This window comes from Melanerpes formicivorus, unplaced genomic scaffold, assembly GCF_026170545.1.
Source record: "Melanerpes formicivorus ecotype bairdi unplaced genomic scaffold, bMelFor1.0.p_v2 SCAF_1, whole genome shotgun sequence".
Taxonomy (NCBI): Eukaryota; Metazoa; Chordata; class Aves; order Piciformes; family Picidae; genus Melanerpes; species Melanerpes formicivorus.
The window spans coordinates 9,070,570-9,142,658 of NW_027142353.1; the positions used below are offsets into that span (position 1 = coordinate 9,070,570).

The window sequence follows — 72,089 nt, forward strand, 5'->3', positions numbered from 1 at the left end:
TCTAATTTGCATGATGAAGCTACGTGCTGTCTCCAGGCAGAATAGAGAATTTGCTGTGGCCACTGTATATAGTATCATTACTCATATACTGTTCATTTTGCTTGTCTTCTTCAATGCCCCTAAATCTATTGCTTTAATACTGGTTTTAAGGTGTCTGTTGCCATAGCAATACACAATGTGTACCTAACTGTCTCTTCTCCTACCGGTACATAGTTAGTAATACAGATGTTCTCTACTTAAATTGCTTCCAGATTTTCCCTGCATTAGGTAAAAGCTGTAGTTCAGGTGATAGTTTAAAATTACAGATCTTCTATTTCTCCATTCCTTGGACAATTTGAGTTTTCTATCAGCACTGGGTTACTTGAAGCACTAGTCACTTATCGAAGATGCTGCTAAGTCCTTCTTGCAGTGCTGTCAATTCCAGACATTCTTTATACCTGCAGTTCTTCGTGTGTCCATGACAGGCATAAATATAGAAAAACTCAACTGTTAGTGTTAATACATAGCAGCATTCAACAGGCCAAATTCAGATCTACCAAAATGCACACATTATCAAAGACTATAGAATTTCATGAAGGCTGGATTCTTGTTTAGAATTAGCTATAGATAGATAAAGCCTTACATGAAGATTATTAACCTTCCAAGTGAATGAGATTTTCCTTAAGTCTAAGTATTGGAAAATTTAGCTCATTTTAGAATATTATAGATCACTTTTCAAAAGTTAAAATAGTATGTGTTAAGGGTAAGAAATATCTAGAAAGTAAAACTCTAGTACGTGGGATTTTTTCAAACAAAAAATTTGCAAAATAATAGAAATCAAAACCATATTAACTTTATTTTTGTGACATGAAATTATTTTATAGATTTAGAAGTTATTAATCACTGTTAGCAGACTAAATTGGAGTTAATAATTTGGAAAATAGGATGGGAACTAAAAGTATGTAGTATAAAATCAGTCCACAAGTGATACAGGATAATCACATTTTCTTTATGGAAAAGTAGTTCTTGACAAGCAAAACTGTTCTTGCAAATTGTGAAATATTTGGTCTGACAAAGGTGTTACAAGACAGAACTATATGCCATGTGCAGAGGAGGAATAGCACTTCATTTGGCAAGCTGGACCTGGAATTTTAGCAGTTGCTAAGTCTTAGAGAAAAGAATGTAATGTTAGTGTTTTCCTTACAACATGAATTGTAACTGTACAGGAAGGCTTAGCTAAAACATCACAAATGTATGTACCTTGATTAGATGCAACAGTGGAAATGAAGGAACATCTTCAACATGGAGAAGACTGAGAATAAGCTAAAAAATGAAATTATAAAAACAACATGAAAAGTATGAAATTAAACTTCTCAGTCTCGGGAATGACAATTGAACTGAGGTTAAAACAATCTGCTCTAGCAAGCAGATTGTGTTGAGGTAAGGAGTTTAGTGAGATAATATGTTATACAGATACCTTAGGAAAAACAAAAGCAGCAGTGGAAGCCAGTGATAATGCAGTTCTCCCCACCCAAGCACCCAGCAGCCAGCACAGCAGAAAAGACCAATACTCCAAAACCAGAAACTGAAAGTAGCAACCAGAACAGGAAGCCTCCCATTTTACAATCCAAACTTCAAATCTGTGATGCTTTGCCCCAGCACTTTCACTTTGAAGCTGGCACAACAGCAGTATGGTACTAAATATGTGTCAGCAGATTCAACTTAACCCATGATATTATCCACCCCTTATTCTATATCACCTATGTCGTGCCCAACAGCAATTAACATCACATAACATACATTGTGCATCACACATCACTGTCCTTTCTCACTCAAATTGGTATCACCTTACGATACACAACAGGCACATGCTCTGGACATGCTCATGCATTCTGTTCCACTATGGTCTGTGCCAGGGAAGGTTTAGTATAGGTGTTAGGAAACACTTATTCACTGAAAAGGTTGTCAAACATTGAAATGGTCTGTCTAGGGCAGTGGTGGAGTTGCCATCACTGAGGATGTTCAAGTGGAATTTGGATCTGCCACTTCAGGACATGGTTTAGTGCTGACCCTTCAGTACTGGGTTGAAAGTCAGACTGCATGATCTTTGAGGTCTCTCTTCTAACTAGATATATTCTGTGATTCTGTGGATCAGTCCAAATGGTAGGGCTGTGTTTCCACCCCTGAGACAGTCAATTGCAGTAGCTCCTTCCACCCCTACAAGTGAAAACAAACTGGCTTGCATTCTGATGCTCTGCTTCCAACACATCCAGCTGTTAGGTTCTCCTTTTCACACCAGAAATACAGATTGGTTCCACCCCTTGTAGTTTGATGATACAGAGTACATTGTGCACCTGTGTCTACTAAATCTGTACACTCTTGTGGGTTCAACTTGCCAAGGCACTGGATCCATACTGGCCAATAATACCAACTGTCCCTCTCCCCTCTCTGGTTGGAGGCAGAGCCCCTCTAATTCTGAATTCTCACTGGAACCACTTGTTTCTGTGAAGATGTTTTGGGAGACCCATTGGAAGGATCAGAAGCAATCAGTTCTTCAGATCTTTGTGGGAAATTTTCCACTGGAACCTGGGGCAGAATGCTTTCAGGGAGAATACTCTTGTAATTCACATACTCGTGTAGTTAGGACTGAAGTGTTTTTTTTTCCATTCCATTTCCTCCTGTCCTCCCCACAGTCATGTAAGCAAAACCACAGGGTACGCTGTGGTGTGTACCTCCAGATTCTGTCCCTTCAATAGGGAAGCACCCACTCATCATGGCTGAAACATGGCACCATACAGGTGGGAACAGAGCATATTCTCATAGGTTCACTCAACTTTGCGGGACAGTTCTTTCACAGCAGAAACACAGACCTGTACACAGGAAGAAAAACTTCCCTAGCATTGTTGGATCCTGCTAATTGTTCCTTCCACTATTTTTCCTTATCCATCTTCCAAAGCCAGAGATAAAGACTGAGTGACCATCTCTGTCTCTTCCTCTTGTTTCTGTGATGACCCTGATTCATCCTCATGCTTTGCCAGACAAACTGCTTTCTTTGTATGTTTCTTCTTTACAGGGGCAGCTGATACTGGAACAGGCTGGTTCTCTGGTGCAGCTACCTTGCCTGCCGTTGTGGTCTGAGTAGATATCTACACTGCCTACCAATCTGCCTATAAGTCCAGAGACCTCCTCTTTCCCCTGAGTGCTCTGAAGAGTGATGAGAAGAGCTTGATAGGCATGGGCCAGGCCCAAATACATCACAGCAATTTCTGACTCTCATGAACTTCTGAGAGGACAACATACTTTTTCCAAACATTTCATCAGCTTGTCAGGATTTTTGAGTTCTTCAGATGTGAAATTCCAAGAAATCAGAGCTGATTATAGGCACTTGCCCATACTATCCCACACAACCTGCCACTCAATTATCCAGTCTCAGGGCAGATCTCCAGGTGGTATTCTTAGGAAAGATTTGTATTATTCTGGGCAAGACCAGGCACACACTTAGGAGACATGACAACAGAACCAGTCTGGTGTTGGGGTCCCAAGAATGTCTGAAATCCTCAAAAGGTAAAAAATGCAATGTAACCAGAAAAGCAAACACTTAAGGCACTTGAATGCCTTATCATGGTGAGCATACTAAAGGAAATATAAGATCAATAAAATTTCATAGCACTAATCCATTTCACTGAGGTGATGTGCACCACCAGAAAAAACACATATAGTACAAGTACGTTTATGTAACTTAACCAGGGTTGGATCCCCATGTATCAGCCCCAGCCACCCCCAGAAAGGAAATGCATCAACATAGAGAACATACTATAGGAAAACAAACAAACAAACCAACCAACCCTGACACCTCTTTTTTAATTAACAAGCCTTAATTGAATCCCCTCCTTATCTCAAACCTTATGTTTCCTGCCAAAATCAACTGTTTTAGTTAACACAGTCCACTTTTTGAATCTTACATTGGATGCCAAAAATGGACTGTCCTGGGTTAACACAATCTGCTCAAATAAGCAAACCTCGTGCTCCACACACAGATGGGAGGGAAAGCAACACCCCCCAACCCCCCACCCCCCACCCCCAAAAAATAAAGAAAGAGCCAGTGATCAAATGGTCTTCCTCACCCAAGCACACAGAAGCTAATGCAGTGGAAAAGACCAACACCCCAAAAACCTGAAACCAGACACAGCAACCAATGGGAAGCCTCTCATTACAATCCAAACTTCAAGCCACATGATACTTAGCTCCATGTAGTACTTTCATTTTAAGCTGACATGATGGAAGCATGATATTAAATACACATCAGCAGATCCAACTCAACCCATTACACTCTTGTTCCTTGTCAAGTTATGAAGAACACGCTACAAGATCAAGTATATTAAGAATTTAATAATCTAAGGACATTTCTAAAATACTCCTCTGAAATGGCCTTTCAAAGCAATGATCATGTTTACAGAGCTAAGCTAGGTAACTGCATAACTGAAAACAAAACTCATTCAGGTAATATCTTATAAAAGTGGTGAAAGAGAGGAGATTTTTGTAGGAGACCTTTGAAAGAGTGGAAGAATGAGGATGCAGAAATAATAGCATTCACTCACAAGCATTCACTTGACAGGGTGCTTGGTTGCATGATTTAGTTGGTAGGGTGGTGTTGGATGATAGGTTGGACCCGATGAAGGTCTCTTCCAACCTGGTCTATTCTATTCTATTCTATTCTATTCTATTCTATTCTATTCTATTCTATTCTATTCTATTCTATATCTAACATTTACCTTGCATAAGTTCACAAGTTAAATCTCAACTTAACCATATGATTTGGAACTAAAAGTGGGCAGTTCTAAAACCCTAAAATGTATCTGAATTTTTTGATTTAGTCCTGTATGCACAAAAACTTCTAGTCTGGTGACTTAATGTTTTTAAAGCTGTCATAACAAGCAAGGTTTGTAACATGGTAGGCAAATTGATGAACTTCAGACTAAATACCTGGACAGTGAGATGAACTGAAAACTGACCGATGTCAGCCACCAACACTGTTTCGGAGTTTGATACTAGGAACAATGATATTAAATATTTCTGTTAAGGATCTGATTATATAAAACTAGGTTGAATAGAGCCTGTGCGCTCAGTGGGTCTGGACGTCCTTTCTCCCATTGCCAACATGGACTGCGGTGTCATCACCTCCAAGACCGTGCTGTTCCTGCTCAGCCTCACCTTCTGGGTGGCAGCAGCTGGGCTTGGCTACATGGGGGGGTGTCATCAACACCTACAAAATCTATGACAACTTTCTGCAGGACAAGTATGCTCTGTTGCCAGCTGTGATCATTCTTTGTGTGGCTGTGGTGATGTTCATCATTGGGTTGATTGGCTGCTGTGCCACCTTCCAGGAGTCTTGAGTTGGCCTGGGTCTGTTCTTGGCCATTATCCTGGTTATTTTTGTTGCTGAAGGATCTGCTTTCATCCTGGGATTTGTTTACAGGGAAAAGGTAGAAATTGATGTACAAGGCACAAAGACTCAGCCTTTGAGAGATATGATGGGAAAAATCCTAAGTCTACTGTTGTGGATTACTTGCAAGAATAGCTTCATTGTTGTGGGATAAAGAACTACAGCAATTGAACAACCATACAGTGGTTCAATTCCACCAGTAACAACAGCATCCCTCTGAGCTGCTGTAGGCAGGAGCTGAAGAGCTGCACAGGGTGTCTGGACCAGCCTCAGGAATTCATTACACAGGTCTGTGCATAGGAGCTGAAGTTTGGCCTGCAGAGCGTTTTCAGCTATGCTATGCTTGTAATCCTGGGGTTTGCCATGGTGAAGTTCTTGGGCATGCTGAGTGTCTGTGTATTTACTTGCAAGAGAGAAGACACTGGATATCAGCTTCATAGTATCATAGTATCAGTCAGGGTTGGAAGGGACCACAACGATCATCTAGTTCCAACCCCCCTGCCATGTACAGGGACACGCCACACTAGATCAGGCTGGCCAGAGTCTCATCCAGCCTGGTCTTAAACACCTCCATGGATGGTGCCCCAACCACCCTCCTCACATCCATCCTGAATCTCCCCACCTCCAGATTCATTCCATTCCCCCTAGTCCTATCACTACCTGATATCCACAGCCTTCTTGTAGGCCCCCTTCAGATACTGGAAGGCCACATTTAGATCACCTCGGAGACTTCTCTTCTCCAGACTGAACAGCCCCAACTCCTTCAGTCTGTCCTCATAGGAGCTTCTTTACTTAGTGGTGTTTATTTAATCAAGAAGAGTTACCTTTGCATTTTTGCTCTCCTGATGATAAGACTTGGGAAGATGAATGCTAAATGGACCTTGTGTGACCTTCTGGCTGAATATTTTATTTTCCCAGGGAGATGGTGGAGTCACCATCCCTGGAAGTGTTTAAGAAGAGATTGGATGAGGCACTTGGTGCCATGGTTTAGTTGATTAGATGGTGTTGGGTGATAGGTTGGACTTAATGATCTTTTCCAACCTGGTTAATTCTATTCTAATGTGATTCAGAGGTTATTAATGTATGAGTATGAAATATGAATTATGTAACTATTATTAAAATTATTAATAACCAATGAATCACTGCTTTATACACATAGTCTAGTGCACGATTGTGAAATACATCCCATAAAGTGGTTTAGTATTTATAATCAGGACTCAATTGGAATATTTACAGAATTACTTTCTATTAATATAACAAAGGGTGCAATTCTGCAGCTTGTCCAGCAGATGATGACTCGACGGGATGTTGGCGGCTGCTAACTGTATACAGAGCTATTCCCACGTATATCAGAGGATTGGACTGGAAAGATTATGCTGGTAGACGCGGGTGCTTTGAACTGAATGTTAGCAAGTGGAAAGCACATGGAAGATACACTGTGTCCTTTGTAGCGAGGTTAGGTTCTGGCAGACTACTGTCGCTGGGCTGATTCCTAGCTGGTCTGAAAGGCAACAGTAGGTGGCAATCCTCTCTCTGCGACAGCGGGGACAAGGTGAAACTTAGGCTAGCTGGTAGGCAGGTTCCCTTCACAGGACTCAGGCAGTTCCCTCCAGATGTCAGGGAGCAGTTCTGAGAGGTCAGCCCAGCAGGGCTGGTAGGGCTGGTTCTGGGACGGGGGCAGCCCTCACAAAGTCAGCCTGCCCGGCAGGGCAGGGCGACAGTTCCCGATAGGCAGGCTCGGAGGTTTCCAATCTGGTGTGATGGCAGTCGGGGCTGGACCCGGTGAGGTCAGCCTTGCAGCAACGGGCTCCAGGACTGGCGTGGACAGCCCCGGGGAAGAAGCGCGGCTGCGCGGAGCGGCGGCTTCCCCTTTACTTGGCTCGAAGGAGCAGTAGGACCCTCTCAGAGCGGTCCCAGCTTTGGAGCACAGGCATGGACAGTGCTCTAGGGTTCCCTGAGGTTTACAGGGTGCTGAGCGGTGGAAGTGGGGACTGCTCTCTGAGCTGACACACAGGGCTGTGTTCGCTTGTCAGTTTGCTGCTCAAGGCTAACGCAGATATGTGAACCGCCGGACTTGGCTAAGTCCTTTCCTCAGCAGTTGGGCAGATCTTACCCTTGGGGGTCCAGTCCTCTTGAGACACGGTGGGCTCTTCCAGCCGATGAGACTGGCAGTACATCACTGGAGCTTCTCAGGCTCAGCGAAGACCCCTCCTCTGGAGATACTCTCAGGGCTGAGGCTCAATGGGCCTGCCTGGATTCTGGCTTCTCCTCATCATGCAGAGGCTACTAGTTTGCATGCACATATGAGAGAGAAGACTGAATAGCAATGAGCTCAATGGCAGAGGCTAAGGCATGAGGTTAGGCTCAGGCAAGGAGAGAGAACAAAGTGAAAGAGGGGGCAACGTGTTTACATATTGGGGTAATGCTTATAGGTTTCTCGTGACTAGATTTGGCCAATGGGCACTCTCATAAACAACTGGCTTCAGCTTATAGAAAGCATGAAGCTAGAATTATGCCTTTCTTGGTATTAGCACAAGCATCCCATGTGATGGGTCCCTGCCAACTGGCTAATGACTTGGCCTTTGTTTCCCTCATGAGTGGAGAGGGAATTCATCCACATGCTGGGACAAGTTTCAGTATCTAGGCATAATGTGCCTTCAATACATCTGTTCTTTCTATTCTATTCTATTCTATTCTATTCTATTCTATTCTATTCTATTCTATTCTATTCTATTCTATTCTATGGAACGTGAATATGGGGACATGCAGAGGAACCTGTATCAGATAGAAAACTGTTCACAGATTCACAGATTAAATTGTCTTGGAAGGGACTCTCGAAGATTATTTAATCCAACACTGCTGCAGTGAGCAGGGACACCTCCAACTAGATCAGGATGCTGAGTAACACATCAAGCCTGATCTTGAATGTCCACAGGGACAGGTCCTCAACCACATCCCTGGGTAACCTGTTCCAGTGTTTTACCACTCATATTTAAAATAAATTCCTCCTTATGTCCAACTTAAATCTATCATATTCTAGTTTAAAACCATTGTCCCTTTCCCCATCACTACAACCTCTTCTAAACATTCTGTCCCAAGCCTTCCTGTAAGTACCTTTCAGATACTGAAATGTAGTTATAAGGTCTCCCTGAAGCCTTCTCTTCTGCAGGGTGAACAGTCCCAATTCTTTCAGTCTGTCTTCGTAGGAAAACTCTTCTAGCTCTCTGATCATCTTTGTGGCCTTCCTCTGGACCCAAATCAGCAGGTCTGTGTGTTATGTTGCAGGCTCCATAGCTGGACACAGTACTCCAGGTGAGGTCTCATCGAGCAGAGTGCACTGGCAGGATCACCTCTCTTGACCTGCTGGCCATGTTAGTTTGTTTGTTTATATAGTTCAGGATGCAATTGGCCTTCTGGGATGTGAGTGTGCACGGTTGGATCATGTCCAGCTTCTTTTCCACCAGTACCCCCTTGTCTTTATCTGCAGGGCTGCTCTCAGTTTCACCATCCCCCAGCCTGTATTGATATTGAGAAGTAGTACAAAAAGAATCTTATGAAGGAATAACTCCATACAGCATTACACATTGTGAGAAAACCAACTGGAATGCAAATATGAAGCAAAAAAGGACAACAGATGCCTGGGCTGTATTAGGAAGAATATAGCCAGGCAGTCAAGGGATGCAATCCTTCCTCTCTACTCATGTCTGGTGAGGCCACTTTTGGAATGTTGCATCCAGATCTGAGTTCCCAGTAAAAGAGAGATATGGAAATACTGCAGTGAGTCCAGTGAAGGGCTATGAAGATGGTTAGGGATTTGGAATATCTATTGTGTGAGGAGAGGCTGAGAGACATGGCACTGTTCAGCCTAGAGATGAGAAGGCTCAGGGTGTATCTATCAATGTGTATAAATATTTGATGGGAGGGAGTAAAGAAAATGGAGTAAGAAAGACAGATTGAGCCTCTTTTCAGTGGCATTCAGTGAAAGGACAGGAGGCAATGAGTCCAAATTAAATACTGAAAAAATAATTTCAGCAAAAACAACCAAAAATTACAGTGAGGTTGGTAAAGTATTTGGACAGGTTGTTCAGAGAGATTTCGTGTTCTCTGTCCTTTGGGGAGATTTGAAACTTGACTGGACATGCCCCTAAGCAACCTGCTTGTTGGTCCTTCTGTGAGAGAGGGTGCTGGACTAGGTGATATCAAGAGGTCAGTTCCTCCATCAACAAATGTTAGATTCTGTGACATATGTTCATGGAATCAGAAAATACTTAATGTTTGCTGTATTTGCTCAGTGTTTTTCCAGATATATTTGTACAGTCAGTCAGGATCCACTAATTATTTCTTCATAAGTGCACAGAAAAACTACTCATAGTCTGCTTTATGAACTATTTTCAAGATGGATGATGTGTTTTTTGAACAACTTTCAAGCTGAGTGTATTGCATCCTCAGCAAGTGCTCTAATTGTCAGGCTTATAATTGCACACCCATTGCACTTGATTTGCATTGTGGTTTAAGAGAAGGGGATATTATAGTCCACGTTCCAGAGAGATAATAAGACTGAGTGTGGAGACCTGCTCTTGTCCATGATTTGTGACTGTGAATAAGTATCTCTTTAGAGAGATAATTCCCCTACCCCAGAATAACACCTTTATGCCCACATTCATAAGATAATTGTCTGAAGTAGAACTTAGAAAAAATTCCAGTGTCTAATGCCAAGGGGCTTATTCACAGTCAAGAGCAACCAAAACTCAAAATTGCTCTTATTTCAAGAGGTGGCTCTATTTTCTGGGAATTGAACTGTTTTGAAACAGGTTTGTGATATCGTTTACCATATCTTTTAGATGATGGCTAAAGATGTAGGTTCTTCTCTAAGGATGCAGGATGAGATTAATTATGTCTAACTTTGATAATTATAACATTAAATATACACAAGATTACAAGATGTGTAAATATTAATTTTCATTTCATTCCACGTAATGGAAAATTGTAACTGTTTCTCATTTCAAAATGTATAGATGAATGTTCAATATACAGATAAACACACCTAACAAAAAGACACATTCCTATGTACAGTGGTGATTTTTCATGCTAGGTGTACTATATTTAGAGCAGAAAACCAAACCTCATTTCTCAGTATTTCAGAAGTCATCACTCTATCCCAATTTGCATTCAAACTTTACAAAGAACAGCAGAGATAGAATGTTTGTAACTAAGTTGTCACTAAGAATAATATTTTGTCAGACTATCCATCTATCTTCTCCCTACCCCTGCATTGTCCCAGAAAAAAAAAAAAGGGGGGGGGGAGGGGAGGGAGAGGGAGGGGTGGCAGCGGGGAGGGGAGGGTGTCACCTTGCTTCATGAAGTGTCATCTCTGGTGCTATCAGTCACTGTATTGTGTTAAGCAAGTTGATTTTATGAGCTGGAGAAAACCCATGGCTCATAAAATCAACAGAGGTGAGTGAGTTATGACAGTCTTTCAAATACCTTAATGAAATTCCTAAAAAACCAAAAAAGTCAGTATGGTACATTAGTCTTTCTAACATTTAGCTTTATTAAGCACACAGATCGATGAGAAGCTGTCTTCTATGCCAATTGTTTAGCTTATTTAAAAGCTTCTTTAAACTGCCTTTCCCTCTGTAACTTAGAAGTCATTTTAATGGTAAAATTTTGGATGAATCTGAGAATTTTGTACAACTGGAGCTAAGCCTAATCTCTTGATTTGAAGAAGCTGCAACTGTGGAGACATTTGTTCACCAATGCTAGTCCTAACATTATCTCTACTTATAATTTATCTACAGATCTTAACTTTCATTAAATTTGGAAATGCTTGTGTGTTCCAGAGTAAGTTTTGGAACTGTCTACATACGCTATTAATTTTCACCCTTGTGAAAGTGGAACATGATGTTAAGATATATATCCCCAAGGTACTGATAGTTCTGTGATCAAAAAGTAACAAAGTTTTCAGACATAGAAGAATGATGGGTTTTTTTATTTATTTGATTTTTTGAATGAGATTTGAAGTGAAGCTGCATTAAAACACTCTAAAAAAACAACCAACTTCTAAATAAACTGCATTTCTAAGTCTTGAATTATCAAATGAGAATTTGAAATGTGAATAACTGTTGTCATGGAAATATATTTATTATTATTAATCCCTATTAACCACAGCAATAAAGAATTATTAGGAAATAGCTTTATATTTGAATATAGAGAAACCAGTTAAAATGATAGTTAAATCATTTTGCCCATCAGGTAGCAAATCAATTCCTCAACAATGAAGAAAATGCTCTCCTTTATACTAGCTCTAAACAACTGACCAGACTGTTCTGCACCTCGTAATACAAAAAATGCTTCTCAGGCTGATTTTTATGTATCTTTCTTGTCTTCCCTGCTTCATTCTTTGTTGGTTGTTTATTGTGAGAAGAATAAACCTCACAAAAGCATAAACAAGACAAAAACTCCTGATATAAATGAAGAACATGTAAAAATTCTCCGCTTCAGATATCTAGATAATCAAATGATTTTAAATTATGTGTATGCAACACTACATTAAAATTTGGGAATGCTGCAAAATCTCTAGATTAATAAAAAAGACAAGTGAGAAATGTAGAGCAGTAGCCACAATCTGGAAATCATTGTGTGATAATGCTTTTTCTAAAATTGTTGTGAAACAACCAGTATTGGATATTTCATGGTAATGAATAGAAACAACTGATTCAAACATTTTTTAAAAGGCTAATATCATAAATAGGATGAATAATAGTAACAGCAAGAATAAACAAATATTTGTGTCAGACAAAATAGTTGGAATCTGGTATTTTAGAGATAAGGGATCAAAATCAAATTGTTCAAATTCAAAGAAATATATTCAATAGGAGCACACAAATTTGGAAAGCAATGATTCTGAATGTTTTAAAGATTACTGCAATTGGCTATGAGTACCTGTTGCAGAAAATACTGAAAGGTATAAAGAAGAGAGCAGCAAGAAAAAGAGAGGTGATACTACCTCTACTCCTTACAGTGAGACTAATATGCAGCATTAATGACCATGGCTGTTGGGTGTTTTTTGTTTGTTTCTTTGTTTTTAAATAACGAAAAAAGAAAAACATAAGGTTGTAGAATATAAACAAAATAAATGTATCCAAGAGCTGAATCAAATGAGTCATGGTGGAAGATACAGAGCACAGTCTGTTTGGCTGATCAAAAAGAGTATGTGATTTGATTACACTCCTAATATCTACACAGGGGCAAAATGCCCATTGCTAAAGGACTTGAATCTGGCAGAAAAAGGCCTATCAAGAACCTATGCCTATTAGCTGAAGCCAGATAAATTCCAATTAGAACTTAGGCACAGATTTTAAATGCAAGGACAATTAATCACTGAAACAAGCTCCCAAGGGATGAAGTAGATTTCTCTGTCTGTGGAAACCTTTAAATAAAGAATGATTGCTTTTCTGAGAGATATGCTTCAGCCAAACACGTTATTGTCTACTCAAAGTTATTGAGTTCTGAAGAGGAAAAACAGGGCAAAGTTTAGAGATTTGTAATTGAAAAAGGGTCGGGATTGATGATTTTGTGATTCTGTTTGACCTTAATCTCTAAGATTTTGTGGTGGATATTTTTAGCCATTTTTGTGCTTTTTGTAGTTTGTTTATGACTAAAAATGAGACCAACAAACTCAACCTAGTATTTGAAAAATAAAATAACTTTTTTTTTTGTCTTCTGCATTTGCAGAGCAGATGTGTAATTTATTGCTATGTGTCTTTGTTGGGTTTAGAAGATACACAAAGAGGAGGTATTGTATGGTTTTGAAATTTTTTTTTCTATTATATGTATTTCAAATGCATAATCTAAAGTTGGGGGTTTTGGGGGTTTGGCTTTTTGTTTGTTTGTGGGTCTTGGGTTTTGTGTGTGTGTAGATTCAATTATGATTCAAGTATTAAAACATAAAATAGAAGAGGATTTAGAGTATAAGGCATCTTGGTTAAATTTACCAAAAGTAGATTGCTCCACTTTGAAGTCATCCAGTGAAGTCAATGGAATTAATTACAGTTAAGTGTATGTATAAATCATTGAAGGATCAACATTTCAGTTTTATCGTTATAATGATTCAATATGACTGAATACACAGGGGAAATGGACATATACAGAATAAAACAATGGAACATTTAAACCACCACTACCAAATGAGAGAGAATTTTAAAGATGAGCATTAGGCACCTTTGGGAGGACAGGGACAGCTGAGATCGTGCTGCTATGGGGGTGAGAGGCATGGGAAAGTTGGGAAGGGAGCTGGTGATTTGCCCTGCTACAGCGTTGCCGGAGTAGGGACTCATGGTGCAGGGGGTGATGAAATAGGTTTGTGGGCCATCAATGGGATGGGAAGAGGGGTTGGACAGCAATAAACACGGGTGATGGTGCCTGCAGGGCCATAATACTCACAATTTTCATGTTTATCTCTTCTGGCCTCATGGACCCTGACGAAAAAGGGACAAGAAAAGCTCTAAAGCCATCCTTCTCTACAACGTTCACTTTTTTAGTTTGTTGGGTTTTGAGTTTCCCCCCACTGGCAACATTTTGAGAAACCCTTGTTGACCTTTTCTTGCTGATTTCAGCTCTAATTTTTGACATTCCTAGCTCAAGCTCACATACTGAGGCAATGGCTCTTAATTGCTACCACCCCTGCTTCCACCTTCTGTGTGCTTGTTTTTGCATTTGAATTACTGTTGAGCCCTTGCTGGCATCCTGCCATACTTGACTAAACTTCTGCAAGGAATGGATGGGTTTTGCTCTCTAAGGAATGAATGAGTTGCACCTGATGATAAATCAGTTCTTTTGGGCTCCTTTGCCCTTCAGCACAGTTTTCCATGGAGTCTTGTCAAGTAAGTCCCTTAATAAGCCAACATCCACTGTCTTGGAGTATGCTGTTCTAATGTTGCCACTGTGCTTTTGCTTACTTCTCCTAAGGCCCTAAACTCTACTATCTCAAATCCTGCAGCACCCACCACAACCAAGTCTTCCATTAAATTACACAACTCTGAGCAGTCAATCTATCAGCACACATTGTCCTGATGGTTTGTAGATCATGTAAGTCACAAAATATTCCTTTATGTTCTTCTGACATCATGTGAGTTGCTTATACCCAGGCATTACCTCTGCAGCATGTATTGAAGCGGTTACTTGTCCCCACAAATATCACCAGAGCCTGCAGATGTGATACTGCCTTTGCTGTCTAAACAAGAGTTTATAAACAGACAGAATCCCATTGTTAAATATGAAACCCTGAAATTTAATTCATGCCAGCCAAAACATTCAATTAAATGTTAAGTAAAGACTAGCTTTTTTTCTAGAGGTGATGGATCAGACCAAATAATAAAAGTTGCTGAAAATTGTAGGTTAATCAGATGACATACATTAATGATTTTTTTCAAAAATTCATTGTAATCTAATTGACAATTATTATTTATCTGAAAGAAGCTGAGGTTTTTCTCTAAAGACAAATGATAATACACACCCTGGAAACAAGCAGTTTAAAAATGCACTTTAAAGAACATAGAAATTATGAAGATAATTCTGAGTGGAAAATAATGAAGAACTGTGTGAAGACTTACCACTACATGAAAATGTATTTGACAGTCCTTCTTTGAGATATATTTTTCTCTTTTTTTGATAAAAGTAAACAAGCACTAAGTCTCTTTACAAGCATCACCCAATAATATTTTTTTTTTTTAAAGGCAGAAAACCAAACACAGAAAAAAACCACAGCAAACACCGCACTTTGAAACATCTACTTACTTCAGTCTGCTGAAAATTATGGTATTGCTTTTTATTTCTATTGTGAACATTGCACAGTGATGATAGTGTTTACATTTATGTTACCTTCTTCTGGACTTGCTTTGTGACATATATTTCACAGTATCACAGTATAGCAGAGGTTGAAAGGGACCTCAAGAGATAGTCAGGTACAAGCCCCCTGCCACAGCAGGATCTCTTAGGGTAGTCCACACAGGAATGCATCCAGGTGGGTTTTGAAAGTCTCCAGAGAAGGAGACTCCACAACCTCCCTTGGCAGCCTGTTCCAGTGCTCCATCACCCTCACTGTAAAGAAGCTTCTCCTCATGTTGAGGTGAAATCTTCTGTGTTCAAATTTGAACTCATTGTTCCTTGTCTTATTACTGTGCACCACTGAAAAGAGCTTTGCCCCATCCACCTGATACCCACCCCTCAGATATTTATACACATTGATGAGATCCCCTCTCAGTATTCTCTTCTCAAGACTAAATAGCCCCAGGTATCTCTTTATTTTATTAATTTATTAAGCTAATATTTATGGCAATGTGAGAACTACATTAAAAAATAAAAACCCAGATATGCTGAAGCCTTTTACATATAAGGGCAAATCACACAGTAAAAATTCTTTATGAATAATCTATGGAGACTTCACTTGTGATGCACATTCCTGGGATTATCTTTCCAGTGCTATATAAATGTACAAGGGAAGGTACCGGTACTATGACAGACAAAATTACCCTTGAAGGGTGTGTGTCTGTGTAAAGAATAGAGGTAGCATCCATTGCAGTAGTCTTAGGGCTGTTTTAAAGATAGAGAACTTTATCCTTCAAATGTCATTTGGTAGATGTCACTGAAATGATTTAAGAAATAAAATACTTCATCATCACATTAATAATGAAATATCAAACTTCTTTGATATTCAAATTGTTGTAAGACATTTCTAAAAACAGAAATATAACAGAAAGTATGTCAACTATATTCTGAGGTGACTTGTATTATTTAAATATTTTTTTTTTTAAATACTGTAAAATGCATAATGAAGTCTCTTGGGATTTCTAAACTCGTTTGTGCAGCTTCAAATTTAAAGACAGAAACACTGAATACACATCAATAATCCTTTAAGTAAAATTGTAGCTTAAGTGCTGAGTATGGTGATAATTCTCTCCATTGGAAAATGGATCCAGAGAGCTAATCTTCTTAAGCAGATATTTTGTAGAAACGCCTTTGTAAAAAAAAAAAAATCTTTTCAAAATTGATAAGACCATTCTGAATAATGTATTCCACCTCTAGTTCTAAAAGTAATATGACATCAGAATGCACACGTCCCCAGTTCTCACATTTGATTTCAAACCATCTGTTTGTTTTGCAGATAAAGTAGTTTATGTTATGTATTAGAAGATGATACACATGCATACACACACAGCTGGAATGAAGGCTGCTTTGTAATTATTTTTAACACAGCTTATAAAACCATGCATAGCTTTATTTCTAGAATAATTCTGCATATACTTTTTAGATCAAGATGAATTGAATTTTTTGCATACCAAATTCTGACAGTTATGTAGATGCTACAAATTACTTCCATTTATTACTAAATTCACTTGAACATTGGAGTTATTAGAGGTAAAATGTTCAAACACAGAAATAGCTTAAAATCTATGGAGCCTAGGTAAACTTTCAATTGATATTATTTGTGCTACAGGATTACTACTTTACTGTTACAGTAGTTTATTACAATATTATTGTATGGCAAATGTTTTGAAGTGCATGAGAGAAGACATATAGTATAACTGTCTGAAGAAAGAATAAAAGACTGAAATGCACTGTATTTGGAGAATATAGATTTTATGTGTCTAGTTCAACTTTGACTATTTTTTGCTGGATTTGACTAATATATAAGTAATTAATAGATTAATTCTTATACTTGACTCAGAAAATATGTCTTAAAAGAAAAGTAAAAAAAAAAAGTAAAAAAAAAAAAATAAAAAAAAAAGTAGGGCAGACGACCATTGATTAGTTATGGATTCATAGAGAAAGCAATCCTGAATATATTTGCAATGGATTCTCCAGATTCTCTGAATTTAGTCATTATTTCTTAACTGGAGTTCTTGGGTTTACAGTAACACCATTCAGAGAAAACTAAGAATAAATTTATTGCATTTCTGAAGTGATAAAGCTCTTAGACAGTATAGCACCATGACTGAAATAAAGTAAAAAGTATCTTGTAATTGTTGACTTGTAGCTGCAGATGATTTAAAAAAAATTGTGGAATACTCATACATGTATTTTCAGGAGCTGTGTGGGATATCTGGTTGTAAAAAGTTCAGTTCTTCTGAAGGTGATTGGGCAGTTAAATGGTTGGTGTTTTCTGTATGAAAAACGTTGGTTTGTAAGTCTGCGGCCAGAGGTATAAAATTGAATTTTCTGAATGGGCCTAGATATAAACAATATAACACAGACATATGAATTTATTCATTTTAGTTTTGGAAAACTGGGAATTAAAATAAGGACATAAAACATTCAATCACCCAGTGATAAAAAAATAAATTAAAAAAAATTGCTAAAGAAAATATTGTATATGGAGCCAAAATGAAACTCTTTAAGTACCAAAAGGATTCAAAACCAAAATGAATCCATCATTTTCATTACAATATAATTAAATATGCATATATCTTTAAAACATGTAGCTCCCCCTTTTTTTTTTTCAGTAAATTGTTTTCTGACAAAGTAGAAAAGAAAATATTTTATGTTAATTCTGTTTGTCTAAGGAATGCTATGTTACTTCAGAATTACATTATGTAATTGGGCTGTGTTATCCTAAAGGCTGGTAACTTTTACCTGTGGAAGGAAGTAAGGGCAACAAAGGTCAGTGAGACCAAATTTTCTGATTTCCCTGGAATCCAATTTCATGCACAGATCAGAACACAGCACAGTATGATTGCCAAAAGGTTGACTTTCTGTAGCCCAGGAAATATGATGTTTTGTTATTACTTGTAAAAAGCCGCAGGCCTTGAGTTGGCCTGGTAATGTTGTCTCTCAGGACTCCCTTGAACTTGTCCTCAACTGATGTTGATTGCTTTCTCTGTGATAGCAAGAATCAGGTAGCTATTTTCTACACTTGGTTCAAATATTATAGCATCAATAAGAGTTGTTCTACATGAGGGGGACTCATGGTAACACCAGTTTTAAATGTTGTGTGGAAAAGTATAGATACCAGATGACACCAGAGGCACCAGTTTGTAAACATGGATCACAGTGGTCAAAAGCTGATCAGTTCAGGAGTGTACATACTTGTGTGAACCAGGTAAAACTAACTTCAGTGATAAAGTGGAGAACAGAGAAACTGAAGATAAAGGGAGAAGAACACACCACTATTAACAACATTATCATGGTAACAGCCTCAGGACATTGAGTTTTAATCATCCACTTCTTACTAAGACTGATGCTCTTGAACTTAGTACCCCGTGGGACAATAATATCAGAAGAAACATAGTAAACATAATATCAGAAGAAAGGGACACATAGTATGAAGCAAATATATATTAACTGTTTTTATTGGGCCAGTGTTTTCTCTCTCAAATTTGACTTTTACTGTCTGAATTTTACTGCAATTAGATTTTTAACTACAGGTTCTTAGGGCTTGGAAGGGACCTCTGGAGATCTTTGAGTCCAACTGCCTTGCCAGAGCAGGACCGTATAATCAAGCGTATATAGCACAGGAATTCATCCAAATGGGTCTTGAAAGTCTCCAGAGAATGAAACTCCACAACCTCTGTGTCCCAGTGCTCTGTGTCCCTTGAAGTAAAGTTCTTTCTCATGTTGAGGTGGAACTTCCTGTGCTGTAATTTGCATCTCTTTCCTCTTGTCCTGTTACAGAGTGCAAGTAAGAAGAGGCTGTCCCTTCCTGACACCCAGCCCTCAGATATTTATATACATTTATTAGATAATCTCTCAGTCTTCCCCTCTCCAGACCAAAAAGCCCTAGCCTTCCTCATGAGGCATGTGCTCCAGTCCCTTAATCATCCTTGTAGCCCTCCATTAGCCTCTCTCAAGTAGATCCCTGTTCCTCTTGAACTGGGGAGCCCAGAACTGAATGTAGTATTCCGTGTGGGGTCTCACTAAGACAAGAGTAGAGGGGGAGGAGAACCTCTCTTGGTCTGCTGGACACATTTTTCTTAATGCACCCCAGGATATCATTGGCCTTGTTTGCCACAAGGGCACAGTGCTGCCCCATGGATAACTTGCTGTCCATCAGGACTCCCAGGTCCTTCAGGGCTGCTCTCTAGCAGATCACCTCCTAACCTGTACTGGTACAGTTTATTATTCCTTCCCAGGTGCAGGACTCTGCACTTATCCTTGTTGAACCTCATTAGATCCTCTTTTCTCAGTTCTCCAATCTGTCCAAGTTTCACTGGTTGAAACTATTTCTTGCATTTTGATTGGATTCCTAAAACACTAATTAAATTATTAACTCAATATATAGCATGCATTACCTTAGCGCCCTGTCTAAGATTTTCATGTGTGTTTCTCACCTCTATTCTGTAAATGTCTTTTGGATGTGTTCTTTCTAGTACTATGCTGTGATAATTTTGTTTCAGAAATACCAATTTGTATATCCAGCTGAAACCTGACTATGTTAATCTTATTGACTTTAATCATTGTGTAATTGCTTCTGTTAAAAAAGATGTAGTAAGTCAAGCAATAGCCAAATAATCACAAGGAAGTTAGTAGTACTTTTCACAGGAGTCCAGATTTAATTTTGTAACACTGAATGCTTTCCAAGTTGTGCATTAACTAGCATATATATTAAAATCAAGATGTAGTTCTTCTGTGAAAGAAATTGTGCAAGTCTGCAATTTTTTTATTTTTTTTTCTGTGTGTACAGTTTTCTACCTGTGTAAAATGGTTATGTTTGTGAAAAGGCAGCAAGAGTATTCTTTGTATTTGCTGAGGATTCTGGCAGCTTTTTACTCACTTACAGGGGCTTTTACTATTGTCATCTGCACAAAGAATTACCCTTCTGGCTAAAGGTTCTGTTGATTCAAGGAGTAGTGCTAACTGCTCTGAATGTCTCTTGAGGGGCTTAGGTTACTATTTTAGGTAGTGTTTGATCTCTTAATTGGACACAGAGTATTATACTTTATGTATGTTCATGACCCTCCACTGCAGGTTTTCAAAGATCTGATTACTTCATTCTCAAAGGCAGTTGATGAGTTTCATTTATTTTACAAGAAACAAATACACATGGAACCACACTTATACACATAAAGCCAAAACAAGGATGCTAGCCCCTCAAATCTTCCAAGTGGGAATAGAGGATGCATATTGGGGTGCTCTGTGAGAGAGAGAAGCTGATGCTTTCTGAGGTACATACCAGGTCTTTTCTGTGCCTCAGCTATGGAAATTTATAGAGCAAATGAGTAAAGAAAGTAGTAGGAGGTATAGTAATAAGTGAACTGAAGTATGTAATTGCTCAGTATGTTGGTTATAAAGGCTTTAATGCTAATCCTATTATTTCTCTTTTCCAGTTGTTAAATTTTTCAGATTTATTTAGCTCATTATATGAGTTTAGAGTTGCTTTTGATATAATTGAAGACATGAGAGTTTTACCAGCACAAATACCGAGTTGTCTCAGGGTTATCTGTCTATTTCCTGGGCAGTAAATTTCAGTGGATAATTAGGCAACCTCTGCTGAATTTTTCGTCTTAATTGCTGAACTCATTTTAGTTTGCTTTAAAAATAGATATTTAGAGACAGATTGTCTTGCAACCTAAAGAGTTTTATTTCTGAAGACTTGTTTCTTTATCTGGCTATTGCTGAAGAAAAGTAAAACAAAGGAATTCATATAATCTCTTCTTAAACTGCAAAATATTCTCAGCCTTCTGTGAAGTCCACTTTTTCAACTTGAATTTAGAATGAAACACCAGATGATATAACAGTATGTACTGTCTCCATCTTTGTGACCGTTTGAGGCTGTGCCTTTAAGAAAGGGAATATGGTGGACAGATGTTGGTAAACGAAAGAAGAATCTAAACTAATTTCATTGGTGAAGTGGGAGGAAGCACCTTCTGAACTGGGAGTGCAGGAGGAGTATCCTGGGCACTCCGGCACTTCTATCTTCAGTCTTGCTTCCGCTTTTCCTTCGGGCAGCAGCTTGCAGCTCCTGGGCTTTCTGCCAAGGCTTCGGCCTTGAAAAACTGATAAGCTACCAGGCCTGTATTAACTGCTTTCCAATTAACGCAAGTGCTTCTAATCTTTTTTTCTCTCTTTTCTTTCTCTTTCTATCCCACTCTGGGGAAAGGGGGAAGAGGGGAGAGCGGAGGTGGGAAACCACCCTCAGCAGAGGGGGGAACTCTCATTTCTGTGCTACTCTATTGTATATCTTTGTATATATTGTACATATTGTAAATTTGTATATATTCCCCTGCATATCCTACATTGCTTTGTAAATATACAGCTCCACTGCTTTGCTAATTCAGCTGTGAGTTTTTTTTTCCCTTTCCCTTCAATTTTCTTTCCCTTTACTTTACAAGGGGGAAGGGAGGAGGCTTCTTGGCCTTACCCTTCCAACCCTCAACAATCTCTAAAAGTTTTACTTAAAGCCACATGAATTTGCATAGTTCCAAACTGGTCTACATTAATGCATAGAAGAACCACAAAGAGACCTTTGTCATTGGAGAAACCAATTAACCCAGATCATAGATACTTATTGAGAATATATTAATGTTTACATGTATTTAAAAATGAAATGTAATGTTAAATAGTTAAATTGCAATTATAGTATCAGTTTCACAACTGTAACTGTTAATTAACATCTTTAGATGTTAAATTCCACTAGATGATGATGATGATGATTTCTGTATTATGTTTCCTAATAACACTCATATTTCTCTTTCTAAAGAGGCAAAGACCTCATAGTTTTTGTTCATGCCCCTCCATGACATCCTGAGTTTAAAGCCTTTTCGAATTTGTGGGGTTGTTCTTTAGAGGACAGATTCTAGGCAGGTTCACCTCAAACATGGGGGAGACACAGAATACTGTCATAAATGTATGTATATTATCAGATATGATTCAGATATACTTTTATACTACTGTACATGGGGGGGGGGGGGGGAGGAAAGCACAGTAGAGACCAATTTTATGAATTGGATTGACAGTCAATTGCCCATGCTAATTTATATTAATCATAATATTAATGAGTATCAAATGGTGTCACTTTTTTTTTTTAAAAAAAATGTAGGATAGTTTCCTGACATGTATATTTAATATAATTATTAAGAGAAGATACTGCCTTAAAACAGTGAAGTAATGACATTCACTGTAAGGAGAGACTTTTGTTGTTGTTGTTCTGTAAAACTTCTGAGGACCTGATAGCAAGCAGTAAAAAGGAAGAATATTATTTTCTTATTGCTATTTTCTCTAAATTGGTTAAATTGCTGCTGAATAGATTGAAAGATACAAGCTCTGAAGCTGAATGTTTTGTAGTAGCTATAAAATTTATGTGACGATTTGGTACTTTGGTTATGGGCAGTTGATAAAAGTTGATAAAGCTTTGAACTGCTTTCTTGAAGAGAATTATTAACAGAGGAAAACATTGTATGGAAGAGAGAGGGACACAGTTTTCTTTCAGTTGATATTTAAGTTTCCTATTTTGTTTTGAATATCTAAAAATATTGTATTGGGTTGACCATAGCCAGCAATTAAGCACCTACAGGCTTCTTAGTCAGTCAGAGCCCCTACCACTCCTCCCCCTCCATGGCAGACACTGAAGAGAATTGGAAGAAAAAAAGTTAGAAAAATCTCCTAGTCCAAGACAAATTCAGTTCTCTAAGTGAAGTGGGAATGTAGAAAACGGTAACAAAAAGCCAATTAATATGAAAACAGTCACTCACCACCTGCCATGATCAGACCAATGCCTGGACAGTTACTGAACAGAGCCTACCTTGGAAAGGCTCCTGCTCATCTCCCTCAAGCTTTTACTGCTAAGCATTATGTTAAAAGGTATGGGATATCCCTTTGTTCAGTTAGGGTTAGCTGTCCTTGTTGTGTCCCCCCTCCTCCCCTAGCAACTTGCCCACCCCCAGACAACTTGCTGCAGGGTAGAGTGAGAAACAGAGAAGTCCCTGATGTTGTGTGGTGTTCGGCAGTAGCTAAACCACCAGGCTGTTGTCAATGCTGTTTTAGTTACAAATCCAAAACACAGATCCATATGGCCTACTTATTAAAAAAAATTACTGTCTTTCAGCTGAACCCAGTGCAAATCACAGAATCATAGAACTGCTGAGGCTGGAAGAGACCTTTGAGATCATTGCACCACATTCACATGTCTTTTAAATGCCTCCAAGGATAGTGACTCCACCACTTCCCTGAGCGTCCTGTTCCAGTGTGTTCCTATTATTCAACCTTAACCTCCCTTGGCACAACTTGAGCCCATTTGCTTTTCTCCTGTCACTTGTTGCATGTGAGAATAGACTGATCCCCACCCCTCTTTGGCCTCCTATGAGGTAATTGTAGGGGGAATGAGGTTTCCCCTCTGTTTCCTCTTCTGAAGACTAAACAACCACAGATTCCCCAGGTGTTCCTCATAAAACTGGTGTTCAAGGCCCTTCACGACTTAGTTCCTCTTGTCTGGACATCCTTTAGAACCTCAATGTCTTTCTTGTACTGAGGGGCCCAAAACTGACCACAGTACTCAGGGTGTAACTTCACCAGTGCTGAATAGAGGTGGACCAATACATCCCTAGACCTGCTGGCGACACCATTCCTCATGCAAGCCAGGATGTTATTGGTCTTCTTGTCCACCTAAGCGCAGTGCTGGCTCATACTCAGCTGGCTGGCAGTCAACATCCCCAGGTCCTTCTCCACAAGGCAGTTCTCCAACTACTCTCCCCCAGGCCTGTAAAATTTCATGGATATGTTGTGGCCCAAGTTCAGCATTCAACATTTGACCTTGTTGAATCTCGTACTGTTGGTCTCAGTCCATCTATCCAATTTGTCCAGATCACCCTGCAGAGCCTTCTTGCCCTCCAGCAGATCAACATATCCACCCAACTTCATGTCATCTGCAAACTTACTGAGGATGTGTTGTAATATATGGTTGTTGTTGTGGATCATCATTTGTTGTCGTACAGGTGTTTGAATAACCCTGAGCACAGCTTCCAGGACAAGATGTAAACAGGCGAAGACATTTATTATGTTATACAGCAAAGTTATATAGTCTATCAGAAGGCACATGCGTCACATCTTAATTGGTTATTTTCTACTGGCATGGCTAAAATTACAAAACAATATTTTGACACATCCAACCAGATTCTGCCCTATTTCTCTCCTTCAGTTACAAGATGTTTACATTCTTTTCTGAGTCAAAGACTAAACATAGCCTTCTCTAATTTCTAATAGTGACCAATCTTTCTAACATTCTTTGTATACATAGAAGCAAGCAAGTTAAACTAACTGTATAGCAAAAGTAAAAGTTCTGTAACACAGCATGTCTAACAGACCGAAGTAACCCATAAATGACACAATACTCAGAGCTGTACAAATTAGCTCATTCTAACACAACTGGCATAATTTATGGTCAAAGACAACAAAACTTCCATGTCAAGCACACATCCTTTTCCACTTATCTTACAAAGTCAGAACACAAGCAGAACAGTTGCTTCTTTCAGAGAGAAAGTTTCATCCTACAGTTTTGAACTTAATTTTTTGTTACTTTCCTGATCTCTTAAAGGAGAACTTAGATTAGTTCCAATTCTCACATTTTCCTTTTGTTATTTGTGGTGGGTGGAAGGGTAAGGCCAAGAAGCCTCCTCCCTTCCCCCTTGTAAAGTAAAGGGAAAGAAAAATTGAAGGGAAAAGGAAAAAAAACTCACAAGCTGAATTAGCAAAGCAGTGGAGCTATATTTACAAAGCAATGTAGGGTATGCAGGGGAATATTTACAAATTTACAATATCTACAATATATACAAAGATATACAACAGAGTAACACAGAAATGAGAGTAACCCCCCTCGGCAGAGAGGGGGTTCCCCACCTCTGCTCTCCCCTCTCTCCCCCCCCCCTTTTCCCAGAGTGGGATAGAAAGAGAGAGAAAAGAGAGGAAAAAAAAAAAATGTTAGAAGCAGTTTTGTGTTAATTGGAAAAGCAGTTAATACAGGCCTGTATCTGGACTTCAAGGCCGAGGCCTTGGCAGAAAGCCCAGCACAAGACAGAGCTGCTGCACCGTGGAGAGGCGGAAGCAAGACTGAAGATAAAGTACTGGAAAAACCCAGTATACCCTCCTGCTGTCCCAGTTCAGAGGGTGCTTCCTCCCACTTTACCAATGAAATAGTTTAGATTATTCTTTTCCGTTTACCAACTTCCGTCCACCATATTCCCTTTCTTAAGGGGGCAACGTCAACCGGCCACATTATTAATAAAGAAGACTTGATCAAGCCTGAACACATTGTACATAGGGGTTAAGATATAAAGACCTACAAATACAGCAAACCCAATCTTCAGCACTGTCTTTTGCAATCTACTTCAAAAGCATGAATTATTAGACCTTTGCTCTTTTCTAAGATGGTAAAAAAATCATAAAATTATTTAATGTCAGCAAGACCCTCCCTTGTTCTGTGAGGGTAGAGCTGGCCAGGCTCCATCTCCACAGACAAGGAAAATACTTCCAGGTAAACAGCAAGAGTGAAAAGGCCACTTTGTTGGGTCAGAGATGACATCCTGAATATTCATGGATCTGCCCAATGTAAAATTGAACATAGCACAATAATCCATTTTTACTCATAACATACTGATCTCTTGATGCTTTATTTTTGCTAAGGAAAGGTACTGAGTCCTAATGTTATTTGGTTTTCTTTCAAATTTCTCCCAACTAAAACCTCCAAAATGTTTATATCCTTCATAAATTTTGTTAAATCACACTTAAACCCATATATAAAATTAAAAGTTGAGAAGATAACATGCCTTAACTATTCTTTCTTGTGACATAATACTTGAATTCCCCCTTTTTTGGTTGTTGGTTGTTTTTTTTAATAACCTAAAATGAAAACATCTTTTGTGCTATAATTATTTTTTACCTTCCCTTTAAGTATTTAACTATGACAAACTGGTGGGTTACCATATAAATTCATGTGAACATATTCCCTAATCACACAATAATTAAGCAACCATGATGCACTCCATCCCCTTATCCAAGTCCAAGGTGTTAAACAGAACTGGCCCCAGCACTGAGCCCTGGGGAACATTTCTTGTTACTTGCCACCAACAATATAACTCCATTCACCACAACTCTTTAGAAACCGTCATTCAGCCAGTTTTTCACCCAATAAAGAATGTGCCTATCCAAGCCATAGGTAGAAAATTTCTCCAGGAGAAAGCTGTGGGAAGCTGTTTAGAAGACCTGTCTAAAGTCCAGGTAGATAACATCAACAGCCTTTCCCTTGTCCATCAGGTGGATGTCAAAGAAGGAGATACCATTGCTTAAGCAAGACTGGCCCTTCATATACCCATGCTGACTAGGCCAAATCAGCTTTTTGCCCTGTGCATGATCCATGATGTCATTCTAGATGATCTGCTCCATGCCTTTCCCTGGAACCAAGGTTGACAGTCCTGTAATTTTCTGGAACCTCCTTCTAGCCCCTCTTGTAGATGGGCATCACATTTACTAACTTCCAGTACAGCAGGACCTCACCAGTTATCCAGGACTGATGAAAAGGTGGAAAGTGGCTTGGTGAGCATTTCTGCCAGCTCCTTCGGTCCCTTTGGGTAGGGTCCATCTGGTCCCATAAACTTGTGTGTGTGTCTCGATGTGTAGCATGTCACAAATAATTTATCCCTAGGGCACGGGAACCTCATTTCCTTCCCCTTCCCAGGGGGCTGGGCACCCAGAGAACAGCTACTGTTGCTACTGATGACCAAGGCAAAGGTGGCCCTGAGTAACTCAACCTTTTCCTCATCCTCAGTCACTGTATTTTCTCCCGTGTCCATTAAAGGATGGATATTCTCCTTAGCTCTCCTTCTGCAAATGTAAAACATTGAACCATTTTTTATTATCTTTCACAGATGAAGACAGATTGAGTTCAAGCTGAGCTTTGGCTTTTCTAATTTTCTCCCTACATTGTCTCACCACATCTTTATTGTCCTCCTGAATGTTTTTTCCCCTTTTTCAAAGGCCATCAACTCTCCTCTTGCTCCTGAGCTTCAGCCAAAGCTTTCTGTTCAGCCTTGCAAGTCTCTTTCCTCACCAGCCTGTCTTTTGGGATGTGTGAATGGCCTGATCCTGTGACTTTAAGACTTCTTTCTTAAAGAGTGTCTAGTCTTTCCTCACTCCTCTGTCCCTCCCAAGGGACTTTGTCAATCAATCTCCTGAACAGGCTAAAATCTGCCCTGCAGAAGTCCAAGGTGGACATTCTGCTGATGCTTCTCCTTACTTCTATAAGAATTGAAACTATAATTTCATTATGACTCTTCCCAATATAGCCTCTAACCATTACATATCCCAACAAGTCCTTCCCTGATAACAAGCAGCACGTACAGGAGAGCACCTTCATTATCCATGTCAGGAAGTTATTTCCACACACTGGAGGAACCTCTGAAAGAGTTTCCACCAGACATCTTGGAAGTTGAACTGTGCCACAAGAGCAAGAGATAGTGGTTATGAAATTTCTTGCAGCTGCTTATAGGACATTTTACAAGCTTCATCATACTGATTGAATTTTGGGAAGGGGGCCCTAATTCCCACCAGGCCCTTCACAGACACTTCCCTAGTGACCAACCTATCAACTTCTGTGTTCAGTGAGAGCAGCCTGACATCACATATGAATGAAATTAAATGGAGAAATGACGATGAAATTGGTTGATAAAGGCCAGTTAGTACATGGTGAGTTTTTAAAAAAAAAAAAAAAAAAAAAAAAGGCAAGGTAGGACAATATTCAGAGCACAGGAAGTATAACAAAGTCTGTTAGGCTCATCAGACAAAGTGTAGAAAGAAAAACAGGAAAAAATATGTCACAATGCTTGCTTTTCATGTACTACCGAGGAGGAAATGTTGTAGCTGACTTCTTGCATAGTTTACTTTAGATGAGATTTTAAGAGGGTTTTTCACTATATTACTTTTTTCAAGCCATCTCTTTGCTCCCCTAAATATATATTTGGCTAAGTATCACATGAATTCTTGAGAAAACTACATTTAGAATGATGTATAAGTTAACACTGTCCCTCCACCACTGCTTTCTCAAACAAGAAACTATGCAATCAGCAGGTTATAAGTATTTAACATTGCTTTGAAGTTAGATATCAAAATACAACCTAATTACTAGTCGTTTTACAAAAAAAAAATGGACACTTCCTGAGGGCAACTCATCTCATTTTAGTTTCATACTTCAGGACACATGAAATGAATGTCTCCCCCTAGGCACAGATGTTAATTGTTCTTCACTCTTCTGTGGGTAGAACGACTTAGACTGAGACTCCAAACTGTTATGTGTTTGGTGTTTACACAGGTTACAGTCCATTATAATCCACACAAAAATTAATAGACCTATCCAATAGTTACTTTGAATGTCAAAGTTTATCAAATACAGTAAGGTTGGATGTTAGGAAGATGTTCTATACAGACAGAGTGATTGCCCATTGGAATGGGCTGCCTGGGGAGGTGGTGGAGTCACCATCATTGGAGGTGTTCAGGAGGAAACTTGATGGGGTGCTTGGTGCCATGGTTTAGTTGTTTAGGTGGGTTGGATTGGTTGATAGGTTGGACGCGATGATCTTGAAGGTCTCTTCCAACCTGGTTTATTCTATGTATTATTCTAAGGTCATATACTTGCCATTTGCAAATCATCATCTCAGTTTCCTCTAAAGGGAGATACATTGAGTAAAGTAAATACAGACATCTAAATCTTGGAAATACAAAATTATATTAAATTATTCTCATCCCACATTTTTTAAGTCAAAAGAATTAATGTGGTGATTGTCATTTTGGGAGCTTCAATGAAAAGATCACAGTATAACTTAGGTTGGGAAGGACCTCGAGGATCATCGAGTCCAACCCAAATATATTACAGTTACCACAAATATTCAGTAAATTGTGACTTGCATAAAAGAATGACTTGAAAAAATTGAACTCAAAGGTATTTGTATTTTAACTTGTTGCATATTCCATGTATTTTTTAGCTTATTCATATAGAATTTAATTTGCCATTGAAGACTGATAGTCACGCTAAAGGGGTTTGGAGCACAAGCCCTATGAGAAAAGGCTGAGGGAGCTTTCATCACAGAAAGAGTGATTTGCCATTGGAAAAGGCCGCCCAGGGAGGTGGTGGAGTCACCATCACTGGAGGCGTTTAAGAAGAGACTGGATGAGGCACTTGGTACCATGGTTTAGCTGGTTAGATAGTGTTGGGTCATATGTTCGACTCGCTGATCTCAAAGGTCTTTTCCAACCTGATTAATTCTATTCTATTCTAAATGATCACTTTCCCACTATGAAGTTTTCTGAGAGGACAAATAGGTATCTTTTTTAATGTCTGTGTGGGGAATTACATTAACAGATAGGATTCGCCTATTTTTCAAGAACAGGGAACGATTTTCCAAGGTTTAGTGAAAAGTTTTTATTAAAAAAAAAAAAAAAAAAAGTTTTTCTTGCTTCACTTTTGAGGTCTTAACTGAAGAAAAAAAAATCCAAACCACAAAATATTTGTTTACAGTAAGAAAGTATGAAGTACTTTCGTAAAAGAGTAGGTCTTCCTTCAGATCAATAACCTGGCTCCGTGTACATCATTTGTACCAAAACATTCAATGTGGTGGGTTGAAGTTTCCCATTCACATTAACCAAGCACAACCAGCCCAGCTGGAAGCAAATGGAGGCTGTATTTACAAGCACAAACTACATTCTACAATGGAATGCAATGAACATGCATAAAATATACAATATTTACAATATTATACAGATATTTACAATTGGAAAATAGTATGGAAATCCCCCCGACACCCCTCTGATTTCCCAGAGGGCAGGGAAGCTGCTCCACTACCTCTGCCCCAAACCTCTTCCCCCCCTCTTTAACAGAAGAGAAGTTGAGAGGAAAGAATGTTAGCTTAGAGAAGCAATGTTAGTGTTCTTATCTTTTCTCAAGGCCAGCCAGAAGTGGTTATTGTCTCCCCAGCAGAACAGCCAAACCAGAGAAAAAGAAAAGGAATAGAAATGAAAGTGAAAATGCGAAAGATGTTATGGTACAACTGCCCAATTAATTCACTCCATAGTGAATTATTTATATTTTTCTACTTTTCTCCTCAAAATCTGCAGCTAAATTTTAAAGGCATAGCCTAAAACTGACACATTCACAAATATTTAGAGGCTTTGTTTTGGTTTTTTTTTTTTTTTTAATTCAGGACCAATACATGAATTTGTGTGTCATATGAATTTCTCAAGCAGTATAATGTGCTTTACTTCAACAAAATGTCATAACTGTAATAATTCTAAAAGTGAAAATCATGCTGCATTTAACTCTTTTGACTCCACAGGGGATAGGTGCCCTCACAAAGGGTTGTTGGCTTTACAAGTTCTCAACTGACTTCCATTTAAATTGGAAATCAAGAAATAGAAATTGAAATATTGAGCAATTTATTACTTAGTGGTTTTTTTTGGTTTGTTTTTCCAGGCTTACAAATCAAAGGTATACAAGGAAAGAATTCATTCGAATTGTAAGAGTCCATAGGGTAGAAAATTGTTTCATTGTGCTATATCTTGTTATTGTGTATTATATTTCATTGTAGCACAAAATGCATACATAGCATCTTTATTGTATTATGCAGTGAAATTACTATCTAAATACAAATGCTTTCTGTGAGTGGTACAAAAGTTTGTAAATATACCTTAGTTAATTATTTTTATTTATTTTTAAAATGGAAAAATGTTGTATGTCAATTGTACCAATAATGTTCATTAAGTAATGAATCCTACTAAAAATGAAAATAATTTTGAAAATTTGACCACAGATACTAAAATATAAAAAATAACATTTATAAGTCACTTGTGGAGGTGAAAGTCTGATTTTTAATTTTTCTGTCTCTTTTTCTCTCCCCCTTTCTTGTCTTACTCCTAGAAGAACTGAAGAGAGAATTTTTTTTTTTTTTTTCACAGTGACAAACTTGGAAAACATTATTACTCACTAGGGTACACATACAGTACATGAATGTCTAAGTGAAGGCCTCTCCATCACAGTGTTCTTCCCTTGAACAGTGACTACCATAGAGCATTAGAGCATTATGATTTGCTTAGTATGTAATGACTCAAAGATTAGACAGATCAGAATGACTTTTAGAACTTCTATGACAAATAAACTCATATGTGATTCTGTAGATGACAAATCTAAGTAATTTTCTGCCCTCTAGTGAAATTATGCTCTTTAGGTTTTGTGTTTTATTTGTTGCATAAATTATTTATTTTTCACCCCAAATCAAAGAGACATGAACCAAGAAAAAAGAAGAAAGTTTACAATTGTTGCATGTAATGTAAAAAAGCCTCTTTCTAAAGACATATTTGTCAAAAATAATGTTAATACAGGTACAGTCTTCTTGTTTTCCAGGCTTTATGCAAATTATAAAATATAATATTAAATAAAATATATCATTAAACTTTTAATCTTTTATATAACTCAGTGTTCAGTAACAAGCCAAATGCCTACACAGTTTCAGCATGAACTGTCATTTGCTTTTGCATGGAAGTGTCCCAGTTAGAATTAGCAGTCAAACTGATAATGTTTTGCAAAGTGTCTTTCAGCGTAGTGCAAACCCAAAATTTTTAATGTAATAATTTTCTTTTTGAAAACTAAATTCTTGTTTTCAAGCCAAGCCATACTGAAATGGCAAAGTGGATGTTAAAATTAGATGAAAGCAAAATATTCAGGACTCTAGGTTTGGAATACTCATTCCTGTCTTTCAAAAACTTCTTGACACCAAGATTAATATAACCTTTTTTTTTTTTTTCAATAGTGTTTGCTGTGACTGGGTCACACAAGTGTAAGTATCCCAAAGGAGAGAGGAAATACATAAAGCTGATAAATCTTTATAAGACTTTAGAGGGCAAATAGCTGAAGTCCATAAAACTTCAATAAAAAATGTCAGAGAAACAGAGCAACTCAGAACCACACAAATCACCAATTCTTCCCATCATGCTTCATGTCCTAGGAGCAAGTGATTAATATAAACTGAGTCTTTCTTTTACAGGGATAAACAATAATAAATGGTTCAGCTCCTTTCATTAATATTGTAGCAGTGCCAATTCAATTTTGATCCCAAGGGAAGCTAATAAAAGTGTGTTGATGTCAGATGTGAGGTTTGTTCCTGTGCCATGGCAGGCGCACGCATAACAGACAAATGCCTGGTGACTCCGAGAGGGAGAAGGAGAGAAAGAAGGTGTAACAAGAGATCACAGGTAGGAGATGCAGGCTTCAGAAAAGAAAGACTAACTTCATCTGACAACAGAGGGAAAGTATATTGCACAATTCAGAAAGTTAGAGAGTAGCAAATTTTTCTCTACCTCATCAGTAACCCTGATAAGAGCTTTACCTTCCATGCCATATATGGAGAACCTGTCTCACAGTATTTTTGACATTCAGTCATCAAAGCTATCAAACACAAACAAGCAAAAATATCAGTACCACATAAAACCCAATACACCTTCCCCAGTCTAATAAATTCTGTGTCAGAATGCATCAAAAGAAACATGACCAGCAGGGCAACAGAGGTGATTCTACAAGTCTACTCTGTTCTGGCGGGACCTCACATGGAGTACTGTGTCCAGCTCTAGTGCTCCCAACACAAGAGAGACACAGACCTGTGGGGTAGGTCCACAGGAGGGCCACAAAGATGGTCTGAGAGCTGGAGCACCTCGCCTATGAAGAGAAGTTGAAAGAATTGGGGTTTTTCAGCCTAAAGAAAAGAATGCTCCAGGGAGACTTTCTAACTACATTTCAATATCTGAAAGGGAGTTACAGAGAGGCTAGGAAAGGATTGTTTAGAAGTACTTGCAGAGACAGGATGAGGAGCAGTGGTTTTAAACTACAGCAGGAGGTTCTTTACAATGAGAATGGTAAAATACTAGAACTGGTTGCCCAAGGATGTGATGGAGGCCCCATCTCTGGAGACATTCAAGATCAGACTTGATGTGGTGCAGGGCAGCCTGATCTAGATGGAAATGTAGTGTGGGTTGAAAAAGATGACCTTTGAGGGTCCCTTTCAAGGTGATGCAATCTGTGAATCTGTGAATACATCTCAGTGAAAAACAGTAAAGGCCTCAAAGTTGTATAGTGTGTTTACAGATTGTGGGGCTGAGTTCAGGTTATCAGAAACCAGTAACACCTAAGGAATTTTTGCTATGTTCTTAAATGTCTTTGCAAAATGTACTATGGTTTTGTTTCCTTTACTTTATTTTTTTTAATTTTCTTTTCCCTTCTGCTTCATTTTGAAGAAGAGTTTATTTTGTTAAGAGAGAAACAAAAGAAATCCAGTTGTGAAACAGTAGATAACTCTTGTCAATACCTTTAAAATTATATCAACATTTTCAGTATATAGTAGATAGTTCTCTTTTGCAGTTGGATTTGCCTTGAGTGTATATATTCTCAGAAGATAAGGCTCCCTCATTCCTAACTCTCTGACTGTGAGCCTTCTAAATAAATACATCTTTCACTAAGTAATGTCTCAATGGTGAGTATTTATGTGTGCCATAGAAGCCTTGATGTATTTAGGTCAACAGTGCTTTGAAATTGCAGTTTTGTTCGTTCTACATTTTATTTACCAAAAAAAAAAAAAAAACAAACCAAAAAACGCACACACAACTCAAAAAATCTAAACAGCATAAAAAGCCCAAGGGGGAGGGGAAGAGATAAAGAAATGGAATAATAATTAAGTCCAGTCTTTCAGTTTTTATCTTTACCTCAGAGTGGACCTCATTCCCTTTTGTATTCTCTCTTGCCAGACATTACAGCAGGGATGCTCTTTCTCACTGTGTAGTACTATTAGTGAATAAGGTTGTCTCTTAGCTTTTGATAACATAAAGACTACTATCTAAACACAAATAAAATGATGCTGGAAGAAAGAACATTACATGGACCTAAGAGTTATTCATAGAACGTATTACTCCTACTATTATTTTCTGGCTTTAAATACGTTATTTTACTTTACAGTTCCTGTTCTATTTTTGCAGCATTTATGTCAGCCTCCAGCCTTTTAATAGAATATTTTAATTTCTTTCTCAGAAAGATTAAATTCTTCTCATGTGCACCATCATCTTAAATGTAGAGTGAACACCATTAACCAGTGGGAATGTATTAATTTTGCATTCTGTAACTGAAGATTAATGGAACAATGTCCATTCATTTCAAACAAACTAAAAGTACTACATTTAGATAAAAAATTAGTTCTTTCTTCACTATGGAACTGACTCTTCACTGCATAACTAAGTGAATAAATTTGAGGTGGGAGCAGGAGGGAGTGAGATGGTGTGGCAGTTTTAAGCTATGCCTTTAAAATTAAGCTGCAAATTTCAAGCAGAAATGTAGAAAAATAATTCACTGTTGGGTGTAAAATGGAAAACAAAATCTTATTGTAAACGAATTTCATTGGACAGAATGTCTGGTATAGAAGCATGTGTTCTATAAACGTTTTACACATTTTACTTCCATTCCCCATTCCTTCTTTTCTTCTCTGGTCTGGCTGTTCTGCTGGCAAGATAACATTTCTGGATGACCTTGAGATAAGACTAACAAGACTTTCTCCCAGGTCCTCTCTCTCTCGGAACAGTGGGGTCTGGCAAGATTGAGGGTTGGGGGGAGGCAGTGTAGCAGCTTCCCTGGTCATTTTGACCAGGGGGGTTTCCATGCTATTTTCTGATTGTAAATACCTGTATAATATTGTAAATATGGTATATTTTGTACATATTCATTGCACTCCATTGTACAGTGTAGTTTTTGCTTGTAAATACAGCTTCCATTTAATGCCAAACGGGCTGGTCGTGCTTAGTTAATGTGAATGAGAAATTTTAACCCACCACAGATGGCTTTACTGTCTCCCCTATATAGATTCTACCCCTGTCTACTTTCCAGTCCTTTGCTCTCTAAACTAAAGACTTAATCTTTACCTCCTCATCTCAGTCTTTTCCTTCATAGCTCATAAATAATTGAAAGACATTAAAATTCCCATTGCCACTTTCAGTACAGAGTTCTGACTCTGAAATCTTCAGGCCAAAATAAAATGAGATTGGATTAACCCTTACTCACTCTCTCACTCACTCTCTCACTCTTCAGAGAGTGATGATGAATGGTGCCACATCCAGCTGGCAGCCAGTCACTAGTGGTTTTTCCCAAGGATCAGTGCTGGGCCCCATGCTCTTTAATATCTTCACTGATGATCTAGATGAGGACATTGAGTCCACCATCAGTAAATTTGTAGAAGACACCAAACTGGGGGCAGGTGTTGATCTGTTAGAGGGTAGGACAGCTCTGCAGAGGGACCTTGACAGGCTGGACAGATGGGCAGAATCCTATGGCATGAGATTTAACACATCCAAGTGCCAGGTTCTACACATTGGCCACAGCAACCCCATGCAGTGCTACAGGCTGGGGTCAGAGTGGCTGGAGAGTGACCAGGCAGAGAGGGACCTAGGGGTGCTGGTTGATGGTAGGCTGAACATGAGCCTGCAGTGTGCCCAGATGGCCAAGAATGCCAATGGCATCCTGGCCTGCATCAGCAAGTGCGTCCAGCAGGAGCAGGGAGGTCATTCTGCCCCTGTACACTGCACTGGTTAGGCCACACCTCGAGACCTGTGTCCAGTTCTGGGCCCCTCAATTTAGGAAAGATGTTGACTTGCTGGAACGTGTAGAGAAAAGGCAACAAAGCTGGTGAGGGGTTTGAAACACAAGCCCTATGAAGAGAGGCTGAGGGAGCTGGGGTTGCTTAGCATGAAGAAGGGGAGGCTCACGGGAGACCTTATTGCTCTCTGCAACTACCTTAAGGGAGGTTGTAGACAGGCAGAGGCTGGTCTCTTCTGCCAGGCAACCATCACCAGAACAAGAGGACACAGTCTCAACTTGCGCCGGGGAGGTTTAGACTGGATATTAGGAAGACATTCTTCATAGAGAGAGTGATTGCCCATTGGAATGGGCTGCCTGGGGAGGAGGTGGGGTGGCCATTATTAGAGGTGTTTAGGAGGAAGTCTTGATGGGATGCTTGGTGCCATGGTTTAGTTGATTAGATGTTGTTGGATAATGGATTGGACGTGATGATCTTGAAGGTTTCTTCCAACCTGGTCTGGTCTGGTCTGGTCTGGTCTGGTCTATTCTATTCTATTCATCAAGACAATTGTAAGTAAACCAAAATTTTTTATTTTTTTTTTTTTCCAAGGGAATTGAAATCTTGAATTACAAAAATTATTTTGATATGCTTTCATTTTATATTGGGGGGCTTTTAGATGTTTAACATGTAGACATTAACTATCTGCTAAATATGTGGTATCAAAATGTAGAGCACAGATATTTATTTTACCTTTGAAAAATTTGCTTGAGTTGACTCAGGTAAATAGCCCTAGATTATGTATTGAATCATCAAATCCTGTTAGTCTACAACTACAAGACATTTTGTTTTATTCAATGAAGAATACATAGAAATAAGCAAAGACAGTACTTTCTCATGTATACAAAGAGGGATATTTGAATTCAGGTTACCTTTTCCTTCAGTACCCATTAATTTCTTCATACTATTATTACAGAATCATAGTAAAAATTCTAATTAACTTATTCTATATAGTTGCAATGTCTACAGGACACTCCTTGGGGGATTTTTTTTTTTTTTATGAGGTAGACTTCCATTCATAAAAAAATGTAAAAATGTCCAAGACAAAGCAAAAGGAATATGATCATACCTCCTCTGCTTGAACAACATGAAGATACAATTATTGACCTGCAGATGCCTAGAGGATGGCTCCTTGTGGCACTGTAGTCTCTTCCAAAGGAACATAAAGTGCTTTAGCAGGACATGTTACAGTGCTGTGTACCTTGTATATAGGACACTGGCCAAGGTGAAAAGCAAGGGTCACAAAATGTGCTTTCAGGCCCTGTAGCAGTTCCAGCTGAATCACCAGCTCAGACAACGCATTCAAAATGGCAGACTTCATATAGCAGTTTTATGTCACTTATGATACAAAATATTCAGATTTAAAGTGACAATACAGGATTCAGGAGATAATAAAAATGACAAAATGCATTACTGAAATACACCAAAAGTACCTACTTCAGTAACTCATTTCTCGTCTATGAAATCAATGGGCAAACTCCCACTGAACTAAAAAAGCAGAAAGAGCCCTTAATACTTTAAGTCAAATGTTACTTAGGCTGAGGAAATCAAGTGACTTTCACACTTCTTCCCCAAAAGCACATATCACTCCATTCACCGTGCAAAAAGCCATCTTAGATAAATAACTATTTTGATCAAAGCTGAAGAAAAGCTGTGTTTAAGTAGCCTGCTAAATGTCCACTTTTTAGGGAGAAAAAGATTTAGTTGTTTTTCAGGACTCAAATGGCTCTCAAGATTGGAGAAAGGATTCAAAATATTTATGGATCATTATTGTTAAAGATCACCTGGCTTTGTTAAATGTGCTTTTGCTCTTGTTTTTATTTCTTATGGAATGAGTCAAATAATTAAATTAATAATAAAATTCATATTTTCTTCAAAGAACAGACATTCCCAGTACTTCTGACTGACATTTCTTCTGGATGTTTCAAAGAAAATAAACAAACCCAAACCACTATTCTTCCACCTTTCTGCTTTACATTTAACCTTTCTACTTCAATTAAAAAGAAATTAAAACAAACAAAAAATAATTTCAATTCTATTTGTTTTATTTCTGATGGAAAATTTTAAGAGGCAAAATTGGTAAATACATTAATTTAAATTTTGAAGATTAGCTTAAATGTGTTTGATGTTCCGATTCTGAGACTAGCATTTGTCACCATGTTTAGAGAAAGAACATGAACCTCTACATATTTAATTTAAATCTTTACATATCACTGACATTTGTAGATGCTTTTTTCTTAAACTTCAGTGACACTTTGTCACATTCTAATGCTTTACAAATACATTTTTATTTTTGAATAGCAAAAGAGACAGTTACAGATGGAAAAAATGAAAGTGGGAAATTTTGATGTGTTTGCCACCTTTGAACTAATAAAATGTCTTGGAACAGTAACTCATTCGGCCTTCCTTTGCATTTAAATAAAGAAATAGAGGAACTGGAGTGGTGGTGGTAGGGAATAAAAAAAGATTGCTGTTTATTTTTTTATAAAGAATTATTGTATACTAAATGTTTTCTCACTGCAGCCCAGAGAAAATATGAATGAGGTCTGAAAGCTAGGATTAAAAGAATCTCAGGAATGAAACAATTTATAAGGGGAAGGACAACATATTACAGAAGTCACAGATGAACCTGATGAATTAGCAGCAGATATCTGCATTGGAGTTTTGAAAAAAAATGTAACTTAAACATACAAAACCAGTTTATCTGACTGCTTATATATATGTATAATTTTTTTAAGATGAATTATTGTAATAATTCCCAGGACTGTAATGTAGAGACAAGAGAACACTTCACTAAACATCACATTTACTACAAATAGGCTGATAAATCAACCAAAGCCTTAATCCTAATTTGCAAATTTATGCAATTTATGACATTACCATATTACCTATTAAACCCTACAATGACACAGGCTTAATATTAAAAGATGGTGGAGTGTCACCTTAAGCATTAAGCCTCAAGCCTCTTTTATTACCCTAAACTCACATTTCAAAGACCAGTCCTCAGGCCTGCCTGCCTTTGAAAGAAGAATTCTGAGCAAGACTTTATTTATTTTCAATCCTTTCCTTTGCTTTTTTTTCTGTTTGTTTATTTGTTTTTTGGTTTTTGGAAGGCTGGAGAAAGTGGAAAGAGTTCCATTTGTAGCCCATGCAAAAGAAGGCCATATTCCTGGTAAGTGGTCATTTTCTGCATTGAAAGCTAGGCTAAGACACATGGTCTCTACAATAAATGTCTTGAGTAGCATCCACAGGACTACAGAAAAGAAAAGAAAATTTTCTTTTCTTGGTCCTTGGAAGATCACTTGTAGCTTTTTGTTCCCTGAAAAAAATATTTTTAAAGTGTATAACAAATACCTAGAGTTCTAATATGAGCAAAATATATAACATTTGACAACATACCTTGTTTCTTGAAAAAAGGCAAACAACCTTCTCCTTGCACCATAATCACTTTGGTCATTATAGGTCTGGCAAAAAAAACCAAAAAGGCATTTAGCACCTGGGCCAAATAGGAGGCATACAGATAAAGATGGCTGTAGGACATAAATGGTCTCACTTCTGGAGTGTGAGCAAGACAGAACATGTTCCTGCTCTATTCAGGAGCACTGCAGTTCACAGTAGATGATCTTAGAGAAAAAAAAATAATGTATTTACAACTCTGCTTCTATGTGCTCTAGAGGTATAGTCAAACTTTAGAGAAAAAGCAGGAAAAGGCTGACATGTGTAAGGTCTGAATATGTGCCCAGTCAATGACCTCTCATTTATCATTTCCCTATGCTGCCAATGTAGGTAGAGCATGCCAGTGAGAAATTACATGTTTCAAGGCAGGCTCTACAGCTTATAAAATGATGGAGCAGGACTACAAAATGACTACAGGAAATGTTGGGTGAGTATGATATGGAAATGCAGGAATCTGCTTCCAAGGCTCATGTCAAGGGATGTGGAGGGAGAAGTGGAAAACCTGTGGCATTCCTCTGAGGCAGCTCAAAAAAAAAAGGCCTATGATATCATTCATGCTCCATAAACTTGTACAATTCAAGTAATCCCAACAGAATGAAACATCTTTACAAATAGTTCTTACTGCTGCATCTGACTTTGATTTCTTATGAACAAGTAACATTACTTGTATGAAAAAAAAAATCTCAAGGCATTTCTTCTGCTATGGCCATGTGGCAATTGCGGGCCAAAAAAACATTTTATAAACAAAGACAAAATTCACTAATTATTAGCACACAGAAGAATGGAAATTCAGATTCTTCAAAGGTACAGCCTGTCCCCCCAGAATGTGACAAGTACCGTGAAAACAGTAGAAATTGTTACAAGATGCATGAACACTGCTGTTTATGCATCAACTTTAAATTTGTGTTTACTTGAATACAGAGTTTTTATACCATAACATTTTCTTCATCTTATGTTCAGCTTTTTCTTTCTCTCTAATTCTGTCACTACTCTATTTTGTTTCCTCTCCAGGGAAGATTTACTCTCATCAGCACATCATTAATTAGAATTGGTTTGTGGCATCAGCTGTCGCTCATTATGAGATTCTAAGCTCCTAATAAAAGCATTTTTCAGTACACCCTTCACAGCCTGTCTTTTTATTTTTTAATGTGTCACCCTTTCTTTGTTTCCCTCTAAAAAATTAAGGCAGCTGAAAATACAAGGTTATTCTTTCTCCTAGTGCTATGTGTTTTTTAAATAGTATATTGTTGTTATGATAATAAAGAGGTTATTAATATTCAATAGGCTGAAATTATTAATAAAAATATTAATAACACTATTAATAAAAAATAAAATCCCACAGAAAATATTAATAAAACCTGTTTACTGGTTCAGAATATTAGGTTGTAGAGCAGATACCTCACCAGCAGGAACATACAATTTAAACAGTATGAGCAAAAATCCAGAAATAACAAACAGCAATTTAAACTGTAAAAAAAAAACAAAAACGAGAACATTGGCAACATGCTGGAGATTGCCCAGAAGGAGGGGGGAACTCTAGAATTCTCTAGGGCAACAGACCTTTTAACAGATGCTTATAAAAATCAGATTTCATAATTACTCACTGATTGTGGTACCATGTGGCATGTGTGGGGCTTTAAACAAAACCAAAATGGTGTCAACCACGTGAAAGCTGCTGGAACATAGTTTCACTTTCTGTTGGCTTCTGCAGCTTGTTGCTAAGGCACAAACAGTATTTATCTCCAAAGGCTTTGTAGCTGAATGCTTTGTAGAAAAGAGGTTGTTGCTGAGGCTTGCAGGGTTTGTTGGCTTTGTAGCTTTGCCTATTTGGAGAGGTTCTTAAGCTGCAATTCTTTGCAGCAGTGCTCATTACTTCTTCCAATAAAACAAAACTGTCCTGGGGACTCTTGGCTTCTCCTGGGTTTTGTCTCTCACCTGGCGAGACATGTCTGTTCTGGTCCTAGGCTTTACAATACTATATACCAAGGGGTCTTGCAGTCTTGTCTGGGTAAACTGAAGCACAGCTTGGATTCCAAGCAAAGCTTGTGACTTCTCCCAGAGCTTGGACAATTGCAAGGCAAGGTACTGTCTCTTTGGGCTGGTATTCATAGATTTCCCAAGACAATGAGGGCAATGATAACAAAGATTAAGAGATAAAAATCTGACACTTTAACCTATAGAATGAGTTTTCCCCAAACATGGCCAAAGGCACACACACCTGGCCCACTTGGACTCCAGGGCATGTTCAGGCAAGCTGTTTCATATAGAAGCAGATGCAGACTCTTCTGCTAAATAACTGTATTTATAGTTGAGAAGCTGGAGAGAATATCAAGAACACTAGTAACACAATAGTTAATGTAAACCAACATTAAAAGCAGGAGATTGGTATTTTTCTCTCTTAAAAAAAAATTTAAAAATAAACATAAAAACTTTTGAACTACAGCTCTCTTTAAGGTCACAACTTAAGTTGTTACTTAGGAGATTTGGACTGTAACACTGAAAATTTTCTTTTTACCCTTTAAACTATTAGACATTGGAATAAACTTCCAAGGAAGGTGGTACATTAGACTGTTTCAAGGACCAGCTTCAACAGGGTGCTAGGCCATCTGATTTAAACTATACTCTCACCCTGAAAGTTTGGACTAGATGATACCTGAGGTCCATTCCAACCTGGTATTCTACGAATCTATGAATCTAATCTGTAAACCAGAAAAGAAATCAGTGAAAATGACATCATTCTTATCAGATGTGGTTAAATTTTACATTTTATGGCCTGAATTACAATTATCTTAATCCAAGTACTCCTCATCCTCTAACACATTTTAAGTAGGCTGGGTATCTGTTGTGGTCTATAAAAGGATAAATTAATGTTCAGTAAGTGGAGCGATTAGTAATAAAAAAAAAAAATAATTATTAATCACAAAAAAAAAGAATTCCCACAAAAAAAAAACATTAATCAAAACCTATTTACAGATTCGAGGGGTTCGGTTGTGGAACAGATACCTCACCAGCAGGAACAAGTAACAATTTAAACAATATGTACAAAAATCCAGAAATAACAAACAGCACAAAAAAAAAAACCTGCAACAAAAAGCAACCTTGGCAATGAAGCCGGTGATTGCCCCCAACAAGGTGAGGGGAAAACTCTAGAATTCTCTAAGGCAACAGACCTTCAAGAGATGCTTATAAAATCAGATATTGTAATTACTCACTGATCCTGATACCTCGTGGCACAAGTTAAGATCTAGACAAACCAAAATGGCGTCGACCACGTGGAAGCTGCAGGAGCACCGTTTCCCTTTCTGTTGGTGTCTGCAGCTTATTACTGAGGCTCCCAAAGGATTTGTAGCTGAAAGCTTTGTAGAGAGGAGGTTCCTCAGCTGCAATCCTTTTACAGTGGCACTCGCTCCTTGCTCCTGTCAAACAAAACTGTCCCGGGGACTCAGCTCCTCTGGGGTTTCACCTCTTGGCCCGGCAAGACGTGTGTCTGTCCTCTGGGCTTTACAACACTGAAAATAGCGAGGGGTCTTTGCTGTCTTGTCTGGGTAAACTGAAATACAGTTCGGCTTCCAAGCGAAGCTTGTGGTTCCTTCCAGAGTGTGGAAAATTGCAAGACAACGCTCTGGCTCTTTGGGCTGATACTTACAGATTTCCTGAGGCAATAATGGCCAGTAGCAACACAGATCTAGGGATAAAACCCTGGTATTGCAACCTATAGAAAGCCTTCTTGCCAAACGTGGCCAAAAGCACACCCACCTGGCTCATTCTGGCTCTGAAACATGTTCAGGCAAGCCTAAAGAATCAGATCTACTAGCTTCTGCCCCATTGTCTGATTCAGAGTAATTTTGAGGCTTTTTTTGTCCATCCAGGACAGTATCACATGAGAAGGAGCATTTGGGAGTGTCACCTTAAGCCTGTATTTTTTTTTATCTGAAGCTCACATTTCAAAGGCCTCAGCTCCTGTATTTCAAAAGAAGCCAATTGCCTCACACTTCATTGAGAGTCATTGAGAAGGCTGACATTCTCAATGACTTGTTTACCTCAGTCTTCACTGGCAAGGGCTCCAGCCACACTCCCAGAATGATGGAAGATAATGACAGGGCAAAGCCTTCAACACTGTCCCACATGATATCATGGCCTCCAAGCTGGTCCAGTATGGGTTTGATGGATGGACCATTCAGTGGATAAAGAACTGGCTTGATGGCCTCACCCAAAGGTGTGACTGTCAATGGGTCCATGTTGAAGTGGAGGTCAGAGACAAGTGGAGTCCCTTAGGGATCAATACTGGGAGCAGTCTTGTTTAACATCTTTGTTGGTGACATGGACAATGGCATTGAGTGCACCCTCAGCAGGTTTGTTGATGACACCAAGCCGTGTTGTGCAGCAGACATGCTGAAGGGAAGGGATGCCATCCAGAGGGGCCTTGACAGGCTGGAGAGTCGGGACCGAGCCAACCTTAAGAGGTTGAAGAAAACCAAGTACAAGGTCCTGCATCTGGGTAGGGGCAATCCCAAGCACCGATATAAGCTGGGCAGTGACTGACTTGAGAGCAAACCCTGAAGAAAAGGGCTTCAGGATGCTGGTGGATGAGAAGCTCAGCATGAGCCATCTTCTTGTGGTCTTCCAATATCTTAAGGGGATCTACAAGAAAGCTGGGGAGGGACTTTTTAGGGTATCAGGTAATGATAGGACTAGGGGGAATGGAACATAACTAGAAATGGGTAGATTGAGATTGGATGTTAGGAAGAAGTTCCTCCCCATGAGGGTGGTGAGACAATGGAACAGGTTGCCCAGGGAGGTGGTAGAAGCCCCATTTCTGGAGGTTTTTAAGGCCAGGCTGATGTGGCTCTGAGCAATCTAGTGTGAGGTGTCTCTGCCCATGGCAGGGGGATTGGAACTAGATGACCACTGAGGTCCCTTTCAACCCTAAAAATTCCATGATTCTATGATTTCAAAAATAAGGCTTCATTTTTTTTATAGATCGTCTGGATTCTTATGAGCTTGCTACCTGTTTTGGAATACTTGGCAGTTTCTGACATGGTGCAGAATAGATTGTTTCACCGTGTGCTGTTTTAGAACTTTTTTCTTTACTTACCATGTAAGCTAAAAATACATAAAAAAGAAAGTTACGGTCTTAGGTGTGAGAGAGTGGCTTTGGTGGCCATAAAAGGTAATTTGAGGAGATTTGAAGGACACTAGACCATTTGTGCAGCTGCAGATGTCCAAACACTCTGAAAGAAAGAATAACTGTATTACACAAGCATGACTTTGTAAAAGCTCTTGTATAAATAGCCCTAAGAACTTCACTTTGGGGCCCATGGTTTTTCAGAATGATACCCCCATGTGCTTTATTTAGCACTAAATAAATGGAAATGCTGCTTCTTGTCTAAGAAGTTTTGTAGTTCTGGCATAAGGATCATTAAGTTTATACTCTAAGAAAGCTATTATTTCTCTCTTTTTTTTTTTTTTTGTTTTGTTTTGTTTTGCTTGTTTGTTTTTTAGTATATATTTTTAATGTAAATTCTTGGTTATAGTGAACTCAAGCTTTGATCTTCAGCATCAACTAAGAGCGTAAGTTGAAGATATTGTTTGAAAAACAGCTTTTGCAAAATATCTAATACGTGTGCAACATGTTTCCAGAGAACACTGAAGTTTGAAGCAGAAGGATAGAGCACAGCTGTCAGCCTGGAGTATTTCCTAATGAGCTGAGACTGGCATGTATTTTAACACTTGATCTTTTGTCCACAATGACATGCCTGTTTTTTTTTTTTTGGAGTGTGTTTTGATCATAGATTACTCCTCTTTCAGAGTTTTGCTATGCTGTGGAATTACAGGATCAGCTACTGCACAAAATGTTATGATTACTTTGGAAGAAAAAGCATTTAATGGTGACATCTGTTCTCACATAATATCTAAAATTATATATTCATTATTTCTCACCAAAGTAAATTGGCTCTTAATTCAGTAACAATGTGGGCTTTTTGTAACCAGGAAGCTCAGAGAAGCAGACAGCCCCCAGCCAGGTTCCAGTTTGTCTTGCAAGGGTGGCAGGGGCAGGTGTGGAGTGAGCCCCAGCCACTGTGAGCTATTTAAACACCCAAAAATCAGACCTGAGGATCAATCGCTTAGAACAGCCTAGTGATCACCATTGCAAATAGTCAACAATCGCTTTTCTACAACACTTTCAGCTACAAAGCCCTTGGAGATAAAAGCTTTCCCCATGTCTGTGCTACAGCAACAAGCTGCAAAACCTAACAGAAAGTGAAACTGTATACTCTTTCAGCTTTCACCTGTTTAACAACATTTTGATTTTGTTTAAATCCCCACGTGTGCTGCATGGCACCGTGATCTGTGGATTATAAACACAGCAACATAGAACAGAACTAAATCTATTTGCAGCGAATATCCTAGCAAATCTGATTTTTATAAGCAGCTGTTAAAAGGTCTGTTGCCATAGGGAATTCTATAGTCCCCTGACTTGTGGGCAAAGCCAACATGTTGCCAATGTTTTGTATTTTTTCTTTACAGTTTAAATTACTGTTTGTTGTTTCTGGGTTTTTTTACTAATATTGTCTAAATTGTTACATGTTTCTGCTGGTAAGATATCTGTTCCACAAGTGAATATTTTGAACCAGTAATTAGGTTTTATTAATATGTTCTGCAGGATTTTTAATTAATAGAGTTATTAATATTTTTATTAATCATTTCACCTTTTAAATATTAATAACCATAACTATAACAGCCTGTCTGGATGACGTGAACTAGACAAGCTCCCATAGCTGCTGTTGATTGGTTTCCCTAGCAGAGTGTTGCTTTTGGTGAAAACAGGTTCACCAAGAATAGCAAATCTATTCTTCAGGGGCACCTGGTGGGGTTCAGTGGCTATTGAGGTGCCACACCTGCCACACTTGGGAGGAATTTGTCTCCAGATCTGAGTCATCCTGTTTGGGAAACTGGCAAGAGGGTAGGGAGCCCTGAGTGTTCTGACTTCTACACAGCTGTTGGGACTATTTGAGGGATGGTAGAGTCTGATTTGACCAGTCCACATCCATCTCACACTCCATAATAGTCTGAAGCCTTTCAACTTCCTCCTTCAACTCAGCCACTAGGCTAAGAAGGTCATTCACCTGCTCATGGCAGACACAAGTGTAGTCCCTGCAGACTGCCATTAGAAGCAAGAGATGCCAGCACTCCCCACAGCCATGAGCCTGGACACCTCCATGTTTATGTTGGACCTCAGTCTGGATTGACACAATTCTTTTGGAAACAGCTTTAGGCTGAGTTGCAACCATTGTTGTTCTGCTCTCCCTGTGCTCCAGGGCTGTTTAAATAGCCCATGGTGGCTAAGGCTTGGCCCATGCCTGTTCCCACCTCCCTCACAAGAGAAACTGGAACCCAGTTGGGGTCTGCCTGCTTCTCTGAGCTTCCTAGTTACAGAAAGCCCACATTGTTGCTGAATTAAAAACCAAAACCAACAAAACCAAACATGAACCAAAACCAAAACCAGACAAACCAAAACCAAAACAAAAAACCCCAAAACCACTGATTTCTTGGTCTTTTCTTGGGACTGACTATTTGCAATGGTGATCACTAGGCTGTTCTAAGTGATTGATCCTCAGATCTGATTTTTGGATGTTTAAATAGCTCACAGGGGCTGGGGCTCATTCCACACCTGCCCCTGCCTCCCTTGCAAGACAAACTGGAACTTGGCTGGGGGCTGTCTGCTTCTCTGAGCTTCCTGGTTACAAAAAGCCCATATTGTTGCTGAATTAAAAAAAACACACTGACTGGTTGCTATGGTGGTCTCCCAGCTCTTCTAAACAATTGATGCCACCTCTGAGATAGACATGGGTAATCCTTGATAATTTACTCCACTGCTTTTAACATCACCATTAACAGACAAATGTTATTTGCAGTATTTTTAAATATTTCAATGGGGAAAAAAAAAGAAAAAATAGATGTAGCCTTAAAAATTAATGAGATTGTGATAGTGATGCAGATGTTTGCTGGCATGTCCAGAGAAGGGCCCCAAGGATGATCAGAAGCTTGAAGAACCTATCCTGTGAGGACAGGCTGAGAGAGTTGGGGTTTTTTTTTTTTAGTTTAGAGAAGAGCAGGAGACCTTATTGTGCCCTTCCAATATCTGAAGGGGATCTACAAGAAAATTGGTGAAGCACTTTTTAGAGTAGTGATAGGACCAGGGGGAATGGATCCAAGCTAAAGGAGGGTAGATTTAGATTAGATGTCAGGAAGAAGTTCTTTACCATAAGGGCAGTGAGACACTGGAACAGGTTGCCCAGGGAGGTGGTGGAAGCCCCATCTGTGGAATCTTTTAAGGATGGGCTGGATGTGGTCCTGGGCAACCTGATATGATATGGAGGATGTCCCTGCCCATGTCAGGGGGGTTGGAACTAGATAATCCTTGAGGTCCCTTCCAACCCTCACAATTCTATGATTAGGTATTTAAAAAACACCTTGTCTAATAAAGTATGTATGCAATTACTGCATACAAGTTGATTTTTCTAATAATCTTTACACTAAGGCTGTGCAGAACTGCCAATATATTCACATTGTAGTGCAAAATAAAATCCATCATAACTGTAGACTGTCAGTTTGTAATTCAAACCAAATCTTCTAGTCTTCACAGTCTAATATGTGACCAAGCACCTCAACACTCCCATTCAATTAGATTTCTCCTCAGATGGATACCTCCAAAGAAGCAGTAGTTTAATTCCAGTAGGCAGTTAGGCATCACACAGCCTTTCATTTACTCTCCCAAAGGGGGATGGGGAAGAGCTGAAATGGTAAAAGTGAGAAGGTTCATGCAGTTTAACAGGTAAAACAAAAGTTGCACTTGCAAGCAAATAAAAAGAAGACATTAATTCATCAGTGCCCATCATCAGGCAGATGCTTAGCTATCTCCAGAAAAGTAGGGCTCTGTCACATATAATGGTTACTTGGGAAGACAAATTACATCACTCAAAATGTTCTCTCGTACTCCTTACCCCTCTCCCTCTCTCCCGCCAGGATTTATTGCTAGGCATATCATATGGTATGGGATAGTCCTTTGGTCATTTTGTCTTGATCCCGAATTCAGGAACGAGACATGGTTCCTTTGAACATTACTATGAATGAAATTAAGACACAAACTAGGGCATATATCAAAATGAGACTTGCAAACAAAACAGAGAAAGAAGGAGGGAGAGAGAAAGAGAGAGAGAACGGAGAGGATGGGAGAGAGAGTTACCGGCCTGAGTCCTTCTTCATCAGGGAGGTAGGTAGAGGCTCCTGGGCTGCTGAAGATGGTGTTCTGTTGTCCTTCAGCTGAGGTTCCTCCAGATTTTTATGTCCTGGGTAGTGTTTCTCCAGCTTCACAGAATCACAGAAATGTTCAGGTTGGAAAAGAACCTCTGGATCACCAAGTCCAACCAATAACCTACAAGGTTCACCCCTAAACCATATCCCCAAGCACCACATCCAAATTACCTTTAAACACATCCAGGGTTGGTGACTCAACCACCTCCCTGTGCAGCTCATTCCAATGCCTGACCACTCTTGCCATGAAAAAAATTTTCCTAATGTCCAGTCTAAACCTGCCCAGACATAGCTTGAGGCCATCCCCTCTTGTTCTATCACTAATTGCCTCGGAGAAGAGACCAGTAACAGCCTCTCCACAATGTCCGTTCAGGTAGTTGCAGAGAGCAATGATGTGTCCCCTCAGCCTCCTCTTTTTCAAACTCAGAAGCCTCAGCTCCTTCAGTCTTTTGTCATAAGGTTGATTGCCCAGGCCCTTCACCAGCTCTGTTGCCCACCTCTGCACTCGCTCCAGCACATCAACATCTCTCTTCTACTGAGGTGCCCAAAACTGGACACAATACTCAAGGTGTAGCCTGACCAGAGCTGAGTACAAGGGGGGAACAACTGTCTCCCTACTTCTGCTGGACACAGCATTTCTAATACAAGCCAAGGCACACTGCTTGTTGCTTGTTGATCAGAACCCTGAGGTCCATTTCTGCTAGACAGCTTTCTAGCCATACTTCCCCAAGCCTGATGCATTGTTTGGGGTTGTTGTGACCCAAGTGCAGGACCTGGCATTTGGCCTTGTGATATTCCCAGTGATGTTTATCTTATTTTAAGTTGGCATAACTCAGGATTTTTATACTGTTCCTGAGTCATTCATTGTAGCCCCCTCCTGGTCCATGCCCTTGTCATATTACAATGTATGTGTGACAACCAGGTGACTCTCAGTGGACTTACAGGGGTTGATACAGAGTGACCTCCACCTCTCTTTGCCATCCACCACATCCCATGGAAAATTGTTATCTCAGTGGACAGACTTGACACATCAAGTGAGTTGTTCTTATCTTTGTGAGACACTTCTTGCATTCTTAATGTAATCATCATGCTCACAAGGTGATTTGTGCATTCAGGAGATGATTCCCACACAGCTGCATTCAGCCTACTTGCTGTTGGGGCAACATAAGGATCAAAAAAATCTTGATGCTGTGTGAGCACAGCTCAGCAGTAGCTAAAACATGGATGTGCAATCAATACTGAATTAATCACAAATCCAAAACATAGCACCATACAAGATACTGTCAAGAAAATTAAATCCAGAAAAATCAAGTACAGTACTTGAACCAGTTGTGCTTTCATCATTATTGTTGCATTTTAATTTGACACTACTCTTTTTGCAGTGTATTGAAGCCACACTCCTATCAATTTATTCCTGGTGGTTCTACACAATGATGTCTCAAGGCATCCAGAGCTGTTTCCCATCAACAGGATAATTTTCTCTACATGTACTGTTACTGGTGTCCTTCTCTCTCCCCAGCAGAGTGGTGTCACTCTTCGCTGCTCTGTTCTGTGTATCTGTTGGGAAAGTGTTATGTCGTGCTGCCACCCAGGGGAAAGAAGGCAGACAAGCATCAGTCAATGTGTGCTTGTGCTCAACCACAGCAAATTCCTGGCATCAGAAAACACATTTCTGTTACTAGAGGTAACAGAGGAATGACTGAGTGACAGCCCTTTGAAGGATTTAGCAGCTGACTAAAAATGCAACTGTACAAGTTGAGAAGGGCAAGTGTAATACACTTCAGATTAAAAGCATTATTTAACTAAATACTTTTGAAATTATGTTTGCCTGTCACAATTTTTTAAATGAAGTAGGATTTTTTATTTTTTATTTTTTGGAGAATGGTTGTATTTCATGTGAATTTGGGGGTTTTATGCTCATTTATTTATTTGTCTTATAATTAAAATTCAAGCTTATAATATCCTTAGTTGTTTTTTCAGAAATATTCAAAAACCTGAAGGTGGATTTATTTTGCTGCCTATTTGTTACAGTTAAGGTTCATAAGGATGAATGGAAATTCATAGAATTGTTAAGGTTGGAAGGGACCTCAAGGATCATCTAGTTCCAACCCCCCTGCCATGGACGGGGACACCTCACACTAGATCAGGTTGCTCAGACCCACATATGCTGTCATCTCTTTCAAAAGCAATTTATTAAGTATACCAGCTAAAATTACTTATATATATATATATTATTTCATATCACAGCAAAACATGATATACTTACACACATTCTGTCAACCCCAATAGATATTTTATCATGCAATGAAATATAATCCAGACTCCAAGATGGCAAGTAACCAACTATTAGCAGGCATCTCCGTGATGACAATGGAGGTTGGTTGCCACACCACATTGTATCTGGATCTATTATAAACCGACATGCATCCTGTCATGTAGGGCCAGTACATGCCAGAAGGCAGGGAAAGCATGCCCCTTGGCTATGTACTTTATAAGCACCACTATGCTTGTGCTAGAACAGAAGGGTGATTGCCTTGTACCCCTGAGAGTTGTGACTTCATCCTCCCTCCTCTTCATAAGCTACAAAATGACCTTCCCCCCACCCTCCAACGTCCTTTGTGGTTCCAGTGGCACACAGCCCAGTTTCACAACATGGGTGGAAGTCAGTTTCACTGCTCACTTCCTCTAGTCTTTAACTTTCAGTTATTCTTTAACTTACAATTGTTACACTGCATATAATTACACAATCATAGAGTGTTGGTTAGCACTCATGTCCATGGAGTCACAACATAATGGTCCTGTCCATTGGTCACTGTCTATGGATCAAAGATAGTCCTCCCATCACTAACACACTATTCTCATTTAATTTAAATATTTCTGACATAACTAACTTCTGTTCAAGAAAACCAAAATGCAATTATATGTATAGATAAACATTTTCAGTAAGAATAGCTGATGAAAAATATAATAATAATAATAATAATAATAATAATAATAATAGTAATAATAAAAAGTTCAAGCATCAAGCCTTCTTCAGCACTTTTTCCTTCCCTCAGAATTAATCAGTCAAACCTTTAATTGCTGTCAGTTCATGATCATGTTTGATACACTTCTACAAGTCTTTCTGCAGTCTTTCTACTTCTTGCCTATAAACTTAGCACCTATTCATGTTACCAAGGACTTGAATTTGCACAGGCATACTGTGAAGGGAATTATGTTGTCAGTATTGGAAAGCAAGCAGGCTAGCTTCTGTTCTTGGGCTTGCTCATAGCAAGTCCTGACTCCTACCCTGTGAAGCTAGTCTCTGTCCTACTTTACATTTGCCCCTTTCTCTACTCTATTCAATGGAAATACTTCCTGGACTGAACTTCTCATACCTCAGTCTTGTCTAGGAGATTGCTAGTCTATATACTGTCAGCAAGATTGTCATGAGTTTAAACAATTGTGCCTGGGTATATGCCCTGTGACTCCCTGTTGAGAAGAAATATACCATACAGCATTATCTGACAGTCTGAGTAACAGGGTAAGAAGAGATGGGTGCAAGCTACGCTGGAAGAAGTTTTGTCTTGATGTTATAACAAACAAAGAAATAAAAAAAAGCACAGTGGGAACATAGTGGAGTCTCTGTCACTGGAGGTTTTCATGATGTTAGAAGACAGAGTGATAGAGAAAATTTGCAGATGACACCAAGTTGGGAGTAGATGTTGATCTGTTAGAGGGCAGAAGGGATCTGCAGAAGGACCTCAACCGACTGGACAGATGGGCAGAGTCCAACATGATGACATTCAACAAATCCAAGTGCTGGGTGCTGCACTTTGGCCACAACAACCCCATGAAGACCTACAGGCTGGGGTCAGAGTGGCTGGAGAGCTCCCAAACAGAGAGGGACCTGGGGGTGCTGATTGACAGCCGCCTAAACATGAGCCAGCAATATGCCCAGGTGGCCAAGAAAGCCGATGGCATCCTGGTCTGCATCAAGAACAGTGTGGCCAGCAGGAGCAGGGAAGTCATTGTGCCCCTGTACTCAACACTGGTTAGGCCGCACCTTGAGTACTGTGTCCAGTTCTGGGCTCTTCAGTTTAAGAAGGACACTGAGACTCTTGAACATGTCCAGAGAAGGGCAACAAGGCTGGTGAGAGGCCCTGAGCACAAGCCCTATGAGGAGAGGCTGAGGGAGCTGGGATTGCTTAGCCTGGAGAAGAGGAGGCTCAGCGGAGACCTTATTGCTGTCTACAACTACCTGAAAGGTGGTCTCTTCTCTCAAGCACCCAGAACAAGAGGACACAGTCTCAAACTGCACCAGGGGAAGTTTAGGCTAGAGGTGAGGAGAAAGTTCTTCACTGAGAGAGTTGTTAGCCATTGGAATGGGCTGCCCCAGGGAGGTGGTGGAGTCACAATCCCTGCAGGTGTTCAAGAGGGGATTGGACATGGCACTTGGTGCCATGGTTTAGTCATAAGGTCTGTGGTGACAGGTTGGACTTGATAATCTTTGAGGTGATTCTGTGATAATATCAGCTATGTTTCCTTTATTCACAGAAGTTTAGACCAGATCATGTTCAGCCTGGGCTGTTCTATGGTTCAGTAATTCCATGATGTGGAGGAATATTACTCCTTGCCTTAGAGAGCAAGTGAAAATGCTCCAGAGGAGAAAATTATAACATTTCAGCATGCATAAAGGGAAAAACTAGAGGAGTTACTGTGAGGGGTTAGAGTCTACACCTCAAGAAAAGGCTGCAGGATCACTGGGGGACAGAAAAGAGACAGTAAATTTCATGTCCTTGAGGTCTGTAAGGAGGAACATCACACATATTGAAGGCTACCAAGATCAGATTGCTGCAACTACAAGGGAAACAAAAGCAAACCCAAACAAAAACAACAAGCAAAACCCAAAAGATGCTGTTGACTGAAACCCAAACTGGAAAGAGAGGTCATAGAGGACAGAAGGGGAGTTGACTGTTATTATTAAACTTGAATAAAACTTAGTTATCTGGTTCTTCAGAACTCATACCCTTTCTAAGGTACATGCATGCATGCTTTCAGAGGCTGAACAGCTGCTGGCTGTTGGAATTTTTAGATTAATGCTTATATCCATTCTGCTTCAAATCTGGCCCAAGGCAATGTTGCAGTGAGAAAGAATATGAAGCAAACAGCAGGCACTGTGGGTAAATTTGGGTTGTAGTGTTCCATTTGGTCCCATGCAAAGAAAATACAATGTACCATTTTGCAGTGCTACAGATACTGTGCTCTTTGCAAATAAAATACCTAATGGATTAGAACAGGTGTGCCTAAGAACATGTGAGGTGCAGTAATCCAATTTCAAGGAGGAAAATTTAAAAAAAATAAAAAAAAAATAGAGTAAATAAGTTAAAACTCCTGTAAGGAAGTAGAAGAGTCTTAACTTGTGCCATCAAAGACATTATCTTCTTGTAACCATTAAAAGAGTGTTCAAAATCTCTCATGTGTCAGTTGACATAAAATATGTGTCCATTTATTTTACTTTCCTCTGGAAAGGAAAAGTTCACCTTGGTTTGGTCCACAAATTAAAATGGTAAGCCCAGTTATATTATCATGACTTAGACACAGAAAAGCAGTAAATACACAGCTATGAAATATAGTTACTAGTTAATAATTTATCTTTCTGATTTTTATGTTGCAGAACTTTTGAATACTCCTTTTAGAAGTACTGAATTAATTTACTTTTCAATATAATTAAATATTGCTTTATAATCTTTCTATACCATGAAATAAAACAGATATCTGTATTTTCCATATAATTCATAATAGTATATTTTTTTCCCTCTTATGTATTTTCACATACAGAAAATAAAATATGATTTCAATATCTGGCAAAAGTTATTTACATTTAAATTATTACATTTCTCATTGAATTCCTGCAATCATTGCTTTTTGTTTGTTCGGAAATGGAACAACTGTATTAATCAGAAACAAAGATGATGGTGAACAAGTCATATGAAAATGCTGATGAAAATGTATGATGGTTATTCCTTAAACATCTGTATGCTTGCTTTCTTATTTAAACCACAGAATGGGCAGAAATAGTTATAAAAATTACTACAGTAATAAATAACAACTTACTTTTCCTTGTTAATTTGTTAATAAATCTAAGAATAATCACAATATTCTTCAGTGAAAACAGGGATTAGCATTTTACTCAGCAGAAAATTAATCATTTTTCCTCTTTCATATATTTCAGCTAGATTCTAATCTCTATTATATGCCTTTCACTATGTGATTTAGCTTTAAGGGATCTTTTTCTTGAGGCCCTCTATCAATAGTCTTTTGATTATTATTTTTTTGCCATTCATTCCAATTTCATCTATTGATTTATTGTGAACTGAATATAAAAGATGTGTTAAAAAATTATAAAACATTAGCAAACTGCAATCTCCTCTTGAAATGCTGTTGGTATATACATGAAGATAATACTGCTATTTTATGAGTTTGCAGTTTTAACTGTTTTTCTAATTCACACATAAACCTTGGGGATCTCTTATTCCTCAGCTGGTATCTACTATGTAAACATTTATTGGTTTACTTTCTCATTCTCTAGTACAATAACTATGTTCAGAGAGGTGGGCAAACCTTTGTTAACAACTAATTTGAAAAAAATTTAAGAATTATTTTGAGCTCAGACAAGAATTATAAAAACACCTGCTCTGAGAAATTTAAGTTGCATTTCAATTCTGAGCCTCAAAGTTCCATAAAAAATCTCAAGGAGTTCCCACTCTCATCAGATTTGTATTGACCTTTTGCATTTTTTTTAATACAAGTGATTTTTGTCAGGCTGATTCATACAGCCTCATTTACTGAAGGAAATTTGGCACTCAGAAAAGCTGTTACGGTAGCAGGAGTATCAGTTCTGGGTGTAAGTTAGTGGAGCTCTGTGAAGGGTATCTAAGTTAAAAGTAGGAAGTAATGACTATTTCAGTAAAATAAATCATGTCATAATACTTTCCTGGGCACAAACACTTTAACATCTCTAATGTTAAATTATTTCACTGTCCTTGGTATGCTTTCATTCTAAGGCAACTCACCCTTTTCCAAGATAATCTGAACACAATTCAGGAGTGAATATTGGCAAAACACTGTTCTCTGATATCTTTTTGGAGGTGACTACTCTTTTTCTTTCATTCAGCCTCAAGGCTAGAGGCCAGTCATAGTCCCACCAAATTGACTAGCTTAGATGGAGACACAGGCTCTCATTCAAAGGTAAATATGTGCCTCCCCAAGACAATTTTTTTCTTAGCTATATGCATGTACTGCTTTACCTAACCTATTTCAAAAGTTGTCTATTTTTTCCCATTAATGATAGGAGAATTATAAGAACACTAGGTCAGACACATCTATCTTTTAAGCTAGGTGTGAGGAATCTTGTCCAATCTATATAAAATAAGGACTTTCACAAATCTAAGTTTTAGCAGTATCTGTTTACTAGTTCAGACTTTCTTCTCTTTTTTTGAACTTCAAAATTAAATTCAGGGTTAAGCATAATGAACTCCCTATTTTTGTAAATTATCTTTGTTAACCATTGCATAAGGAGTTTATTATTCAGCATTTTTGGCCCAGTTTTTAAGTGTTTGTTTGTTTATTTGTTTGGGGTTTTTTATCATCATAACCAAGTGTTGTGAAGACAACATATATAATGCGTTAAGTAAATGTTAAAGTTAAGGTTTTAGATTTTTTTCAGAAGCAAATTAAGTATATATTGTGTGAATCTTTTTCTAACACTTTTGTACAGGAGAAACTTGTTGATGCATTTCTTCTTCAAAGTTTGGGTTTCAGAGATATCTATACATGGAATGAATTCATATGCATTACTAAGTGAAAGTATTATTTAAAAAATCAAACAAAAATAGTCTTAGAAAATAAATATCTTTTATGCATGCATTGAACGATTCACATCTGATTTCGTGTTTTAAATAGCAGTGTATCCTATCACACGTTTACAGTTTCACATATAGTTCAATTAGCCACCAAGTGGAGCTCTAACCTAGGAGAATTTCAGAACCAGTGCAGATGCTAACAACAGTTTTTCCAAAAGCAAACTGAAGTGGTGTTTTGTTTGTTTGTTTGTTTGTTTGTTTGTTTAAATCAACTCTGTGATGATTACACCTGCTTTATCTCTTCAAAATCTGTTTTGTCTGTAACTCTCAGCTACAGTCAAGTACTGTAAAATTAAAGCTTATTGCAGACAAAGCAGAACAGTGATTCAAATTAACATGAAATTATACTGCAATAGACTGAAAATCTTACTTCAAAGCAATTATAGTTAATGAAAATGATGCTCAGTCCCTCAAGTGGTCTGTGTTCATGGATTCCAGTTACAGATAAAAGAAACTGACATAAATTGTACAATGATTAAAAGAATTAAGGAAATCCTTAACAATATATATTTAATTTCCCTGGTTAGACTGAGAGAGACTTCTACTTCCATTTGAAAGTTGAATGACCTATTTTTGAGGACACCTAATGTTTATATAAACTGTGCCAAATTCTGAAGATTGACATGCATAAAAAATATATTATGCATTAATTAGTTGGCTGGTTGTTTTTATAATATATTCTTGTCATAATTTAAAATCATATTTGGAACCAAATTACTGAAAATTTAATTGATACAGTGAATTTAACTTTTGTTTCCTTGTTTGTTATTTTTTTTCCCCTTGTTCTTTTGTTTCCTTGCTTTGTTTGTCCTGAAAACTTCTTACTTGCCTGATTTCTTTTACCTTCATCCATGGACAAACCATTTTCTGTTGTACTTATTCTATACATGTGTGAAGACAGGAATTAGGAGAGCTATTGATTTCCCAGGTCAGTTTGCACATCTCAGTTAACTTCTGGCTGCATGTGTTTATTTTTACTACATTTCTTCCTTTTCCCTGCTGCTAATGTATTTACTCACTTTAAAGACAACCTTGAGGCCATGCCTTCTAAAAAACCCCATAGTGCTACAGGCATTATAATGTGGGCAGGTGGGAGGCTACAACTGAGGATATTGAACAGAACAAACCCACTCTTCAGAGTGTATGCTATCACACAGATATATATGGGCACACATGCATGTGGTTATTAGTGATTATCAATCTGGTATAATCTGCAAACAGTGAAAGCATCTTGGGAAGCAGGCATCAAAGAGATTGTCTCTGCCAGATACTGGAAAGTGGAAGGTCACAAACTGTGGACTAGAGGGATCAGAAGGTCCAAGTCAAGTATAGTGGGGTTTGGAGGTTGACTGAGAGACTCATCTGCATGGCTTATCTTCATGTGAGGCAGCTAGACCTGAAGATGGAGTGTCTACTGGAGAGATCCAGAGAGAGAGAGTGCATTTGTGTAGCTGTTCATGTGTGCAAGCAGGTCTGGTAACAGTCCCCAACTTAGCTTAAATAGAGGTGTGAGAAGCGGAAATGTCCAGATGTTAAACATTAGGGAAAAAAAAAAAAAAAAAAGGAAGAGAAAGAAAAATTACAGACACCTCTGGGAAAAAGAAGAAGAGAATCCACAGACCTGTGAAGCAGAGGTGAGTAGTTGGGGTAATTGAGAGGCAGGAGCCTCCCCCAGGGGGGTGGAGTCTCCTCTTTTGGTGAGCACATAAAAGAAAGAGATCAATATTTGGAGTCTTAATTAGATCTTGAAAAAAAGAATCACAGAATTACCAGTGTTGGAAGAGACCTCAAAGATCATCAAGTCCAACCTGTCACCACAGACTTCATGACTAAACCATGGCACCAAGTGCCACATCCAATCCCCTCTTGATCTAAATATTTTAATTGCAGAAAAAAGGGACATTTTAAGTGAAAAGTATGACCCAGGAGGAGATAACCATCCTAAAAGCCCTTCAGAAACTCTTTAAGCAACATGAGATATTTAGCAGTGCTTCTGGTTTTCAGCAGATGCTCTTCTCAACTGCTGAACTCTGCTCCTCTTTCACAAAATACAGTGTATGATCCAGGGATCAGGCATGGGATCAGAGCTGAGTTTTGGGACTGTGCTAGGAAGGAGGGTAAGATCAGAGAGATTAAAGTAATGCCTACTTTGGAGAAGAAAGCGAGAAACACTGGTTGCCAGAGACTTTTCTGTACTTTGAGAAGTGCTGATGTGGGTGATGGGCTGGCAGCTTGCACACGCCAACATCCTGCAATATGGAGTGGGGAAGAAGCAATGGCATCTACTCTGACCATCTTGAGTGTCAGAGCCACTCACAGCAGAAGGACAAGTGGTGCTTCAGCAAGGAGGCTCAAAAGCATCAGTTAAGCTCAGAATCACTGCTATCACCCTATCGGACTCTCCATGCCACTGAGAGATCCTGCATTTCAACTGAGAGCTACCTGAAAAGGCAGATGCTGTGAATTCAGCAATGTTCTTCCCCCACAAACAGCTTCTTATGCCAGGTGCTGCGCGAGCCTACCAGGGGTAAGGCTATGATTGACCTCCTCTTCACCAATAGGGGAGGGCTGGTGGGTGATGTAGTGGTCGGAGGGTGTATAGGGACCAGTGACCATGACATAATTGAATTTTCGGTATTCGGTCATGCTAAGAGGGGCAACAAGAAGACCTCCACTCTGGACTTCTGGAGGGCAGACTTCAGGTTACTCAAGGAACTAATTCAGAGGGTTCCTTGGGATAAAGCCCTTATAAATAAAGGGGTCCAGGAGAGCTGGACCTGCTTCAAGGAAGAACTCTTGAAAGCACAGGAACAAGCTGTGCAATGTGCCAGAAGATGAGCTGCCGGGGCAGATGGCCAGCCTGGATGGCTAATGAACTTTTAATAGAACTAAGGGAAAAAAAGAGGGTGTATCATCTTTGGAAGAAAGTGGAGGCAAGAGGAGGATGTTGCTAAATCATGTAGAAAGAAAATTAGGGAGGCAAAAGCACATTTGGAGCTTAAACTGGCCTCTGCTGTTAAGGACAACAAAAAGTCCTTCTACAAATATATTAATAGCAAGAGGAAGAGCAAGGACAACCTCCACTCCTTTGTTGACATGGAGGGAAACGTTGTAGCAAAGGATGAGGAAAAGGCAGAGGTACTTAACACCTTCTTTGCCTCAATTTTTACTAGCAGGACAGAACGTCATCCATACAGCTGGCCTGCAGAGCTGGCAGAAGGAACCAGGGAGCTGCATAGTTTCCCTATGTTCCAGGAGCAGGTAGTTGGCGCTCTCCTCAGCCCTTGGATCCCCACAAGTCCATGGCACCAGCTGGGATCCATCCTAGAGTGCTGAGAGAGCTGTCAGAGGAGCTGGCCATGACATTCTCCATCATTTTTCATCAGTCCTGGCTCACTGCAGAGGTCCCAGAAGACTGGAAGCTGGCCAGCGTGGTGCCCATCCACATGAAGGGCCGTTTGGATGAGCCAGGGAATTATAGGCCTGTCAGCCTGACCTCAGTGCCAGGCAAGATTATGGAACAGGTCGTCTTGAGTGCAATCACACAGCACTTACAGGATGGCCAAGGGATGAGGCTGAGCCAGTATGGATTTAGGAAGGGCAGGTCCTGCCTGACCAACCTGATCTCCTTCTATGATCAGGTGACCCACCTGGTGAACGTGGGGAGGCCTGTGGATGTAGTCTACCTGGACTTCAGCAAGGCCTTTGACACCGTCCCCCACAGCAAACTGCTGGCCAAGCTGTCAGCCCATGGCTTGGACCAGTCACCAGTGGTGTGCCCCAAGGATCAGTGCTGGGCCCTGTGCTCTTTAACATCTTTATTGATGGTCTGGATGAGGGCATTGAGACCATCATCAGTAAATTTGTGGATGACACCAAGCTGGGGGCAGGAGTTGATCTGCTGGAGGGTGGAGAGGTTTTGCAGAGGGACCTCAACAGGCTGGACAGATGGGCAGAATCCTATGGCATGAGATTGAACACATCCAAGTGCCGGCTTCTGCACATTGGCCACAGCAACCCCATGCAGTGCTACAGGCTGGGGTCAGCGTGGCTGGAGAGTGGCCAGGCAGAGAGGGACCTGGGGGTGCTGGTTGATGGTAGGCTGAACATGAGCCTGCAGTGTGCCCAGGCAGCCAGGAGGGCCAGTGGCATCCTGGTCTGCATCAAGAACAGTGTGGCCAGCAGGAACAGGGAGGTCATTCTGCCCCTGTACACTGCCCTGGTGTCGTAGTTTGGGCTGGGTGCCCTCTGCTACAGGGGTGTTTCCTGTGTCCAGAAGTCCAGCCCAGTGGGTGGACACAGGAAATTAGGTTATTTCCTACCATGATCCCTTGCACCACTATAAGTCTTACGGCAGGGTCTGGCACTTCCTCTTTCCTTCCTCCTCGCCATCCGGTAACTGGGGGAGAGATCTCCCAGCCATGGGTCTGGTTAGGCCCAAGGCCACAGGGGGATGGGCAGTCTCAGATCTGGCCAGCTGAGACTAGCCTAGCAGTGGGGGGGGGAAGGAGGAGCCCTGGAGGTTTGGGTGCACCCTCAGGTGGGAATGGGATCTCTCTGGGTCTGTTTTGGGTCTCTCTCTTGTCACTGTGTTTCTAGCTCTCTGCACGCACTCACTGTTCTATTTAAACTTTCCATCACTTTTGCAATCCGTTTGTCTGAGTCGTTATTTCTGCGTGTGGTGGGGAGGGGGCCTGCCCCAACCCATTACACCTGGTTAGGCCACACCTCGAGTACTGTGTCCAGTTCTGGGTCCCTCCATTTAAGAAAGATATTGAGTTGCTGGAACATGTCCAGAGAAGAGCAACAAAGTTGGTGAGGGGTTTGGAACACAAGCCCTATGAGGAGAGACTGAGGGAGCTGGGGTTGCTTAGACTGGAGAAGAGGAGACTCAGGGTGACCTTATTGCTCTCTACAACTACCTGAAGGGAGGTTGTATACAGGCGGATGATGGTCTCTTCTCCCAGGCAGTCAGCACCACAACCAGAGGACACAGTCTCAGGCTGCACCAGGAGAGGTTTAGGTTGAATGTTAGGAAGAAGTTCTCTACAGAGAGAGTGATTGCCCATTGGAATGGGCTGCCCGTGGAGCTGGTGGAGTCACCATCATTGGAGGTGTTTAGGAGGAGACTTGATGGGGTGCTTGGTGCCATGGTTTAGTTGTTTAGGTGGGTTGGATTGGTTGATGGATTGGATGTGATGATCTTGAAGGTCTCTTCCAACCTGGTCTGGTCTATTCTATTCTATTCTAACCCCAGTCCATGGGGCTGCATATAAGACAAAAAGGTGCAGGATACTATTTTCCCTCTCCTCTGGTATCACTTTTCCTGGGAAAAACCTCAGAGGGCCAGTTTGAGCAGCCAATTTACTCTAGCACATCACTTTACTATGACACAAATTTGGTATGACATGGTCTTCACCTCACCAACCCTGGTCAGCAAGGGGTGGGGTGTAGCCATGCTAAGGTTCAAATAATTCCTTTGAAGTAAATAAAGGTGAAATGACACCAAATGGCTAATGTACTGGGTTTATTAGATTGAACATGAGCAGAGGGAAAATAAAAGAGAAAAGCAGTGAGAAAATTAATATCAAAGAAAAGGGATATCACCATTGACTTGGCTTGAAAATGGTGGCATTGTTGTAGAAGCAGTTCAAGTTTTATGGGGGCAGTGCAGATCATGGCTGTGCTACATAGCTTGTCTTTGGGATACAGGCAGTGAGCTGGGCTGGGTGGTGGTTGCTGAAAGGTGCCCTATGGCACCCAGGTTGCAGTGGGAATGGAGCAGCTTGGGGCAGTGCAGAGTAAGCAGTGCATAGTGATGGGGAAAAGGGGAAGTGGAGAAAAGTGGAGCAGCTTCCTCTGGCTCCCTGTTACCCTCTGCTTTCCCTGGAAGTCCTCCATTTTCCTTTCCTCCTGGCCCTGTGTAGCAGGCAGAGGGTGGGCAGCAACATCCAGGGCTGTGCAGAGTGTTGTGTGCATGCTCGACCTTCAGTAACACTGTTTGAGACAAGGAAAACACTTGGGGTCTTACACCTCCCCAAACCTACAAAATTCAAAACAAACCCTCAAATCCTGAAATAACATATAGAGTCTATGTGACTTAAATATGTGCAAGAGCACAAAAAATCCTTCTGTACATGATATTATTAACTTTCTTAGGAGGCATAGTGATTGAGTGAGGCATTACCTGCTTACCTTCTTAAGTGCTCATTAAGATGACTAAGCTTTTATAATTTTATTTTATATCTGGTCTGACTTGCACAAAATGGCTTGCCTGTTTGAGACTGTACATTAACCCCAAGATTTTTTAAAAGTAATTTTATTGTATTTCAGTCGAAGAAATAGCAAGCAATTTGTCCTTTGTTGAGTGGAAGTTTTACTGAAGGTGGTTAAAAAAAAAAAGAAAGAAAACAAACAAAAAAAGGACTAAAGATTGAACAGTGAAGCTGCAAGATTCTTAAAAGAAAAAGCAAATACTTTCAAAATATGAAAAGTCTAATGAGCAGCCTATACATCTATGCCAGAATATCTATGAAAGAGACATCTGACAATATAATAATTGCAACACTTAGATATAATACCATGTATTACTTCAATTCTGCTATTTTCTTATCTACTCTTTTTAAGGAAAGATTGGTTCTCAATTATCTAGTTCCTTCCAAATACAAAAAAATTAGTTGCTTAGGTATGCTATGAAGTTATCTTTTGAAAGTTTCAATAAAAAATATAGGAAAGCAAAGTTAATTATGATAAGTACAGATCAAGTAGTTTTATTCAAAAATCTAAAAAAGATCTGCCTTGATGTCCATATCATCTCCTGATGTTCTCAGATTACGTTGAAGAGGTTGTGATGAGTCAGCAGACTCCAATGATAGGTGTAGAATGTCCTGCCAGTTCACTACAGGATGGGTGTGGGAAGTGTCTCATGGACATGAAAATAACCTTGTGAAAATGATGATTTCATCAAGAAATCATCATTGTGAACAATTGGCCTGCTGTGTCACCTCTGGTCCAGGGATTATGGTGGATGGCTAAGAGAAACAGAGATCACTTGGCCCCTGTAAGCCACTTGGTAATACATCTTGAAGTTATGTATGCACTGTAACATGACAAGGATATGGGCCAGATGGAGCTATGGTGAATGAACTAGGGACTGTATAAAAGCCCTGAGTTATGCCAGTTTAGGGGACAACATCACTCAGGACATCACAAGCTGGGGAAACATCACTCAGGACTTCAGCTGGAGTGACAGCAAAACATCATCTTCAGCAGCCCCCATCACCCAGCTCAGGAGGCCACTTGTCCTGAACTCCTGCCTTGCTGTTAAAAATTGAGGCAAAGAAGTTGTTCAGGACCTCAGCCTTTTCCTTGTCTTCAGTCACAGTGTTCCCCTTCAGGTCCAATAAGGAGTGCAGGTTCTTCTTGCCCTTCTTTTTAGTATTGATGTATTTGTAAAAAATGCTTTTTATTGTCTTTTACAGAGGTGGACAGCTTAAGTTCCAACTGGGCCTTTGCCTCTCTAATTTTTTTCCTGCATAATCTAACAACTTCCTTAAACATGCCTTCCCCTCTTTCCAAAGGTGATACAGCATCTTTTTTCCCCTTAAATCCTCCAGGAGCTGCTTGCTCATCCAGGCTGGTCGTCTTCCCTGCCAGATCATCTTTTGGCACATGGGAGCTACCAGTTCCTGTGCCTTCAAGAGCTCCTGTTTGAAGTAGGTCCAACCATCCTGGACGCCTCGGTTCTTGAGGGTTGATACCCAGGGAACTTTAAAAATAAGTTTCTTAAACAAAGAAGTTTCTTAGTTAATCGACAGTTCATCTCTTGGCAGTGACAGAATGCACAACATTAGATAATACCTTGAGACAATCCACTTTCAGTATCTCCTAAATCTTGTTACTCTTTACTTAGCAGTATGGCATCTGAGTCCTAAATTTGCCCTTTTTAAACAGAAGTGCCTTCTCCATTCCAATATTCCTCCTCTTTTCCTCCCCCTTGTGTAAGGCTTAACAGACATTTAACTGAGCAAGTCAGTGATTAATGAAATTAATTAGAAGCATAACCTCTAAGATTTGACCTGAGAGCAGAAATTGTTCTGACCACACAGACTGTGATCACTGAAAGATTAGCAACAGGAAAGACAGTTGAAGAAACCACTTGTATAGTTACTAGGTCCATTTCCACCAAGAGCCATACGGCTGGATCCTATTAGATGGTCTCAGTCTCTTGCAAAACATTAAAGGACTCCTTAATTTTGTCCTGGGATTTCCACTGAAAAAAAAGATCTTCAATTTATTGTACTTTCAATGTTGACAGGACCTGTCCATTGAAGTGGCAGTGAAAGCACAGGGAGACACTGGGGTTACTCTGTCTTTCTGGCTAGGTGCCCATAGGAGCAAGAAAGTCACTTCTATTGTAATGCAGATTGCAGAAAGCAAGACACACACAGCAGCTGAATTAACTGAAAGAAATGAACTGCACATTCTCAAACAAAATTTCAGCTTTAAAACCAAATTTTGACATCACAATCAGAATCTCATGCTTCTGAGAGATCAAAAGCCAACTAAATAGTTAAGCTGTGCTAACAGAAGTACAGTATTTTAAAAGAATCATGAAGATTTTTGTGCAATAGCTAGAGGTTTTTTACATTTTTTTAAGGATTTTTTTTAATTAGGTGGGAAAGGGAAGAAAATGGAATGAAAAAAGGAGTAAATAAAGACACGTTAGCCTTCTTTACATTTTCTCAACTGTAATTCCAAACAGCCTGCTGTAACCAGAGGACTTCTCAAAGTAAATAGACTGTAATGATTTAGGTATGCAATCCACTTGCAGACATGATCTAAGACTCTTCCCTGCATGCAAGCCATGTGAAGAATAAGTTTACTGACTTCAGAGCAATTATGCTTTATTAGCATCAGTTTACCAGAAAACAAAATAGTCCCAAAATTATGCTAAAATAAGAACACTGAATTTTGGGTAATGACCTCTTTTCATCTTCTTGATTTTACCACTAGACAATTCAGCAGTCAAAAATACCCATAACCTGTATCCCTCCAATTTGTGAGTTGCTAGGATTTATTTAAAAAAAAAAAAAAAAAAAAAAAAAAGCAGCAGCTCATTAATGATTTCTTAAGATTGGACTATTTTCTCAGGATACTCTAACATTTTGTTTTATAAAGATTTATTCAGAAAAAAAAAGTTAAATTCTTATTGAAAAAAACATTGAGAGAGCATCTCTCTATTTGGCTCTCATACAGTTAGCATTGTCATTATTGAAACAGAGAACATAGTTAGGAAATATGTATATATTTAGAAAGTAGTTGCACTTTATATAACCACCCCCTACATATTGAATAGCATTTTGGGAGTCTGGATTTTCTGACATAAACTGTAAAAATATCCTTCATATTTTTTACATCAAATGGTACATAATTTTATTGCAAAGATTTAAGGCATTAATTTTTATAGCGAAATCTATGCAAAATATATCATTTAGCTTTCTACATTAGCTGAAAGGAATAAATCTTGTGCATTATATCTGAGTTTTGAGTCTTGGAATTTGGATTTCAATTTTTCATCTACAGTTGGGTAGAACCAAGGGGTTGGAAGATTCTGTTGTTTTAGCTGGATGTTATCTTCTGAAGGAAAATAAAAAGTGTAGAAACAGAGAATGAGATTTTCAGTTGGTTACTTGAGAAGGAGTTTGCCACAAATAGTTTCAGTAATCACAGGATAGGTTGGAAAAGACTCGTGAAGATCATCTAGGACACCCTCCTCTTCTAAGTACAGCCAAGCAGAGAAGGATGCTCTAGGCCATGTCAAGTTCCGTCCTGAAGAACTCCAGTGGTTGCTCCATTCTTTCTGGGCAACCTCTTCCTGTGTGTTGCATTCATTGATTAATAGATTTGTTACAGAATTCCCTTGCATTCTAGGTGGTTCTCACAGTTTAGAGGGCCTAGGGGCATCTGCTCTTAATAGGTAGGGCGATTCCTGGCATGGCTACGGACCTGACACCAGACACACAGGAAGCCCATCTACTGAAGTTATGTACACATTCAAAAGATGAAGCCAGGTACGCAAAATAGTGTAGTTTATTAATACTCAGAATATACAGATTCTTTAAGATTACCACTGAAAATGCACTAAACTGCATCATAGCTCTATAATACTAAAATATGATTGCAGTCACAAGCTTGATTTCCTGGGGAAGCACTCAGCATAGCTGAGAGCACAAGTCTTACTGAAAGGTATCCTTTCATAGGAGGGTGAGGAAGACAAACCTGTTGATCTGTCTGATATTTGGTGTTGAATTTTTGTTCCCCTTGGGTATGAAATCAGAGTAATATTTATACTTTGTTACATGTTTTGGAGGCACAAAAGCAGAGGCTTATTGAATGATGAGAGCAGACTCAAGGGGCCTCCAGGTAAAGCTAGTATAGTTAGCATAATATCATACGATTAAACAGCTTCGGCTCCACCACCACCATTTTTACACACATTCCAGAGCTGGGGGCAAGACCTTCTCCAGCCAAGATACCATACTGGAGGGGCCATCAACTCTCTTCTTTCCTAATTGGGTGGGGCACCAGGAACCCCAGCTTTTGTCACCATCACCCAGTGCGCAGCATGGGGATTCACCAGTGATGAGAATAGGATCCCTCAGCCCAGATGGGCTCATTTTAGGGTTTCTGCCTTTCCTGGGGGAGATTAAAAACGGGAGTGGGTGGGAAGGGCCAAGTAGCCACATCTGGGGCAGAAGGATACTCCAACAGGGCCCAGGTGCTCTGGCATTTGAGGGGAAAAAGGGGCGAAATGGGGCAGGTGAGGGACTTTTAGGATGTCAGGTAATGATGGGACTAGGGGGAATGGAAAAACCAAGATAGAAATAGGTAGATTCAGACTGGATATTAGGAAGAAATTCTACACCATGAGGGTGGTGAGACACTGGAATGGCCTGCCCAGGGCACTGAGTGAGGGAAAATCAGTAAGTCACCAAGGGAAGAAGCCTCATGGTACTCAGCCAAGAGAACAAAAGCTGGGATGGGGATGATGACTGGGGTCCACAGTAGCCAGATAGGTCTGTGGCCAATCTGAGAAGACAAGGCTAAAATCAACAAAGGCGATGACCAGACCTAGCACACTTGGCATGTAACTCAGGCAGCAAGGAGTGCTTGAGCTCAAGTTCAGCTTCCATGCGGAGTGGGAAAGCCCTGGTGAATTTTCTTCAATATCTCTTCACCCTGCTATTCCCCAGATCACTCATTCTTCACACACTAGTGCAAGCCTGGGGTCACCACAGCTGAATCCTGGGGTGAGTGGTCTGTAGAGCACATCAGCACTCATAGCCTTCACAGGGACCTTCTGTGGCAACCATGAGTTGCTGTAGGGCAATAAGTAGGTTTTATGGGGGGAAAAGTGTTTATCTGAGTGTATTGTGATTAGCCAGGAAGATTTTTTTTTCTCCTTTAGGGACTGAAGAGGCAAACACTGAGCTAAACTAGATACCACATTTTTTTGTGTTGTGAGGAGGTCTATAAAATGTCCTCTAAATATAATTCAATACTAAGACTTCTCCAGATTCTGAAGAGCAAGAAAGAAATCCTTACCCAATCAATGAATTGTCAATGGCATTTTACAATGGATTTTCAGATGAAAGTCTAGCTCCAAGGATTACAGAAAAGACAAAATATTTCTGTTTATTTATGTTATAAATACTCTCTTCTATGGAATAACTTTTCCACATGAGTCTATTCACTAATTTCTATTTCAAATTACCCAGACACCTCCATTATCTTGGTAACACCTGTTACAAACAAAGAGGGAATTAATAAAAATATAAATTGTTTATTAATATGGCTCTGCCTCCCACATACCTATATAAAAAAGTTAAAAAATATTATACAGATTAGGTATGTTCGGTGGAGAATATCTTCAGAACAAGAGAATGATTACGAATGGTTTGAGAACAGTATTTGGAAAAAGATAAATCCAAAAGCAGTATGTTACCCTTGCTAACAAAAGGCAGGGATTTCCTGGAGACTTTTAGGAACATATCAATTTACTCACAATGCTTCTTGACAATTGTGGGAATTCTTCTGGCATCTCTTTTTATCAGAAAATCCTCCCAAAACTTCTGCTGCTTATAATCCATATGTGTGGTGGGGAAAACCCAAGAGACGATAAGACCTCATGTTCTCTGCAATAGCTGTTTTATCAAAAGCCATGATAGTTTTCATCTGAGTCACCAGATAAGCATTTGTCCAAAGCTGAAAAGGTCAGTAACTGATAACCATCAGTTCTCTGCTCTAAAAATGCCCAGGAATGCTCTGGCATGGGGGTCTGTGCCTGGCACATGGCTTGGGGAGAAGGGCCCATGTGAATCCACCAAGCACAGCCTGGGAGGCGAAGGTATCCTCCCCTGATCTGTTCATCCCACACTTCTCTCTTTCCCCCCCATTTCGGCTTTGTGGGGGGGGTGGGGGTGGGAGGGGTTTTGGGTGCACTGCCACAACACCATAAGTAAACAGTGATTCAATGGGAGTCAGAATAAATTATTGAATAAGTATTTTGTGAAAAAAAAAAAAAACACAACAAATTTATAGAAATTACTTAGAATCTTAATCTGCATAGCAGCTGCCAATCTAATGAAATTATTTGCACTGATATTATTTGCCATTTTTACTTAAATTGATTAAAATATGGCTGCAAATAATTCAGGACAAGTCAAAGGCTCTATTCCTGAGTTAAGTTTGTAATGTACAAGTATTCTCATACTTCAGATATTCATTAGTTGAAATTTATTTATAGTTTAGTTTTGGTTGGTTGGTTGGGTTGGTTTTTTTTCTTTCTTTTTTTCCTGAAGGCTTGTAACAGTACAAAATATCACAAAATGTCACTTCAAATCACAACTTTTCAAAAATACGTTATTAAGTATTATGAATAAACCTGCAGAAGAAAGTATTTGAGCCAAAACCAGACTTACCTACTGGTAATCCATAGGTTAATTCTGTGTGGTTCTGCTCTGAATCCATGTCTTGTTCTGCTGGTAAACATTACAATTGCTACTCTGTAATCTTTGTAATTTCAAAAGCCTACATGTAGCCTAATTTATTATATGAAGACTCTTCAAATAGTATTATGTATGAAATTAATTACAGTTGCACTAACTTTTCCAGAATAAAAAGCTATTCATCACTGTAAGAAAGAAAAACATATCATAGTCATATCAAACCTCATTATTCCCTCAAAATTCTGGTTCTGTTCTTCAATTTAAATTCATAAAATTGTTTGCACTGAAATAAGAGAGCACATCCTTGCTTTGGAGGCTTTACTGTTGCCTTTCATTTTCTACAAGGAAAAAAATCTGTGAGTACGCTATAAATAATTTCTTTTTAAGAGTTTGATACAACAACTAATTGATGAATTTGAATTAAGATATGAACATATTAGCTGATATCCGCTCTTTGAAGCCGAGAGCTGTAGAAAAAATACAAATTGATACTCCTTCCTCATGGAAGCAAAACAAAAGTACAGAGACTGGTCTTTTGCAATAGAAAAACTCTGAGAAGGGTGTACTGCTAAAATCTGCTGTCTGGAGTGTAAAAACTTTAGCAAATGTGAAATTCACACTTCAGAGGGCTTTAATTTCTGTTACAGACACCTTTATCATTAAAATGGTATGCTAAAAATAAATATATTAAAACCAGTTATTAAAAACTATTAAATGACTTAAGAATCCATGCAATATTTATTTTAAAAGTTTCCAAAAAGCAACCCAAAAATATATATATATTACATGCTTAACTGATTTCCCAGGAGTTTATTATGGATGACAGTGGTAGCCACCTGAATCTTTTAGTTAAGAATTATTCAATCACAAACCCCAAGTTTTCTTGGAAAAAAACCCCATAACCAACCAACCAACCAAAACCCCACAAAACCCCCTAAAATATTTTTCAGCTCCCCGCCCCCCCCCTAAAAACATTTATTGCATTTTACCTCCAGATGGCAGCAAATATTCACAGGATCACAGGATGTTAGGGGTTGGAAGGGACCTCCACTCCAACCCGGCTGCCAGAGCAGAGCAATTTGCTGTATGGAACAGGGCTTTTTTTTCAGTTGGATTCATTAAACAAAATGTACCACATAGTATTTCTGGGAAAATCAAACCAGCTTTCATACATTTTATTAAGAAAATATTCAAAATATTTAGATAATGTTTCAAATACACATACACAAGGATTAATTAATGTGTTTTCCTCTAATGATTAAAATAGAGTAAAATAAGGAAGAATCATGTGTAGGTGTAAATATATGTAGCTATGCAGCTTTATAGAAGTAAAATTCATAGGGTTTTACTTAAAGAAAGAAATTGATATGGGAAGATCAATCAAAACATCTATTAAGCCAGGTACTGCTTTTATTTAATGGTGTCGGATGCAAAGGGGTAGCCTTCCCAGTTCGTGTAACTTAAGATTGTCTCTACATGCTTTATATATACATACATACATACATACATATATATATATACACACACACACTTATAGCAATATATATTGATTAAATTTCTAGGAAATTGTTTACATATGCATGAAATCATTTAAATATATAAAGTGTATTTACTTCTCAGTCTTTGCTATGACTTCCTGACCTTCCAACAGTATTACAGTCTCTTCTTGATGTTCTGGCTAACTTATCAGTATGTAAATTTTTATTGTTTTAGCCCCTTTAAAGGTTTAGCTGCTGTTCTACAGCTGTGTCTTATATTCTTTGATTTAGCCAGTTCAAGGCCTCACCATAATTTATGCCTAGAAGTCTAGAGGATAATCACTCTTAACTACTAGGAAAGTTTCTAACTGTAAGAAAAACAATTAGTAAGTCTCCCTGCTTCATTTCCACCTTTTCTTTTACCTTTGCAAGTTCTTTCACAACTTCATAATATGCTATTATTAATTTTAAGTGTTTTAACAAAATACTTTCCAATTTCAGTTTAGTATTCCAGCCTAATCTGTTCCCATTGGCTATAGGATTTTGACAATACCACATAAAACATTTAGTACAGAAACAACTAAACATAACACTATTAAACATAGTAATGACCACAAAAAGTTGCTTAAGCCAACTTAGGTTGCATAGCTACACTGCTAACTTATCCCACAATTCTTCAAAGCTACAGCTGATATCACTTTCGGCCACTCTGCAAAGCACTTTGATTAATTTACTGATTCTGCTTTTGATCTTCTGTTTGGTGATCTTGAACAAAAACACAATTCTTTGGTTATTTATTGCTCACACCCCACCCTCCTTAAAAATTCTGAGATCTAAGGCCATTCTATTTTCTATCATTTTCTCTAATTCACTTA

At 39.1% G+C, this 72,089-nt stretch overlaps 1 long non-coding RNA gene and 1 pseudogene across 1 annotated transcript; one reads left to right on the plus strand and one right to left on the minus strand.

Moving 5' to 3' along the window:
- Nucleotides 1–5,137: 5,137 nt before the first annotated feature.
- Nucleotides 5,138–7,429, plus strand: LOC137444620 (tetraspanin-36-like; annotated as a pseudogene).
- Nucleotides 7,430–18,717: 11,288 nt separating this feature from the next.
- Nucleotides 18,718–41,372, minus strand: LOC137446968 (uncharacterized). The gene is made up of 3 exons (XR_010988815.1): nt 41,112–41,372; nt 39,451–39,515; nt 18,718–19,081 (listed from the first exon to the last, which is right to left on the minus strand). It is a non-coding gene; the product is annotated as an uncharacterized lncRNA (long non-coding RNA).
- Nucleotides 41,373–72,089: the final 30,717 nt, after the last annotated feature.